Below are 72,089 nucleotides of genomic sequence, written 5' to 3' on the forward strand. Positions count from 1 at the left end.
GGCAAATACTCTTTGCTATAGAATTCTGAGATTTGTAGTTTTGAGATGTGAAAGACCTCATTAATCTGCAACTCCCAGGATTCCATAGCATAGAACCATGGCAGTTAAAGGGATGTCAAATTGAATTAATTCTACAGTGTAGATGCACCAGTAGCCTCCAGCTGCAAGAAAAAGATTGTAACAGTGTTGTGCCAATATGTTCATTTGATATTTCCAGATATTTGATACACTTATGGTAGAGCCCCTGTTATCTGAGATAAAGGGGCGGACCCCATCTCGGATAACTGAATGGCTCGGATAGGGCGAGATCTCGCCGAGGGACATCCCTCGACGAGACCTCACCCCTTGGGAAGCCCCTTGCCATCGCTGCTGTCTAGGCAGGAACGATGGCGAGGGGCTTGCCTGGGCCGAAGTCTCAACCAAGGATGTCCCTCCGTGAGACTTTGCCCCTTGGGAAGCCTCTCAGCATCACTGCTGTCTAGGCAGGAGTGATGGCGAGGGTCTTGCCTGGGCAGAAGTCTCACCCAGGGACGTCCCTGGGCGAGGCCTTGCCCCTTGGGAAGCACCTCACCATTGCTGCTAGGCAGCAGCGATCGCTGGGCGCTTCCTCTCCCTCTCCTTCTCTCAAACTCGAGAGAAGGAAAGGGAGGGGCACTCCCGGCAGCGCCTCGGATAACCCAGAGCCTCGGTTAACCAGAGCTCAGTTAACCGGGGCTCTACTGTATTTTAAAAAGTGCCCCATTTTCTGTCTTATTTATAAAGTTGGCAGAAGTATTGTAAACCTCATCCATGGGAACTTCTCTCAACTGTCCTCCTCATCCAGTTTGATAGTGTTTCCCCTATCAGAAGAATGAGAATGTATTTTTTAAAAAGATACTGAATGTGAATAATAATTTGAATGTGAATTCAATAATTTGAACTCTCTTCAAATGCTAAGCTGAGAAACCTGTTCTTATCTCCAATCAGTAATCAGCAATTGGGAAGTTTCATAGACAATTGCATTTTAATTGTCTTGTTCTTTGAATATATTGAGATACATTCTGTGTGTTTTAGAAATCTATTGCATTGCAGCTTGCTTTTGAATACACATGAAAATAACTGATGTGAGCTTTTAAAGCTTGTTAATGAAGTATTACAGAAAAGAAAAATTGCATGTTTTTGTGTGCTTGTTGCATGTGTGAAGCCCCTGTGTGCTCAGCATGCCTCAAATGCAGCCTTGTGGGCCAAAATAGTTGGATACGATTAAAACAGAAGGACCATTATTGCTGATGCAGAATCAGCATAGTCGTCATGAAAGGAGAGGTCTTATTCTTTAGCCTATTAATGTTCCATAATACAACTTCTCAGCAAACAAGTTAAAGAAAAGGAAATAGAAGGTAGGACAACATGGAAAGTTCACACAACAGAGGTATTGTCCTGTAATGGGATCAATGCTTTTAAAGTTGTTAAGAAATGATCTGCAGTTAGGAAAAGTAAGTAGTGAGGCGGCTAGGTTTGTGAATAACACTAAGTTATTTGAGAAATTTGAGGAGTTTCAAAATGATGCCTGTAAATGGCCTGTAAGGGCTTTATAATGACAAATGTATTTCAATATAAAAACTCATAATGTGGAGCTTAGGAATCAATGGCCTTCCAAAAGTTGTTAAAATCCTTCCACCTCTAAACACTGCCACGTTGTTTGGAGCTGTGGGTTGTTTCAGCAACATCTGGAACACATAAAGTGAGACACAATAAAACTGGTTAAAAATATAACAAGATAAAACAATAAGAACAGTAACATCTATAGTAGCTCATTCATCCTTATTCTGCAAAATTGGTTTCTTCGAATGTCATGTTTCACAACATCTCCCCACTCCCCTCTCCAATTGTTTGGATCCACAATTCAGAACTCTGTTGTTTTATGCAGGGTAACTTTCCATAGCTCCGCTAATACAACTTTCACTCTGAGAGCTGAAAAACAAACAAACAACATTCACATTTATTGCATCCCCTATTCTAAATCAGGTTCCCTTAGGATCACACAATCAGAACAAAGTAACATGTGTCAGCATCTCATAGAACAATATTTATCGCTAGACTCTGTGCCTTCAGAAAGCTGTGGGTGGTTTACAGCCTTGAGTACTTCTTTGATAATTTCCTTTCACAAAATAGTCTTCTGTCTATCATGTCGTTTGCCTATATATGTAATATTTTCTATCTGCCAGGTGGAACTGGAGCAGATCCATGAAATCAATAGAACTTGTGTAAGATTAATTTGCTTTTACCTGAAGCGTCATTAGGACGAGTAGGGTAAAAGTGAAATAAGTCCTGTGTTTCAGGCCTATCTGGAAGGGCTCTAACATGTCTAAAGATGTTTCCAACACTTGCTGGAAATGCAAACAGCAATTGAGGTCCTTTTACCATATGTGGTGGACATATACACATGCCAAGAAATACTAGATTCAATTACACAAAGTGATCCAGAAAGTTTTGGGGAAAAATATCCAGTTAAAACCTGAGACTTTTCTGTTTGGTCTGACTGATACAAATGACTATGATGAACTGTTGTGATACATGATCACGGAAGCCAGATTGCTCTATGTGCAGAAATGGAAGAGCTCAGCAATACCAACAGCAGAGGATTGGATGATAAAAATAATGGACTTCACAGATATAGACAAATTAACCTGTTTACTAAAAGAAGAGACATTGGGGGAAAAAATCGAATGACTGGAAATATTTTGTTCCCTTTTTTCATGAAGAAGAGAAGGACTTGCCAATGATGAGTTTAAAGGAATAATTTGGGGTTTGGGGTTATTTGAAAAAGGAGTCAACATTGGGAAGCCTAGAGGGTGAAACTTACGTTGTTTTCTTTTGTCCAGGTAAGGATAGATCGGAGATCATTTACTTATTCTTTTTCTTTCTGTTTTCTTTGTTATGGTTTTTTTGTGTTTCTACTCTGTATTTCTTTTATTGATACATGTCTTTGATTTTTGATGTAATTTTTAATTTTAAAAATAAATGTAAAAACACTAGAGATGAGAGACGTAAGCAAGCACTCAAGAGTCCTCTGTATGGATGGATGTTGAGTGTTCCCTTTCCTTGTTCATAAATCATTTTTAAAAAACCTCAAGTAATTTCTGTCAGAGTTACAGATAAACTTGTAATTTTAAACAAGTTCTGATTAAACTAATGAACCAAATAAAATTGTGACCCATTCCAGGTCATGATCATTTATCAAAGATCATTTAAACAATATTTAAACAAAAACAACAACGAACCAACAAACAAAGAATGTGTGGGTTTCTCGCAAATAAAAAAACATGAATTTGGTCACACTTTGGGTAAATCCACTACGATGAGTGAGACAAAGAGCTCAAATATTTTGATTTCCATAGGCTCACTCTAAGTATGACTAAATCTGGATGCAATTTATTTATTTATTTATTTATTTATTTCTATCCCATTTTTCTCCTGGATCAGGACTTAAAGCAGCGAACAACATATAAAAAGCAAAGACACAACATACAATAAACATAAACATCATAATCATAAATATAATCATATCTAATAAAAATTATAAAAACCACATTAAACGTAATCTAACCAAAAACACAATTAAATATTCAATGGATTAAAACTCCATCTAATATCACTTCATTTAGGCCATAGTCGGGTCCATTGCAAGATATTCATTTCAGTTCAAATATTGCACATGATTGATCTGGCATTTTCAGCACTATTATTCTCCTTCAGGGAAGGCCTGTTTCCAAAGGAAATTGTTACTTGATTCCTGAGTGATAGCAAGGAGGGAACCATTCTAACATCTTTAGGAAAGGAGTTCCAGATCTGTGTGGCAACCACCAAAAAGGCTCTCTCTCTCTCATTTTCACCAATTGTGCTTGGGACAGTGGTGGGAGTAGGGCCTCTTCTGATGAGCTCAGTGCTCATGCAGGTTCATAGGAAGGGATGTGGTCAGTTAGGTAGGCTTGGCCTGAATTGTTCAATGGGCAATGCTAAACTTGAGGGGTTGTTTCTAACATTGACATCTTTAATGTCAATTGAAAATTCATTTTCCTTTAGAGTTTTGTAATCATGATGATTGTTTCAATAAGAATTGTGCTAAAGTATTAACAGAGATGGTTACATTTAAGGTAAAATTAAAGTATGGGGTAACCTTTTAGAAAGATTATTCTTTAAATCAGGAAAAGGAAAATTACAAGATTTCCTGATACAATTTTCCAGCTTTACTGCCCTCTATGCACCAAAAATACTCTTCAGAGTTTATTACACACGAGGCAAGGTACATGGGCACTGTATCCTGTTAAAAAGAATTGAATACCTTAAAGCAGGGTAGGCAACTGAGGTACAGCAGAGGCATTATTCCCGTCCTTTTGGTGGGCTATACATATTCATGCCAGCAATCACACAAAATCACTTATTGCCACCATTTTGCTTCCTTTTCTCTTTTGCTTGTTTGGTAGTTTTTGGGGGGAGGTTGGAGGATCAGATGGGGGGGGGGGTGGAGTTCCATGGGAGATCCTGGAAGACAGTGCCAAACTTTGTCCACTCCTATCCTAAAGGGATGATTGCGTTAGAGATGCCCCGCTGGCTCAGGGAGCTACAAAATGACCTTGGCAACTACATGTAGTAGGCAAGCCATGTGATTCCCAAATGTTTTTTACTTATTATGAAAAAATAAACTCTGTTTATATTGAGATGCTTCAGATTGCAAGCCTATACTGGAAATAAATTCCAGTGGACTCAATAGACACGCGTAGGACTGCTCTGTTAAAGCATTTAAGAGGAATGCAAACCTGGGAGCAGAAAAATACTGACTCTGATTTAGCAGCATTAGGGAAAATATGTGATTGAAGTCCAAACAACAGAAACTCATTTTTAAAAATGCAGAAATGTTGCTGGGGATATTCAACTTATTTTTCTATTGTTCAGTCAAGTGTTTCTTGCCTTCCCACTGAGCACATCATGTTCAATCCTCAATGCAAATACATTCAGTTCCAATTCATTTCATCCCCATGTTTTGCTTATTTGTATCCTGCAGTGCCCTTCTTCTGAAGACAGATATCAGCTCTTTTTACTTTATTGCATTTTAGTTTTTCATTCCTTCATTTGCCCACTACAAAGGTGAATGAGACAATCTATCCTTCAATGAGGGAGATTTAAATATAAAATGTTATTTATTTTCAATGATAATGGTAAATGCTATTAAAATAATACTGAAGGAAGAGAAAACTTGTATGGATGGCACTGATTAGTTCTGACCTTTAGAAATAGCCATGCAGGTCATTATTGCTTTGATTATTTAAATAAGCTCTAAATGCATCCTTTCCATATTCATCTTCTTTCTTTGCAGAGAACATCAATAATTGACTTTGGGTTGCATTACATACAACCCAAATCATTGTTTCAAATAGTTGTGTTTTCCATGCCATCAAGAATCTGTTGTACTCTAGATTTTAAAGCAATTATCTGTGATGTTGAATGCTATTCCATCTTCTATAGACAGATTCAATATAGTTCAGACTAAAACACAAGGTAGATGAACTATTCAATAACATGGGAGCCACAAGCTGACCCCTGCAAAAACTTTTCTTACATATTTGGAGAGGAAACTATTTGAAATGAGAGATGGAAAAAATACTTGAAAACATTCAATTCAAAATCAAGTTTTTGAGCATTGAAAAACCCTAACAAAGAGGATCCTAAGATGGGACAGAATGTTTTCTTGTTTGTTTTTTAGGTAGAAATGATATTTGCAGCATAAAAAATGTAGTTTTCTGTGTGGAAAAAAAGCCATTTTTGCACCAAAACTACAGTCTCTAAGTGGTGTATTAATTATTTCATTTCATTGCATCTACAGTGTAGTTATGATCAGTTTTGTTTGTTTCATTTTACCTTGCAAGCTACCAAGGGCCCTTTGATACTACCCCATTACAACACAACAATACAGAATGATGGGGTTTCTGGTTCAGGAGGGTTCTTTAGAAATCTCAGCCTGAGGGCTCCTCTGGTGCTTCTGATTGGACTACAAACCCTAGGATTCCATAGAATATAGTCATAATGTTTAAAGTGGATTCATATTGCTGAAACTTTCTAGTGTGAAAGGGTCCCAGGAGAACATTTGATGTGCAGCCACATGTGCCCCTCATGGCCATATACTATAGTAAAATGTAAAGGTTTCTTCTTGATAGTTGTGTCCAACTCTGGAGGGTGGTTTTCATTTCCATTTCTAAGCCAAAGATCTGGCATTGTCCGTAGACACCTTCTAGGTCATGTGGCCAGCATAACTGTATTGATCTGCTGTATAAGTGACATATGTATGAGGCAAAGGGAGGAAAAGGAAAAGAGCCACAAAAAGACCTTGCCCACTGTTACCCTGTTGCCAAGGAGACATTATAAGGTAGTCCCCCTCAGAGCTGAAGAAAAATGAAAGTGGCCCATTGACACCTGCCATTGTCATATATATATACACACTAATATTGGAAAAGTGTATGAAGAATGACTCTCAACCTATTCACAAATTATATAAAAAGCCATAATTTTGGCCCAAAAATCTGTCTTCAATTTATACATGAGTATCTAAGGTATTTTTTTAAAGTGTATCAAAATGAGTACATTTTGAAAAAAGACACAGAAATGCTATCTAGGAAGAAAAAAAGTTGTTCAATTCCACATGATACACAGATGGGTGGAGAAGGTTGTGGATTCAAAGAAATGCAACAAAAATGAGATTTACAATTTTCATATGCCTACCTTTTGTTTTCTCCTTTCCTCAGTACCTTTTCTAGGTTTATCAATAACATACTCAAAACATAAGTAAGTGGGTTCCTGAAAACTGAAGGATGTGACACTTTTCATGCAAACTTCAAAATACATCCTTTCTTTTTTCGAAGGGAGAACCCACAAGGCTGAGAAGATATCTGCTTGAAGAAATGAAAATACACAGGGGATTATATGGGAAATGGACATTTCAGTATAAAACCTTAGCAACTGTACCCACTCTGATAATGAACAAAATTTCACAGAGCAATTTAATGTCTCAGTTTTCACATCTAAGATATGTCCTTTAGCAAGAATATGTTTTATTCACAGTGTATTAAATATACTTTTAAAAACACCTTTCAGTAAAAATTCCTGCAGACTTTTATTGTTTTACAATTTTTATTTCTTGCCTTTATAAAATTCACAGCTTTACCTTCCATCTTCTTTGCAAGGATCCCCACTGGGTAATAGTGTTGTGGCTGGCAGGATTTTCTTTTCTTTATTATTGAGAATAATGATAGTGATGTCTATAAACACAGAAGCACAAAAATACTTTCTTTTCCAGATATGTGAAGAAATGTAGCTCCTGCTACGTCCAAATAGTGAGCAAGTACTTTGCTGAAATTAGTGTATCTCTCTCTCTCCCTCCCTCCCCCCCTCTCTCTCCCCTCTCTGCATATCTCTGTGTTGTGTAAGATGGATGCAGAGTGTCTGCAAATAATTTTGCCAGACCTAAAAGGGTGCCCTTTGAGGTATCTTGTAGGAAATACTCAGAAAGAGTTGAGAAGCTATATGACAGTTTAATTTGGAATGACCTTTGAATGGCTAGCATCACCCATATAACATTATAAGAAGAATTCCCCTAATATAATCTTTTCCATTCTTATATGCTCATGTCGATACCAGGCAAGATTCTGGAAAAAAATCATTAAGGAAGTGGTCTGCAAATACTTAGAAATGAATGTGATCATCGGCAATAGTCAACATGGATATATCAAAAACAAGTAATGCCAAACTAATCTGATCTCTTTTTTTGTCAGTTACAAGGTGGGTAGATACAGGGAATGCCGTGGATGTAGCGTATCTGGATTTCAATAAGGCCTTCAACAAGGTAACCCATGACCTGGCAAACAAGCTAGTCAAATGTGGGCTAGGCAAAACTATGGTTAGGTGGATTTGTAATTGGTTAACTGAACAAACCCAACGGGTGCTCACCAATGCTTCCTTTCATCCTGGAAAGAAATGACAAGTGGAATGCCGCAGGGTTCCGTCCTGGGCCCAGTTCTGTTTAACTTCTTTATTAATGACTTAGATGAAGGGTTAGAAGTTTGCAGACAACACCAAATTGAAAGGGATAGCTAATAGAAGCTAGGAAGACAGGAGCAGCATTCAAAATGATCTTAACAAATTAGAGAGATGGGTCGAAACTAAAAAAAAATGAAGTTCAACAGGGACAAATGCAAAATACTCCACTTAGGCAGAATAAATGAAATGCAAAGATACAGAATGGGGGACGCCTGGCTCAACAGCAGTACCTGTGAAAAAGATCTTGGAGCCCTTGTGGACAAGTTAAACATGAGCCAACAATATGATGCAGCAGCTAAAAAAGCCAATGGGATTTTGGCCTGCATCAATAGGAGTATAATGTCTAGATCCAGGAAAGTCATGCTACCCCTCTATTCTGCCTTGATCAGACCACACCTGGAATACTGTATCCAGTTCTGGGGACCACAATTTAAGGGGGATATTGACAATTTATTTATTTATTTATTTATTTACAGTATTTATATTCCGCCCTTCTCACCCCGAAGGGGACTCAGGGCGGATCACATTATAACACACATAGGGCAAACATTCAATGCCCATAAACACATCAACAGAGACTGAGAGACACACGCAGAGGCAAGTTAACCTTCTTCTGAGGGGATGTTCGATTCTGGCCACAGGGGGGAGCAGCTGCTTCATCATCCACACTGACGGCACTTCCTCATTCCAGGTCGTAAATTAGTTAATCTTGCCTCCCCACTTTTATAAGTGGTACCTTATCTCCTACTTGATAGATGCAACTATCTTTCGGGTTGCTAGGTCAGCAACGAGCAGGGGCTATTTTTTATTTTTAATTGACGGGTGCTCACCCCGCCACGGGCTGGCCTCGAACTCATGACCTCATGGTCAGAGTGATTTAAGGCAGCTGCTCAACAGCTGCGCCACAGCCCGACAAGCTGGAATGTGTTCAGAGGAGAGTGACTAAAATGATCAAGGGTCTGGAGAACAAGCCCTATGAGGAGTGGCTTAAAGAGCTGGGCATGTTTAGCCTGCAAAAGAAAAAACTGTGAGGAGACATGACGGCTATGTATAAATATGTGAGGGCAAATCATAGGGAGGAGGGAGCAAGCTTGTTTTCTGCTGCCCTAGAGACTAGGATGCTGAACAATGGCACTAGCTCTTAACTCGAAATGCTGCTCTTATGTCATAGCGTAAGCCAGGCCAAGTGATAGCTCTCGGGGGGAAATAACTGCAATTAATTTTAATGTGCCTGTATATCTGTAGCTTGCATTACTGTTTGCAGTCACTAGGGACCTCTTCACATGGTCCCTGGAGCTGTACTGTTTCACCAGCAATCACCAGCAAAGCGGAAGGCATGCTGGGTGGCTCATGAATCCCCATGTGCCTTCCCTCCTTCCCTCATCATATGGTCAGAAGAGGACAGGGCGCATTGGCACCTTGTCCCCATCATATGAGAGAAAGGGCAACAATGTGTGTTGTCTCACCGCTCTTTCCACCATCATATGGGGAAAAGGGGAGGAAAGTGCAGATAGCTCCATCGGAGCTACCCAAAAAATACTTTCCTCCTTGTGGTCGAGGGGGAAGCATCTTGTAATGTTTCCCTTCCACTTCGGGGGGAATGTGGGTGGGGCCAAGCCAGCGTCATCTGATGGTACTCTACAGGCCCCGTGAACAAATAGAAGAACAGAGTGAAAAAAACTCCATTTGTCCAAGGTTGTAGATTTCCCTAAACATTACATATGTTTCATATTCAAATACTGGTAGTTCAAAGCGAATAGATAATAGTCTGAGTAATAAAGGCATAAAACTGTTCTGTGGAAATCATCTTTATGCTAATGGAGTGAGTAAGAGTGCCAAGGGGTCTTAATGGGGGTGGCCTCATTTCAGATGGGGCAGCTCACAGCTGATTTGGCTTGAGGGCTATGTTGTCTACAACAAGATCTTATTTGCACCCATTCAACCCCAGGTATCTTTAATAGTTCATAATAAAACAGGGCAGAAGATTCCAGAGCTTCCCTCCCTTGACCCATTAATTATTATTTGAATTCTCTTCATCCTAACTCAATGTGAATAATTAACACGCTCAATCACAGACATTCACAAGAAGGACTTCTGGATGTCTTGATGGCCAGACGTTATTCAATTACTGTTAAGCCGAGCTTCCTCACTTTGCTACTTTATCATCACCCTTCAAGGAAGATAATGAGCATTTTTTAAAAGTCTCCCGAAGTATTTAACTTGTCAGCCCAGCATCATTACAACAGTTTTTAGGAGATCAATGGGAGCAAATTAATCTTACTGGTACTGTATAATAAGGTTCAAAGCAATTCTTGCCTTCAGAGGTTTCTCCAAATTATTCTTTTGATGTAATCACTATTTAGGCCAGTGGCTTGAAGGGACTGATAAGGGAAAAATGCTGAGCTGCTCTCCCAGTGGTTTGGGCTAAATATTCCTAAATAGAAACAGCTCACCAGGTCAACAAGTATTTTATACAGCTTGTATATGCTGATACCTTGTGTTGAGAAAAGTGCATTAAATTATACTACTATTAATGAAAACAAAGCTGAAAGGAAGCAGCAAAGAGTCAGGGGAACTGAAAGTAGCTATGACTCAGATATATTTGTTCTCTTTTATGTGTAGCACAGTTTTAAAAAGAAAGAGTTGCACCATTGCTATTCCATGCAGTGCCCTGGGGCTGGTGCTTTCTCTATTTTGTCATTTATTTTAAAATTTAGCTCTTTTAAGTTTGATCAAACCAAGCTAAACTAAATGCTTTCTTTTCATTTTGCTGGCAATCATGATTTCCTGTGCTCTATTTAATGAGACAAGAGTTTTCCCCCTCCTGCTATCAGGTCCGACTCACAATTTGTCATGCAATCCTTATCATTTTGTTTGCTTAATGCATTTACACCCTCTTTTAGGACTACACAAGCTCTGAAGTCATTTTCATCATAACACAATTATCAAACATCATTTCCATTGTAACACAATTATTGAATGCATTAGCATATAAGGATCCAAAAACTTATTAGTGTTTTTGTTTTTGTTTGTTTTGTTTCGTTTTAAAAAGGGTTTGCCAAAAAAGTAGCTGTGCAGGTAGGTCGGTTTCAGCCAAAACAAATTATTCACAATTGTGTCAAGATCCTTGGCCAAGATCCTATTTGGCTATTGGCAGAGTCTAAAATTCCACCAGTGTCCTTATTCTGGAGGTCTGGGGAGTAACGACTTCGCCTTCTTCCATGGATGTTTAGTGACAACTAGACAGTACTGGGCAAAGCTCAAGTGGCCAAGTAGACATTGCGAGGCAGAGCTATTCTGAGGACCTGTTCAGATTCCCTTGACCATTTTGTGGAAAACCTTGCACCAGGAGGTTCCAAATAACTCTTACTACGATACCAGAAAGAGTACTTGCACTGGCATAACCATCTGGATACCAGTCCTAGAACTACAAAGAACAGATCCATTAAGTGTTTTCCCTAAGATTTCCAGGTATATTGATAACACATATAATTGCTGGTGATCATAGGGAGTGATGGAAAATGTAACGGGAGAAAGCATTGATAGTAACCCTCAATGATATAAGAGGAATTTAAGCCATCAGCATTTTTTTTTAGCTATCTAGTTGGCAGTTCTTAAATGGAGCAGGACACCCACATATTTTTTGGTTGGAAATCTATACATTTCTGGGCAACAAAATGTCCTGGTTAACTAATTAAGTCATGAGTGTGATAAGAAGCCTGTATCGCTATTCAAGCCTCTGGCGACAGACTGGAACTTCCTGGTGAATTTGTATCTCAGCAGTCTCGTTCTCTTTCCTTTGAAATTACATTTGAAATTTCTTTGCTCCACAAGACCATTTTAGTCAGAAAATGACATATGTAACATCAAAAGATGACAATCCGCTCCCCCCCCCCCACTTTCAACACTCTTCATTGTAGCTGGGGGGACAATTTTGACAGCCTCCAATGAAGAGAGGCCATGCTAAAATGTGTAATGATGAAAAGAGCAGGGGGTAGAACTGAAGTTGATAAAGGTCCTTGTCATTCCCTTTTCTTCCTCTTTTAGTATTTTTTTTTTAGCTAAGGAGTTATGCTTGAGGGAATGCATCTGAACGTTGAATGGAGTCCTAGTTACAATGAGGGTATTGGGCCTTGTTTGTGGCAGCACTTGTTTATAGCTCTGCCACACAAATGGTCCACTCCATTTTTTTTTTATTTTTTTCCTATTTATTTTACATTGTAGCTCATAGCTGTTTAATTAAAATTATTGATTGTATTTTATTTTTTTGCAGGACAGGACAGGACTTGGTTGGCCCCATCTAGGCTTGTGAAAGGGGGCTGGTGGACAACACCATGGTGAAACCACATAGTTTGGAGGTTTTGTGTTGTTTATCGGGAATTTCATTTATATTTCTGGATCTTTGGCCTTTCATGGAACGAGCATAGGAGGCCTTGCTTTTTCTCTTCTTAGGGCCTGTTCCTTTTATTTAATAGATTCTTACTTTATCACTCCTTTTAGGTCTGCCCCCCTTCTCCGTTATGTTTTATTCACAGCCCATACTGGCCTTCAGGATCTGGGTTTTTTTGTCTACCAGTCACATCCCGGTGAGATGACCCAAAACGATACCATGATCAATGATATTGAAAACCCCTGAAAAATCCAGCAGAACCAACAGGGGCAGACTCCCTCTGTCTAGCTCTCTTCGTAGGTCATTCACCAAGGTGACCAAAGCTATCTCTGTTCCATAACCAGGCCTGAAACCAGATTGAAATGGATCTAGATAATCAGTTTCATCCAGAAATCCCTGGAATTGGGAGGCCAGATAGCACTACTGCTGATCTGGCTAGGTTACAGTGCTTCAGCCAAAGGAGATGTCCTCTTATGCATTCGATCAGTAGTGGTTATAGATTATAAACATTAACAGCAAATGACAACTGTGATTTTCCTTTATATGAAACAATCTCCCCTCCCCACTCTCTTCCTTGCAACCCGTCTTTCAAATAAATTGGTTGCTGTCTAGCTAGCTTGTCTATCCTCCACAGAGCTAGTCTGGCAAAAGGTGTGTCGAATATGTGCCTCCATCAATCATTTCTACAGCATACATTTGAATTTCTCAAGCAATCTGACAAGGGAAGCATGAGGTAGGGAGAGAAGTAGATAAAATAAGTCTCATGGTGACAAAGAAGTCAAAGTAACGGCTGCTAAACCTGAATGCTACCTATCCCAGCACTGGATTGTAGTTTGGAAGCTAACAGGAATCTTGGAAATATTATGAAATTCTTCCTCCTGCTGTGAGATGTCAGCTAGAAGGCTATAGTTCAAATTTTTACTGCTCATATTATCCTTTAATCTAAAGGATGGGGTTATGGGCATAAAAATTTGCAGATATCTGTGACATGTAGTTTTTTGTGAAAATAATTAACATAGTATATTTCTAGAACATTAGTATGCATATTTTACTGTGTTTTTATCCTGTTGTTCTCCTGATATAGGGACTAAAGGTGGCTTAAGAAGTAGCAGTAGCAATTTAATTACACTCATTAAAAATTAAATTTAGAATCTGGGACTACTTAAAATTATTTCCGGTATTTAGTCAAATTTATAGAATATATTTAATACCTGGTGCATTTTCGAGAGGGAATTAGACCACATCATCTCCAAATAAATTTAGCAAAATCTTTTGACATTAGAAAGTGATACTTTTCTAAAGTGAGCCATTTTTATTTAGTGATAGATTCAATAGTAATAGACAAAAAATGAATATATCCTTAACAAACTATAGCTTTGTGAGGGATTTATAATGAATGCGTAGTCTTTAGAAATGTCTCTCATAATCATCTGTGCAGAAACTTAAACAGTTTAGTCCAATTTAATTTGTCAAATGCCCTTTCAATGTTAAAAGATGTTATTATGAAATATTTACTTTTACATTTAAAATTTTCATTGTTGTGTGCCTTCAAGTAGTTTCTGACATCTGCCAACTCTAAGGTTGAATCTATAATCGAGTTTTCTTGGTAAAATTTGTTCAGACATTATTTGCATGGCTTAATGGGCCTTATATCAAATTAGTTATGAGCTCTCACTAGAAACCCATGATGACTAAACATAAGCTGTTGTATTCTAGAGGTATCATGAGATGATGTCACTCATTTCATGGATCAGTTCAATCAAGGAAGCCACAGCCCTGTTTGCAAGACCTAAAGTGGGCAACTATTAACCAGGGTTCTTGGAAGTTGCCCATTCACAGGGTTGTCAGAAGTCAAAGTCAACTTGACAGGAAATGACAACAAAGTTGTGCATGATAATGTGCCTGTGTCTGCTCTTCCTGCCAATGCCTCTGTTCACATGCTCCTTAGTCATGCCATGTTCAATACCATATTCACATAAGTCAAGTACTCACACATGCCATCCATATTCTATTCAATAAATAAAGACCATGTTAACACAGTATGAAAATTAACAATTGCTTCAGAAGCGCTTCTCTTATGAACCTTTATTATCTCTATAATATAAGTCCATGAAGTTTACATTTCTATAAAAGAGAATTGCTATGGGAATCTGAATAATTCTTGTTACTGAAACTTTGCGCTCTCTCTCTCACACACACCCCACCCTTAAACATGGATTAAACTACAAAGAAACTGGGCTACAATATTTTTATAATATATATTTTATAGTTTTTGTTGAGGTTTGTTGCTGTGTTTTTTGCTTCTCTTTCTCTGTTAGAACAGGAGTGACTTCAGCTTACAATCAGCTGTACCCAAGACAATGCTTTAGAATTAAACTATCCTGAGATCAGAAATGATCAACTGATTTACCAAATAATAAATTGCAACCTAAAGACTAACATCATATAGCATAAATGTTTAAAAAAACATATTCAAAGGCTAAAGAAAGCATGATAAAAATATTACTGAGTTCTTTGTCTTTCAACTGACAAATGCATTTCTGGTTATTCTAAGCTTTTTACTTTCAGAGGAATCTTTTAGGACAAGACAGAGAAATCATTCTGTTGCTACTGTTATTAGAGGCAAGATTCTTGCTTGTCTACTGCAAGTGACATAAATATCTATCAGTTGTGTGCTTTCAAGTCATTTCCAGTTTATGGTTAGCTCTAAATTGAACCTATCACATGGTTTTTCTAGGACTGAGATTGTGTGACGTGCCCAAGACTATCCAGTGGGCTTTCATGACTGAGCAATTATTTGAACCCTGGTCTCCAGAGTCATAGTCCAATGTTCAAACCAGTATGTCATTCTGGCTTTCTATACTGAAGCTAGGTAAGCCTCCATTTTGTTTTTTTCCCCATTAAACAACAGAAGTCATGTTTACTATCAAGGCAGACATTTTTCCAAAATTTTGTAACTATTTTAAACTATAGATGTTGGGAATTGAACACAGGATAGAATAATAGAATCATAGAATCATAGAGTTGGAAGAGACATCACGGGCCATCCAGTCCAACCCCCTGCAAGAAGCAGGAAAATCTCATTCAAAGCACTTACTTACTTAGGCGATCCCTCGTAGCTCGAGGACGATTGTCTTCCATCCTTGGTGTCTTGGGGGTGGGTTCTTAGGTGGATGAAGAGACCTATTCCTGACCCGCATATTCTCCCGCAGTGAGGACATCGGTTTCCAGGTGGAAGGCGGTCCCGGTCAGGGTTAGCTTGACGCTCCTTCCTCTTGGCACGTTTCTCCCTTAAGCCCTCCGTTCGTGCCTCTTTGAACTCCACAGCACTGCTGGTCACAGCTGACCTCCAATTAGAGCGCTCAAGGGCCAGGGCTTCCCAGTTCTCAGTGTCTATGCCACAGTTTTTAAGGTTGGCTTTGAGCCCATCTTTAAATCTCTTTTCCTGCCCACCAACATTCCGTTTCCCATTCTTGAGTTAGGAGTAGAGTAACTGCTTTGGGAGACGGTGATCGGGCATTCGGACAACGTGGCCAGTCCAGCAAAGTTGATGGCATAGGAGCATCGCTTCAATGCTGGTGGTCTTTGCTTCCTCAAGCACGCTGACATTTGTCTGCCTGTCTTCCCAAGAGATTTGCAGGATCTTCCTGAGGCAACGCTGATGGAAACGCTCCAGGAGTTTGGTGTGATGTCTGTAGACAGTCCACGTTTCGCAGGCGTAGAGCAGGGTTGAGAGGACAGTGGCTTTGTAAACAAGCACCTTGGTATCTCTACGGATGTCCCGGTCATCAAACACTCTCTGCTTCATACGGAAAAATGCTGCACTCACAGAGCTCAGGCGGTGTTGTATTTCAGTGTTGATATTGACTTTCAAAGCACACCCAACAGATGGCCATCCATCAGGTGTGCTTTGAATGAGATTTTCCTGCTTCTTGCAGGGGGTAAAACATGTTAACCTACCATCAAACTATGGATAATTGATTGGTCATAACCGTCCTTTGTCTACTTAATTCTAGTAGCTTGTTGCTTTATGTCATCCTTTCTATGATGAGTCTTTTTACAAATGACTCACAATTTATAGTTCTAGGTACATTTTTATTAGTGCATAAGGTACTTCCTATTCAGCACTTTTTGTATTTCTGACAGCTAATCATCCATCTTATTTTGGAGAGGTCAGATGTCTTTGGTCTGTTCTAACCTTTATCAGTTGACATGATTTCTAAATGTCCTGTCCATCATTGATCAGTTAGTATAAAATATCTGTATCAAGCAGATCAATGGCACACATCTTCATGTACCACTTTCTAAATAAGAATGGGTGAATTAGTTTGCATTTTTCTCTTCTTTTCAAATACTAATGAATTCTCTGTCAAAAAAAAAGATAAATTGCATGCTTCCTGACAACATTGCTGCTATTCCATTGCCCTTACTTATTCACAACTGGGTTTTTTTTTACTGGTCTGGGGGTGGGGGTCAATTTTTTCCTCATTGTTTTGTATTCCCATTTACTCTTACATTTTTTAGTTCTAGCAAAAAATTAATTTAGATAGAAAAGACTAATGAGCTAAAGTATATATATTGACTAATAGCACTAGGCACTGTCTATATGGATCCACGTGAATGAAGTAGACTGCATTTAGTATCTCCAACAATAGAAAATAAAGAAAGGAGACTAGTAATGGAATCCTTCTTTAGTGCAGAATGGGGTTATAATTCTTCTTTCAAAAATACTAATGATTAATTTCAACAGTTTTTTTCCCACTGGAGGAAAGTCTTCAAAAGCCATGAAGATTTTGAAGGCCATTCACAATTCAAGACTTAATATGTGCAAAACGTGCAACTGATTTATAATATTTTTTGGAGAGAAAACAGCATTTTCTTTGTGGCAAATACTATTTCAATGGATGAATACTAATTCCAGTACAAAAATGTTGTTTTCTATAGAAATCAACCATGTGCAAGTTTTACATAAAATAAATCTCCAATTATAGAATTTTCTGTGTAGAAAAGTCTTCTGCTGAAAAATTAACATTTTTACATTGAATATTGTTTTACATGCAGAAAGTATCCTTTTCTGTACCAAAAATGATTCTTGTCTGAATATAATCGCACACAAGCTTTGCACGGAACAAGTCACGAATTGGAAGAAGTCTTCTTCAGTCCAGGAGTCTTTTCATCATGGTTTCCCTACACCCAAAAAGCGTGTTTTTCAACCACATTTTAGTATTTTTGCATCTCTAATCCAGAATATAAAGCAAAGTCCAACCTCCTTTGCAAATAGCAAATAAATAGCCCATAAGATGCCTGACTTTATTTCTATAGTACACACTGTTCAGTCACAAGGAAAGACTGCCCCACCTACACCCCTCAATCTCCATGGCTAAAGCAGTGGCTGCTATGCAGACCAAGCCCAAAGGTTTTCCTCCAGTTTTCCCCTGGGCCCCATGAGCCAAAAAGACAGCCTGAAGAAACACCACTTACGCAATTTAAGGGTTTCAGATTCTACCTTTTTTGCCTGCTTACAACCATCTATTAATTCCAGCATATCCAGTTAAACATTCCCCAGCCACTTTTTGTTCATTATGGCAAACAGGTAAACCAAGCCCAATATTCCAAGGGGAACAGCTATGTTTGTCCTAATGACTCAAGGCAGAAGAAATTGCAGATGAAGAAAGTCTGATATTTGGGTGGAAGGGGCCCAAAGGCTTTCCAATCCTCTATGATGTGTTTCGCATCGTGTTATCATACCAGATGTCTCACAATTTCTTTTGTTGGGGTGGGCAGCAAGGATGTGATGCCAGAAAGATCCTCAAGTGGAAAAGGTATGATGTTGGGGAGAATCTACTTAATCGTTATCACTGAAAAGAACAACCCATATCCACACATCTTTGACTCATTAAGGTTAGGTTAAAAACTGACTAATGGGTTAAAATGATCAGCTCCCCTCCAACTATGTTTTAAAATAAACCCAGGTCATCCATAATGTCTTCTTCAATCCTGATCCTAATCCTGAAAGATAAAATACAACATTGATGTATTAAATATGACTATATAGTTATAATTTTTTACACTCAGAATTTCCAGTAAGAAAACACAACAAGTGGATCTCCAACTATAATGTCTCTCTCTCTGTGTAAATCTCAGGCTCTAAAGCCTTCTTAGATTATCCATGTGAGTGACAGTAGGTACTTAAATCTAACTAGAGGCAATTTTGCCATCCCAGCAGGAATGTCAAGTGATCTGCATGCCGTATTTCCATCCTAATATTCCTTAACCACTCATTTAGTTTAAAAAAAGAAACAGAATTAAAACAAAAGTATCTAATTGCTAACTGAAATGTATCTAATTACATTTTATAGAGGTGAATGACCTCTGTTGATTCAGGAGCAATCTGATGGAATCAGAGCAAAGGCCCATGTAAATCTATACTCTATTTCTATGGGGACTAATCTGAAGACAGTAAGCAATCCAAAATCAGAACAAGCATATAATAGCATCTTTTTACTCAGGCTTACCAGTAATAATGGAAAGAATATTCATAATGATTTGTTCTTGGGTAAAAGATGGAAAACTCTATCAGCAATAACAATACGCCATTGATAATTTTTGCCTGGATATTATTTATCAGATATTTGATATCCAAATATGTTGTAGAGGGCTTATTCTGTGGTGAAAACAATATACCAGTTCTGATCACAACAGTTTTCTATGTTCAAAATGAGTTTTCTGTGCATAAAACACTGCTTCCTGCATAGAAAGCTTACCCTTTGTGCAGAAAACACAGTGGCGGGGTGAGGAGCTGCACACAAATCCATGTATATTTTTCTGAGGAATTCCACTGCAACATTTTATGATGTCTGATTATGGGAGAATATTGTGGAGGAGTATTCATTTTCTCCTGTAGTGGGGAACAAAATGACTGCAATTATTTGTCCTTATATGTAAAGACAAAATAGCCAAAGATTTACATCTTTGTAAATTAGAGAGATATACTGTCATTCATATAGGAGGGGACATTCAGTTAAATGGTCACAGAAGTGCAGCTAAAGCAGGTTATAGAGTAAAACATTGTGAAACATTGTCAAATTTCGGTTTCAGGGGTTTCTCTGAAAGTAGGAACATAAAAATGAGATCCTTTTTGATAATGATTGAAAATGAAATTCTGCAAGCATACTTCAACCATCTATGATGATAGGAGTCCCTAACAATAAGAACCTCCTAGAGACATAAAGAATCTACTCCTAACATCCCATATGTCCAATCAATGGTTGCTAGAGCTGAAGAAAGGGCTGTGTCCACTAGCTGTTTTGCCACTATTGTACAACTGAAACAAAATCATTTCACGAAGAGGACTTGGATGATTCCTTCTAAAATAGAGTCAAAAGAAAGTTATTTTCATGTAGCCCATAGCTATACAAGCAAAAATAAGCAATAGGATTCTGCCCTAAACCTGGGATCCAGGTGGAGAAATGTGTCAGGACATGATTCAAAGCTTGGAAGAACAAGCATTTGACTCCTGCCCCTGCCAACATACCTGAAGCAAGGTCGGCGTTAACAAACAAACCTGGAGGAGGAGAGCAGTCCTGTGAGGAAGCGATAATCAGGAGAAATCGTTCACAGGAGTTGGAGAAGGCTGGGGAGGGGTTTGGAAGGGGAAGAGGGAAGAATACTTTAAAAGGGTCTGAAGGTAATAAGAAAATTAGTAGTGTTATTTTCTTTCTTGTGTGTGTAGGAGCAATAAAGCTGGCCACGTCCACCTTGGAGTGTGAGTACTGCTTAATTGCTAGAAAGTACCAGCAGAAGCTGACATAATAACACTACTCACACTTTACTACTTGTCCTGAATAGCAGTGAGAGAACCAGCAAACCATGTCTTTGGAACGGGCTCTCAGGGAGAGTGAGGAGGATGAAACAGAGGCCTCTCCAGCTGGGGCAGGAACGCTGTTATCCCCATATGTTGAGACAGTGGTTGGCAGAGCAATTGCTGGCACGCAGTGGACATCTACTCAGTTCCCTGCTACTGGTGCAGAAGGGGTGACTGTGAGAAGGAAGGGTGGAGCACCACCTCAGTGGCATGGAGATGAGACCCCACAGCGCCTTCGAGTTTTGGAATCCAAGGTTGATTCAATGGAAACCATGCTACAAGAGCTTTCCTTTTATTGGAAAGGGGTGCAACCTGTGGGCAGTATAGAGAAGTCAGCTGCAAGTGCCGGTTTTGAAATCCCAGCAGGAGTGGAAGGAGGGGCTCCTAAAAGCATGGGACCTACTGGTGAACCAAGAGAAGACAAACAGAAGGGAATAAATTGGCCTCCACCGATGCTGCCACCAGGGCGAGGAGTTCCCATCATCCCTCCTGGACAAGGATTTGCCAGAGGAGAGCTGCAGGTAAAGTTTAAAGGGGACCCACAGGAGCTATCTTATTTCCTGACCAATGTGAGATATTATATGGTGGACTGAGGACATACTTTTCCCTCAGAAGCAGCCCGAGTGCATGCAGTGGGAGCAAAGTTGAGAGGAGAAGCAGCAGATTGGATGGTGCAACTTTATGAGACTCAAGCCCCAGAGCTTAACCAGTTGGAAGATTTCTTGGGAGCTTTAAAGCTGAGGTTCCAGGACCCTCTAGTGAAGATAAGGGCAAAGACTCAGCTTAGGCAATTGAGCCAAGTGAATAACTCGGTTGTAGAGTATGCACTGAAGTTCAAGTCATTGGCAGGTAAAATCCCGGAATGGTCAGCTGCCACTAAAGTGGAGCTATTTAAAGGAGGATTGAGACCAGATCTTCTAGAATGGGCATTATACCGTGATGATCCAGAGGACTTAGAGTCCTGGATTTTGTTAGCTGGAAAAGTGGAAGGAATAAAACAGCAAGTGAAAAAGCGGGCCAAGGATTTTACAGTTGGTAGAAACACGGCTGCACCTGCGGCAAGTGCAGGAGGGCTCCGGTATCCTCCCAGGCAGCGCATGAGCAGCCAGGAATGGAGAGGAAAAAATTATGGATGTTTCGTGTGTGGAAAGGAAGGACACCTAGCAAGAAATTGCCTGAAGAATCCAGTGAGGGGAAGTAGATCAGAGCGCCCCGACAAAGGGAAGGAGAAGCCCCGGCAGGCATCAACCCGATGGGCTGGAAGAGATAGGGTGAATGTGGGCAGAGAGGAGGACGACTGGATGGCAGATCCCAATCCTGGAGTGGAGTCGGGTGAGGACGAGGGAGAACTGGGACACCTGGAGGAAAACTCCCACGATCTGCAGTGAGGGCGCCCCAGCCGCAGATCCGGAACTCTCGGGGCGCAGAGCCGCTGGTGAGTAATGACTGCGAAATGATGTTATTACAGATTGTTCTGGCCAATATAGAGAAGGAGAAAGCTGTGTCTCTGAAGGCCCTGGTGGACTGTGGGTGTACCAGATGTCTGATCTCCCCAGTAGTGGCAGAGAAGCTGGAGTTAAAATTAGAAAAGTTGGATTCCCCCATTGTGTTTACACAATTAGATGGGACCAAAGCAGGAGGTGCCCCAGTGGAGTACAAAACTGATTTTGTGGCCATGAGGGTCGGAACTCATCAAGAAACCTTACAATTACTGAACAGGCAGTTTTGGTGGCCTGGAATGAGAAGAGATGTAAAGGACTATGTAACAGAATATGTGGTGTGTGCCAAATCCAAACAGTCCGTGGGGAAGCCTATGGGACTTTTACAGACAGTGGCTGACCCATGTAAACCTTGGAGACAAATTGCCATGGATTTTGTAGTCGAACTACCCCCCAGCAAAGGATATACTGTGATATGGACTGTGATAGATTTATTCTCTAAGCAAGCTCACTTCGTACCATTAAAGCGACTCCCAACTGCACAGCAGTTAGCTAACCTGCTGCTATTGCACGTTTATAGATTACATGGGGCCCCAGAACAGATAATTTCAGATAGAGGGCCACAATTCACCGCTAACTATTGGAAGGCCTTTTTACGTCTATTAGGTACCAAACAAGCTCTCAGCTCAGCCTATCATCCCATGACGGATGGAGCCACAGAGAGAGTTCAAAAGACTTTGCAACAGTTTCTAAGGTGTTATACCAATTATCAGCAAGATGACTGGGTGTCATTGCTGCCTTTTTGTGAGTTTGCTTACAATAATTCAGTACATTCATCTACGGGAGTCTCTCCTTTCAAGGCAGTATCAGGACAAGACGCCATGCCAGTTCCAGAACTGGGGCAAGGGGAGCTAGAATCTACTACACCAATGGACTGGAGTTTTAAAATTTCAGAGAATTGGCCAGTAATACAACAAACTCTACATGAAGCACAAGAATCATATAAAAAGTATGCAAATAAAAAAGGGCACCTCAAGTGAAGTTTAACATCGGGGATCTAGTGTATCTGTCAACAAAATTCCTTAAATCTTCTCAGCCCTCTAAAAAGCTGGGCCCCAAGTTTGTGGGGCCTGACCCTATTGTGCAAAAGATAAATCCGGTGACTGTGAAACTGGACCTTCCACATAACTTTAAAAGGATACATCCTGTCTTCCATTGTAGCCTAATCAAACCAGTGCTGGGTCAACACAAATGGCACCCTCTCTCTCGGGTGCCAGAACCAATCATGGTGGAGGGACAAGAACATTTTGAGGTCAAGGACATTTTGGACTCCAGAAAACATTATGGGAAACTCCAATATTTAATTTTGTGGAAAGGCTTTCCTGACCCTGAATGGGTGAATCATTCTGATGTAAGGGCGTCACGGGTGGTCAAGAAATTCCATCTGAAGTACCCTGATAAGCCACGATAATATTGTATACCTAGTTACCATGCAACGTTGATACTGTTTTTCCTTTCTTTCTTGTGGTTTTGCAGTTTCTTTCTTTTTTCTAGGGGGGCATCATGTCAGGACATGATTCAAAGCTTGGAAGAACAAGCATTTGACTCCTGCCCCTGCCAACATACCTGAAGCAAGGTCGGCGTTAACAAACAAACCTGGAGGAGGAGAGCAGTCCTGTGAGGAAGCGATAATCAGGAGAAATCGTTCACAGGAGTTGGAGAAGGCTGGGGAGGGGTTTGGAAGGGGAGGAGGGAAGAGTACTTTAAAAGGGTCTGAAGATAATAAGAAAATCAGTAGTGTTATTTTCTTTCTCGTGTGTGTAGGAGCAATAAAGCTGGCTACGTCCACCTTGGAGTGTGAGTACTGCTTAATTGCTAGAAACTGCCAGCAGAAGCTGACAAAATGGGCAAAAACCCACAATTCAAAAATGTAGTTGACCCTTTTTTTCAAATAGAAGTGTGTTGATCTACCAAGATTCCCTTTCTTATGAGAAATAAGAATATTTTTTTAGTAATCTCATCAACTCACCAACCACTGGTGAGCATTATGAATTAAGAAGCCAAGACACCAAGGGCTAATGAAACAAATTAAGTTTTTAAGTTTTAAAAAGAATCAAACATAATGAAGAAATGAATATAAATTAATATTATGAGAATAATATAGCTAAAATAAGAGAATTCTTAAGCTAAAACCAAGCAAAGTTACTAAGTAAACAATGTAAAAAATGACATATGGTGTACAACTACATCATGAAACTGAATGTAATATATGCAATTTTGCAAAAGCAACATATATTATCATGAAGTAAATGTAAAGTAATGTAAGAATTAAACTCCATAATGCATACATATATTATCAGACCATTATTGTCCAATTATTTGCAAACCGTGTCCCTTTGACCAGTGTATTGGTTAATAGTTAAAGCTGTAACTATAATAAATATTGTGAAGAGCTGAATAAATTTAATTGAAGGACTGTAATTATGATAAGCTTATAAACTGCAAAATCAAACCTATCCCAAGTATTAGTAAACTTATTACCATTAAAATCCTTTAGTAAAGTATATTCAAGAATTCCAGGAGACTACTTCAACACAACTCAAGCCCTAAGAGATAGTGTGGGATATTAAACAGAGAAATAAGTCCATGTAGGTGGCCAACAGAGAAAAAAACTCCAGCAACCTTAAATTACATAAAACAAAAGTAAATTAACCTAAAATGAAACCCTGTGAATCCTTAAAAATTTAAAATATGCTGGACTTTTAGTTTTCATGGTGGCACCAATGAGGGATTATGCTGTACCATAATGAAATCACAATATGCTAATCTTTTTATAGGACACCATTCAAATACAACAAGGTATGTCTATTGTTCTTTCCAAAATAAAGGAGTAATATCACACTTCTTTAAAAGTGAGTCAATAATACCATTGTTTTATGTGGCTACTGCAATATTGCCTATGAGACTGTCTATCTACTACAACAAACATTTCTGGAAACCTCAGTCTGTGCAAGAAAAAGAGAGAGTTAGTGGAAAAGATTGTATGGTTTTCTCTTTTGAGATTTTCTGTTCTTCTTATCTAAATCATTGGTTTTGTGTCAAAATAAATCTTACCATTCAAGTATCATACACACATTTAGAATGAAGGACAATGGCAATGTCAACAATAAGGCTGGTGATGTGTTATGTACAGCCAGACTTTTACTGAAGGATACAATTTGACACTAGGCTAATACCGAAGTACATAAATGAGGTTCATAATTTTTCAGCCAGATCTAGCCATTCATCTTTTCCTGCTTTTTTGCTGCAGTTAAAAGCCAGTTCCTTTTTTATGCACTCACTGTGAACAGATTTTTCTTTTTAATGAGTGCATTCAATATTCAAAGTTATTCATTGGAGAACTAATCTTAAATCCATTGAAGCTGGTGGACTTGTTTTGGGGAATAGATTGTAGTCTGTCATTTTCTTTTGAATTATTCAGTTTGCCTAAGATCTAGGCTGGCCTGTCTTTTGAAAAATGGGGACATTGGTCTTCAGCAGCGGACCTGCATGGGGATTGAGAATCCAATAAAACATTACTTTAAAGAATGTAGCTAGAAGTCATATTTTTCAATTCTTCTCTTGTTTCTTTTCAATCTGTGCTAAGAGACTAGCAGGGAGATAGGATAAGAGACTTGATCCCTTTGTTTTTTGCTGTGGCCCCAATCCAAACTGATAGTTGTAAATCTCCAATTTATATTGCAAGTTCTACTGCCAAAAAAATCATTGACTCAAAAAGATTTTTGGCAATACAAATCATCCCAGTTTGAATTGGGATGAAGTGGAGAGCAAAAAAGATAAATCTCCTTCCCAAACTCCTCATAATCCTAATCTAGCGCCCGCAGGAATTACTTTTGTATATGGGTAAAACAGATGTAACTGCTGACTTTCAAAGTCATCGGTAATTTTACTAGGAGCAAGTAAGTTTTTAAAGCACCAGCAGCAATGCTTAGTAGATTTGGAGAGTGGTGGTACTATACCCATTTCCACAGAGTGACAGGAAGTGAGCAGAAGAGACACAGGATTTTGTATTACGGAGGCATAGTAGCAGGACTATCATGTTTGGTGATAGTCCCTAACACATGATGCTTTTATAGCCATTACCAGTCTACCACTTCTCTCTATGATGAAGCTGTCAGGGGCTATTGACAGGTTTTTCCTGTCACACTACAATCCCAGAACGTATCTTATATGGTGGAGGTTCCATAGCTTCTGTGGCAGCATCTACTCCTCTTCTCTGTAGTCAGTTTGTCTTTTCACAGAAAAGTATGTTACTATGTCACCGGTTATCATGAATACTGTGTCAGTGGAATGCTGTGGGATAGTGGCTCATTGAAGAAGAGGAAGAGGAAGAGGAAGCAGCAGCAGCAGCAGCAGCATGGGCATGTGAAAAATGTGGTCAGCAAAGAATATATCCAAAGAGACAGAAAGATTTTGAAGAGCAAACTAAATGGTGGAAATACAATCAAGGCTATCAACACCTGGGCCATACCCGTCATTAGATACACTGCTGCAATTGTGAACTGGACACAAGCAGAGCTAGATGATCTGGACAGAAAAACAAGAAAACTGATGACAATCCACTACTCATTACACCCACGTAGTGATGTCGACAGACTTTACCTGCCCAGAAAATCAGGAGGCAGAGGGCTTCTGTAAGTGAAACAAATGGTAAGGAAAGAGAAACATGCTCTGGCAGATTATGTGAAAGGCAGTCAAGAACCAACACTGAGAGAAATCAATAGTATTAAACTGCTTCAAATGCAAAAGACAAAGAGTGAATACCGCAAAAACACAATCCAGAGCAGAAGAGAAAACTAGCGAAAGAAGGCTCTCCATGGACAGTTCCTGGGAAAAACTGAGAGCCAAATTGACAAAGAAAAAATATGGCTGTGGCTCACAAATTGTACTTTGAAAAAGGAGATGGAGGGCCTGATTCTGGCAGCCCAAGAACAAGCCATTAGAACCAATGCCATCAAAGCCAAAATTGAAAAGTTGATGACAGATCCCAAATGTAGACTCTGCAAGGAAGAGATAAAACAATAGATCACATCCTCAGCTGCTGCAAGAAGATTGAACAGACAGACTACAAGCAGAGACATAACACCATTGCTCAGATGATTCATTGGAACTTGTGCCACAAATACCATCTGCCTGTGACAAAGAACTGGTGGGATCACAAGCCTGAAAAAGGTTACAGAGAATGAACATGTCAAGCTACTCTGGGACGTCTGAATTCAGACAGACAGAGTTTTGGAGCACAATACTTCTCACCTCAGTATCATGTTAAAAACAAAGTATGGATTATCAATGTTGCAATCCCAGGTGACAGCAGGATTGAGGAGAAACAACTGGAAAAGCTGACACGATATGAGGATTTAAAGATCGAATTGCAAAGACTTTGGTACAAGTCAGTCAAGGTGGTCCCAGTGGTGATCGGCACACTGAGTGCAGTGCCTAAAGGCCTTGGCCTGCACTTAAACATAATCGGCACTGACAAAATTACCACCTGCCAGCTGCAGAAGGCCACCTTACTGGGATCTGCACGCATTATTCGCCAGTACATCACACAGTCCTAGACACTTGGGAAGTGTCTGACGTATGATCCAATACAACAGCCAGCAGAGTGTCTGCTGTGGGCTCATCTGGTTGTGTTTCAAATAAATAAATAAATAAATAATTCATTTTAACCCACCCTCTCTCCCCAAGGGTACTCAGGGTGGCTTCCAAAGTAAAAATGGCAAACATTCAATGCCAATAATGTCCACAAGTGCCCATGTCAGTAGTGGGACAGTGTCTTACTACAAGGAACATTGTGTTTCTACAAAGAACATGGGGTTGCCATTCAAGGCAGCAAGTGGAACATTCCATCACTTTAATAGTGTGTTGCATGTCTCAAAGCATGTATCAAAGTAATTGCAGTGTTTTTGCTCTTATGTATTTCAAGTTGACTTGGATCCATGATGATTGTCTTAATAAGAGACTTCAAAAATACTATATTAAACATTCCTGCTCAAGTTTCCCAAATTTCCTAGCATTATTGTCCGTTAATTATGCTTTGTATAATTAATTGCCTTCAGCATGGTTGAAAATGAAATGGACATAACCATTACTTTTGTCTTTGTTGTCCAAGACCACCAGTTCTCCATCTTCAGTGATTCCAGTAGTTTGAACTTTAGCTCCCTGAAGTCCCAAGCACCAATGCCAATGGTCTGGACATTTGAAAGTTGATATCTCAAACATTTGGCGGACCAAATACTCAGAATCAATGGTCTAGCCATGATGTAGAAGAAACTCAGTGTGAGGCTACTGTATGCTTTAAACATCTCAGATATACCACAACAAAGTAATTTTTGAAAGAAAGGTATAAATATACAAAAGCAACTGAATATAATTCATCATCATGGTTTCAATGCAAAACTATGCTTTACAAAAACATAAAAATTCATTCTAGAACTATCACCTCATTAATTCCTTCATTCAAATTACTGTTCAGGCAGGCTGAGTTGTGAGATTCCCATGGAAGTATCTCTACAAGTTTCTAAATTACTTTTTCCTTCTTAATCTGAAATGTTGAAGTGTTGAAATTAGTACCCTGGTTTCTAAGCAGACACAGGTGGATGGAGATGAGTTTAAGTCTTTTGTTGCTTCCCATTTAGTTCTGGCATAAGTCTATTTCTGAAAGCCCCAGGCTTGTCATAACAGTTATAATGTAAAATAACATATGCAAATATAACATGCTTTCTGTGGTTTTCTAGAGGGAAATCCATGCTGATAAACATATCTAAAAAGTACACTTTTGCGATGGTTAAACAAACAAAAAAAAGTAAATATACTGAAATTCTTTGGTCCTAATGAAAAACTCCTTAGTTTCTTTTAATTACTTTTTAAAACGTTTGGCTTCAAAATGATCCAATCCATTAGCCAACTCAGAGTGAGTCCAATGTTCACCTAGAAAGGAATATCTGTTGGTTCTGTTTGCTCATAGGGATGTCATTCTCAAAGCAATATGATTGGTTATGTACGTAGCATTATGACAACATCACTGCCAGATCATTTACATGACCCTGAAAAAGGTTCTAAGCCAGGAAGAAAAATGATATTAAAGCAGTTGGAGGAGGCATAGATCTAAAGAAACTTTAAAGAAACGACAACAAAAACATTGTACAACCTGAGACATAGACATTTAGGGAACATCACTGGAAGTAAGTATCATTAATTTTTATACTGGCAAGTTAAATTGTTTCATAGATTTTTATTTAATAGATTTATAGCCCTCACAAAAAAGAACAAAATAGAAAGATAATCAAATTCTTGAAGCAGTATTCATCATAACAAATAGCATACAATATTTGAAATAACAGTAGCAGACAAAGCTTTAATTTCAAGCATATGACATACACATTAATCTCAGAGTGCACTAAAGAAGTTTAAAATACTTGGTGATTGGCAGTCAGGATTTTGTATGTTTGCAAAGGGTCGCATTTCAAAGACACTTGGCCAGCTTGGGAAAATCCTTGTCCTTTGTGCTCACCAGTATTATAGATTTTACTTGTGAGACAACAAGTAGAGCCTTAAATGCTGATTTCAAAATTCAGGCAATATCTCATGACCTTGGCCTAACAACACAAGCAAATGACTTTGAAACAGTCAAAAACTAACTTACTGATGCCTTGAAAGATCTCTCCAGTTACTACAAAGATAACCACCTGAAGCCTAATGCTGCCAAGAGACAATTATATGCTTTCCACCTACAGAACTGTGAAGCCAATAGGAAATTGAAAGTTACCTGGGAAGGCCAAGAGCTTGAACATTGTTTCCATCCTAAATATCTTGGTGTCACCTTAGATCGAACATTAACATATAGGCAACACTGCATGAACACCATCCACAAAGTAGCTTCACGCAATAACATTCCTGCGGAAACCGACTGGCAGTGCATGGGGTGCAGACCCAAAATGAATAAGAACATAAGCCCTGGCCTTGTCTTACTCAACTGTTAAGTATGCCTGCCCTGTTTGGCACAAGTCTGCCCATGCAAAGCAGGCAAACATAGCATTGAACAAAACATGCAGAATAATCAAACCTACATCTGTTGATACTAGGCTTGCTCAAATAATTCGTTTTCCCCGTTAACCGTTATTAATTCGTTATTTTCGTTTGTTTTGAAGCAATATACGGCATTGGTTGTCCACACGTCTGGATATCGCGGTTTCGAACCGCGACTGGCCGTTTTAAGTTATGTCGTCGTTTTTTTTCGTTTTTAAAAAAAGCTTTTGCAAATCACCCAAACTTGTTTAAGTGCACTGGGGCAACCTAGCGTGTTGTTTGCACCTTGTGGCCAATCAGAGAGGATGTTTAACCAGGGGGAGGGGCTGGTAGGACGTCCTGAATGAAAAGAGCGAGCACTGGGAGCCTCGTGGCTCATTCGCACCGGGATTCTGAAGAGGGTGGAAGGGAGATTCTGGGCAGGCAGGCAGGCAGGCAGGCAAGATTGCTGCGTCACAGCCTCCTTGGCTGTGTCTGAGCTAGAGCTAAGCTAGGCTACAGAAGACCTGGAGAAAAGCTTGGGTGGGTGAGTTTGGGAGGGAAACTGTTGGGTGTTGCTTTTTTAATTTTTTGGAAAGGGCCTGTGGGTGTTTTTTTCCTCCCGAGATTGGCGTTTTCCATTTTCCCACCAGGCCAGCAATTTTTCTGCTGCGCCATTTTTTCTGTTGCGGTGGGCTTTCTTCTTTCTTTTTTAAACGCTAAAGGGATTTTGGAAACAAGGGACCCTGATTTGGCCCTTGCCTCATGCAGGGCAGGGACGCTTTCTGTGAATAAACAGCCAAGTTTGGCCAAAGGATTGCACCTCCCATTGTCCTTTGTAGAACTAAACCTCCTTTTTGGGAAAAAGGGACCCACTTTTGCCCTTTGCCTGCTCAAACAGGGCTGTTTGTCCGTGCCAGGGTCGCTTTCTGTGAATCAAAAGCCAACTTTGGCCAAAGGATTGCACCTCCCATTGTCCTTTGTAGCACTAAACCTCCTTTTTGGGAAACAAGGGACCCACTTTTGCCCTTTGCCAGCTCAAACAGGGCTGTTTGTCCGTGCCAGGGTCGCTTTCTGTGAATCAAAAGCCAACTTTGGCCAAAGGATTGCACCTCCCATTGTCCTTTGTAGAACTAAACCTCCTTTTTGGGAAAAAAGGGACCCACTTTTGCCCTTTGCCTGCTCAAACAGGGCTGTTTGTCCGTGCCAGGGTCGCTTTCTGTGAATCAAAAGCCAAGTTTGGCCAAAGGATTGCACCTCCCATTGTCCTTTGTAGAACTAAACCTCCTTTTTGGGAAACAAGGGACCCACTTTTGCCACTTGCCTGCTCAAACAGGGCTGTTTGTCCGTGCCAGGGTCGCTTTCTGTGAGTCAAAAGCCAACTTTGGCCAAGGGATTGCACCTCCCATTGTCCTTTGTAGAACTAAACCTCCTTTTTGGGGAAAAAGGGACCCACTTTTGCCCTTTGCCTGCTCAAACAGGGCTGTTTGTCCGTGCCAGGGACGCTGTCTGTGAATCAAAAGCCAACTTTGGCCAAAGGATTGCACCTCCCATTGTCCTTTGTAGAAATAAACCTCCTTTTTGGGAAACAAGGGACCCACTTTTGCCACTTGCCTGCTCAAACGGGGCTGTTTGTCCATGCCAGGGTCGCTTTCTGTGAATCAAAAGCCAACTTTGGCCAAGGGATTGCACCTCCCGTTGTCCTTTGTAGAACTAAACCTCCTTTTTGGGAAACAAGGGACCCACTTTTGCCCTTTGCCTGCTCAAACAGGGCTCTTTGTCCGTGCCAGGGACGCTTTCTGTGAATCAAAAGCCAACTTTGGCCAAAGGATTGCACCTCCCATTCTCCTTTGTAGAACTAAACCTCCTTTTTGGGAAACAAGGGACCCACTTTTGCCCTTTGCCTGCTCAAACAGGGCTGTTTGTCCGTGCCAGGGACGCTGTCTGTGAATCAAAAGCCAACTTTGGCCAAAGGATTGCACCTCCCATACTCCTTTGTAGAACTGGAAAGTACAGGTATCCCCTTGTAAAAAAATAAAAATAACTAAAAAATAAATAGACGGTTTTGCGGCAGTTAATATACCCTAAACAGAACACGTTGCCAATCAAGAAACAAGAAATATTTTCCACCACTTACACAACACCTTTCCATCCCCCCATCTGTCTCCTGAAAACACTCCTGCTGTCATGAAACGTTCAGCTGTACGCGGGTCTGGGGGAGCAAGTCCTGATAGTGGTAAAGGCACAGCCAGGACACTGTGGGGGGCCAAAAAAGTTAGGGTGGGTCCCATCCGTCTGGAACGCCGAACTATGGGAGTGGGTGGACTTGATGAAGAAGCCGGCTGTTCGCATGCAGAAAGTTCACAGCCCTCCACACCGAGCCAGTTGTCTTATAGAGCTGAGACCACAGGACGATCAATGGAACATAAGGGTGTAACCGTCCTGGAACTACAGGTGGTGGATAGTGAGGATATAGATAACCCCACCCCTCCACCCGCTACTGACAGTTTGGAGGAGGTAGAGGAGGTTGTACCATCCAAACAAAAACTTTCTCAAGCTGACGAAAGGGTGCCCACGACTCCTATCTCAGTGGGCGTCGCCACAGTGGCTGTGGGGAGGCCTAGGTCTTATATTTGGGACCATTTCCATGTCCACTCTCAGTGTGCTACTTTGGCAGTTTGTAGGCACTGTGGGGCAAATATCAGCAGAGGCAGAGACCTGAGACATCTTGCGACCTCGGGGTTGAGTTCTCACTTGAAGCAACACCATCCCTCCATATCGGTAGGAGGGGGAACTGCAAGCCCTTCCAGTGGCAGCATTAGCACACAAAGTTCTCCTGGTGAAGATGGTGGAAGGCAGACACAGTCCACCTTGGAGGATTGGGCCATTCCATTACCCAGGAAGAAAACGGGGGAAACACTACTCACACCCCAGCAGATAACCCAAAGTGTGGGAGAGATGATGGCCCTTGATCACCATCCCTTCCGCCTGGTTGAACAAGAAGGCTTCGTACGCCTTATGAAACGACTATGCCCCCGATACAAAATCCCCTCCCGTCACACCTTTTCCAGAAAAGTAATTCCCGGCTTGTACGAGGGCTGTAAGGAACGCATTTCACAGATGTTGCGTAGCGCCATGGGAGGACACATCCATTTTACCTCTGATATTTGGTCAAGCTTGGGAGGAGGCCATTCCTACTTCTCTCTCACGGCACATTGGTGGGAGAAGGAAGGCAGTATGGATACATCCCATCGTTGGGCACTCCTCGCGTTGGAGGTAGTTGATCGTGATCACAAGGCAGAGACCATCTGCAGCTATCTGGAAAACATTATGGGGGAGTGGATGCAGTATAGGCCGGAAGAAATGAGGAGGGGCTTTATGGTGACTGACGCTGGGAAAAATATGATCAAAGCGGTTGAAAGTGCCGGGTTTCAGAATGTGTCCTGCATGGCCCACATGCTTCACAATACCGTCAAGGAAGGTTTAAAGAGCCCGGAAGAGCAGCCAGCCAGCAACGCAAACATCTCCCTGCTGATCGAGCGCTGTAGAAAGATCGCGGGCTACTTCCACAGGAGCATCAGGGCAGCCCGGCAGCTGAGAGAGAGGCAGAGCCTTGAAGGCCTCCCGCAGCACAAGCTGCTCCAGGACGTCTCAACTCGGTGGAATTCAACCTTTAAAATGCTTGAACGCATGGTCGAGCAGCAGAAGGCGGTACACGGCATCTCCCTCACATTGGTTGCGCCAGTTAGCAAACTTGTTCCAAATAAGCAAGAGTGGGACACCATCTCCCAGCTAGTAGACATACTAAAGCCATTCAAACATGCCACTGAGACCCTTTTGGACTCAAAAGCCCTTCTTAGCCAGGCAGTGCCCATGGTCTTGAGGCTAAGGAGGCACATAGAAGGGCTTGGGGCCGGTCGAACACTGGACTCCCTGGCTGGACCGCTGACACCGCCGGCCCAGGAGGTGGTGAGGAGGTTGTCCTTTGCTGTACGGAAACGCCTTGAGCCACTTCTTTCCAGCAAGGTCCATATGCTGGCGGCCTTGTGTGATCCCCGGCTAAAGTACAACGTCTGCCCAAAAGACTTTACCATGTGGAAGGCCCAGGGTGGAGGAAACGGGCACAGCGGCCCCTCTTCCGGAAATGCCTGTCACCCCCAGCATAACCTACAATGCTTTCCTCTCTCTTTTCCCTTCCTTTCTCGTCTTTATCATCACTCACCGTTGCCCACTGTTGTTTTTGGGTTCATCAATCACAAGGGGCCGTTTCCCAAATCATTGAATCATGGAATCATAGAAAAGTAGAGTTGGAATAGAACTCATGGGCCATCGAGTTCTCCCCCCACAAAAACGCAGGAAGTTTCATTCAAAGCATCCCCGACAGATGGCCATCGAGCCTATGCTTAAAAGCTTCAAAAGAAGGAGCCCCCAACACAGTCCGGGGGAGACAGTTCCACTCCCGAACAGCCATCACAGTCAGGAAGTTCTTCCTGATGTTCAGGTGGAAGCTCCATTCATGTTGTTGGAACCCACTGCTCCGTCCCGTTGTCTTCAGGGCAGCAGAAAATAAGCTTGCTCCCTCCTCCCTATGACTTCCCCTCACATATTTGTACATTGCTAACATGTCTCCTCTCAGCCTTCTCTTCTGCATGCTAAACAATGATGACCAGCTAATAAAGCCTCTCCTCATACTGCTTGATCTCCAGACCCTTATTCATTTTAGTCGCACTCCTCTAGACACTTTCAAGCTTGCCCGCATCTCCATTTATCTGCGGTGCCCAAAGTTGGACACATTATTCCAGGTGCGGTCTGACCACGGCAGAGTAGAGGGGAAACAGGACTGCCTTGGATCTAGACGCTATTCCCCTGTTGATGCATGCCTAAAGCCCATTGGATATTTGCTCTCCCGCAAACCATACTAGGCTCATTGTTATGTTGTTGTCCACAAGGACTCACAGACGGTTTTCTCACACACTGCTGTCAAGCTAGGCGTCCCAAAAAATGTCGCTTGGATTTCCATTATGTTTACCGAAGTGAAGTTGCTTTCATTTGTCCCTGTTGAACTTAATAAAGTTACTTTTGGCCCATCTCTGTAGTCTGAAGTCACAAAACTTTTTCTCTCCTGTAATACTGACGCTCTAGAGGTAGAAGGATTTTCTGTGGGAAATTAGTCCATAAAATCCTAGGTAGGATATGCTTCCTCTTAGGGTTCAGTACGGATTTCATTCAATTCACTATTTTTCTTTTTTTTGGTCAAAAATTATTTCCCTCATGAGCCAGGAATGATTGGTCTTCTCCAGATCCTAAGAGTTCCTGTACAGAAAGAGCACTGTTATATTTGATGAGGATACTTCGGATAATCATTTAAGGTGAAGGAATACGCCAGACTCATACTTTTCTGAGATATCTGTCCATCTGAACCTTTGAGGATGTGTTTTGCCACAGGGATTAATACAACACCTCGACTTTGGCCAGCACTTCTCTAAAGTTTCATCTTTCACTGTCCCATCGGCTTGAGCGGGTGTGGTCGACGCAGTGGCCGCGGGACGCCCGCCTTTGGTTCCCCTTTCCCTCTGGCCGCGCACGCGGACGGCGGCGTTTGCCCATCAGGGCGTGTTCCTTTGCGGCTGCTAGTGACCTCTGGGCGCAGGTTACGTCGAGTGCGAACCGCTTCTTACTGGCTTGTTGGTATAACTCAGAGGGTCGAATCATCAAAGACAGTGGAACACCTTCGATTTTGCACAAATTACTCCAAATGTAAACCTTGTGTCCCATCACCCTGAAAGGCTGTGATTGACGCTGTTACTGCGGAACGGCCGCCTTTGGTTGTTCTTGCCCTCTGGCCGCGCACGCGGATGGTGGCGTTTGCCCGTCAGGGCGTGTGCTTTTGCGGCTGCTAGTGACCTCTGGGCGCAGGTTCCGTCGAGTGCGAACCGCATTTTGCTGGCTTGTTGGTATAACTCAGAGGGTCGAATCATCAAAGACAGTGGAACACCTTCGATTTTGCACAAATTACTCCAAATGTAAACCTTGTGTCCCATCACCCTGAAAGGCTGTGATTGACGCTGTTGCTGCGGAACGGCCGCCTTTGGTTGTTCTTGCCCTCTGGCCGCGCACGCGGACGGTGGCGTTTGCCCGTCAAGGCGTGTGCCTTTGCGGCTGCTAGTGACCTCTGGGCGCAGGTTCTGTGGCGTGGGAACTTCAATTTGCTGGCTTGTTGGCAGGGACGATAGAAGAGGGTGGAATCACCGCAGAAAGCAGGACACCTCGGCCTTGTCCACCTCTTTTCGAAATTTTCTTCTTCCACTTTCCCCTCGCCTTTAAAGGCAGTGTACTCGACGCTGTGGCCGCGGGACGGCCGCCTTTTGGTCCCCCCGCACTCTTGCCGCGCACGCGGACGGTGGTGTTTGCCCATCAGGGCGTGTGCCTTTGCGGCTGCTAGTGACCTCTGGGCGCAGGTTCTCTGGCTACGGAAGTGCTTTTTGCTGGCTTGTTGGCAGCGACGATAGAAGAGGGTGGAATCACACCGCAGAAAGTCTTACACTCAGAAATAAGACTTGTAGTCTTCTACGATCTATGGAGAACTCTCAGACGGATTCACAAAAGAATTTCCTGTTGGACATCAACGGCGTCATTTCCTTCAAGTCCATGCCATCCTGATGCTATGCCTGTAATTTCACTACCTCCTTGAATCGGACGGGCAATAAAACATGGAGGATGGACCAGTTGGATCTTCTTACACTCCCAGGCACTGTCTTGTTTTTCAAAAAGCAATTCTTTTCAAAAGTGCCATTTTTCCCACGCTCTGCCTTCCTTACGGTCAAGCTCTCACATCCGCAGGTTTCTGGACTACGGCATTGCGATGACAATGCCAGTATGCGGTCCTCCAATGTTTGCATGAAGTCTCTTTTCTTATTTTGTCTAGTGTGGACATAGCTCTGCAAAACCTCTACTAACTTGCAGGCCACAGTCCACACCTACAGTGAGATGTCGCAAGAATAAATTAAACGTCTGTCAAACCCTCCACATCCAATCCATGTTGTTGACAGTTATACATCTCTGTGGTTCCCTTTGGCTTCCTTCTCTTACAACCCAGCTTTGGTCATTTCTTCTTTCACCTTTGAGAGAAGGCTCCTCTGCCCCTACTCTCTTTAGGCCAGCAGACTGTTATCTCATACCATAGGTTGTAAACGTGCCTTCCATATATTTCAAATCCTGCCTACAGGTCCTCTAGCCAAGCATGTCGCATTTAATGTTCCAGACAAACGGCTAGATGATTCCAGAGGCTGAACTTCTGCGGCCCTGCCGCAACCCGTTCCCAAGCATGAAAACGGCGGTTGATCCATTTTCTGTTCCCAGCATGTCAACTAACACTTTCCGTGGGACAGACTATGTGACTTGGAATTACCAAATAACCCAGCACATTCCATTTATTATCCTCCTAGCAGTTTAAGGCTTTGAAGAGAGTATTCAACATGGCCGACGATGGTGTGACCCCTTTCAGCAGCTTGCCGAGTGACCTATCTGAGAATACTCTTCCTCGAGGCCAAACTCCCGGTCCTGGAATATGAAGAAATACCTTTGAAACGAGGAGGACTCTCAGAGAGTATATAAAACGATCAATGTTAAATGAATACAAAATTTAATATTTCCCGCCAACATCTCCCTGCGTGGACTCGGTGCGGATTACTTGGGGCAGCGGCCCAAGCAACATGAGTACAAAATGAAAAAACATCATTTAGAATCAATTTCTTTTCAATGAAAGTAATAAAATAATTTTATGTCTTGACATCATAAAATATTACGGTAATTGCAAAAATGTCTGCTGTGCTAAAGTATCAGGTGCACTTTTCCAACACTTTTGCTGAAGCAGTCCAGGACAATTTTTTGCGTTTGGTATTCGAAAATGAGGACTGTTTTTTGACGGATGATACAAAAGGCGGTTTACAAGCCAAATTTTTTAACACAGCCATCGTTAAAGGTGGGACACCCTGGCCGAAGCCTCTTGTCATTTAGGATAACGAAAACATTTTATTTATCTCCCACCCCTTTACAATGCTTTTAAAATATGGGATAAGTGAAATCCCACAATGGCAGGGATAAACCTTTTTTTAATGGATCCCAGCCATTGCCTGACACAAGTATTATCTCTATGCGTGTGTCTGAGAGGATAAGACACAGAAGGTATGTGATGCTAATCTTCCACAGACCCATAAGTAAAGAAAAAAACCTCAGAAACTCTGTATTGCTGTTGAAAGCAATGAGTTATGTCTTCATGGTTTCTTTTGTCTCCACAGTTGTGCTATGTTTTAGTTCTTTGGATTCATTTCTACTCCATAAAGACAATATCTTTCATTATTTTACATCCACAATTTTACTGAAAATGTATACCAACAGAAGTCATTTCCCTATTTCCAGATCAGCTGCTAGAGAACTTTAATAACACCAGACACACACACAAGTCTTCCCTCTAGTTCAACGCCATAGAAACATTAACCTTACATCAGAGCCGTAAAACCTTCCAGTTCCAAAAAGCCTTCGAGGACTATGGGGTGGATCGCTGCCAGATGAAGAATTGGTTTCCAGGCCAAGAGTATTTCGCACTTTATTGATTTTTAACTCTCAAACTACCTCATCTATGTGGAAGTATTCAGCCCTCGGCCACAGAGCCGTGTTTTTACACCTCTGTTTTTTAAGCAGGTAATGCTGTATGCTGACTGTGACAGCTTTTTTATTTTATGTGTTATTGATGCAACATTTCCTTTAATAAATATAAAATTTTGGGGTTTAATTGTTCACATTGTATTGTTGACGGGCACGCCCCATGGAAGCCGCTCAGAGTCCCTCCGGGAAGATGGGGCGGGTAATAACAATTATGATCTTAGTGTTGTTATTATTACAATCATTATTGATGTGATGTTGGCCACGACTACCCTGTGGACTGCCAGCTAGCTTGTGTCCACCCGGTAAGGGTGCGGCCAGGGCCGCTGACGGTTTGCTGTCAGGGAGTGTGCCTTTGTGGCGGCTACAGACTTTGTTGCTCTGGTCTGGTTGACACATTAGTCAGTGGGGCTTGGGCCCACATTTCACTAGCAGACGTGAAGAATACACGCCCTTCCCCTTGGGTGGTGAGGAGGTGGCGTGGGGCCGGCCAACGGTGGCCGGCCCCCCTGGGCAGTGGGGCTTGGGCCCACAGTTCACTAGCAGACGTGAAGAATACACGCCCTTCCCCTTGGGTGGTGAGGAGGTGGCGTGGGGCCAGCCAACGGTGGCCGGCCCCCCTGGGCAGTGGGGCTTGGGCCCACAGTTCACTAGCAGACGTGAAGAATACACGCCCTTCCCCATGTGGGTTCTGTGGTGTGGGCATGGGGCCGGCCAACGGTGGCCGGCCCCCCGGGTCTGAGGGGCTTGGGCCCACATTTCGAAAGCAGACGGGAAGAATGCATGCCCTTCCCCGTGGGTTGTGGGGTGTGGGCGTGGGGCCGGCCAACGGTGGCCGGCCCCCCGGGTCTGAGGGGCTTGGGCCCACATTTCCTGGTTTTTAACTTCTCTCTCTGTCTCTGGGATGCGTGCCGGCCAACGGTGGCCGGCCTAGTATTTTAAAGTGTGGGCCACAATTTATTCCCTCTCTGGGATGCGTGCCGGCCAACGGTGGCCGGCCCCCCTGGGCAGTATTTCAAAGTGTGGGCCACAATTTATTCCCTCTCTGGGAAGCGTGCCGGCCAACGGTGGCCGGCCTAGTATTTTAAAGTGTGGGCCACAATTTATTCCCTCTCTGGGATGCGTGCCGGCCAACGGTGGCCGGCCCCCCTGGGCAGTATTTCAAAGTGTGGGCCACAATTTATTCCCTCTCTGGGAAGCGTGCGAGCCAACGGTGGCCGGCCTAGTATTTTAAAGTGTGGGCCACTCTTATTCCCTCTCTGGGATGCGTGCCGGCCAACGGTGGCCGGCCTAGTATTTTAAAGTGTGGGCCACAATTTATTCCCTCTCTGGGATGTGTGCCGGGCAACGGTGGCCGGCCCCCCTGGGCAGTATTTTAAAGTGTGGGCCACAATTTATTCCCTCTCTTGGAAGCGTGCCGGCCAACGGTGGCCGGCCTAGTATTTTAAAGTGTGGGCCACTCTTATTCCCTCTCTGGGATGCGTGCCGGCCAACGGTGGCCGGCCCCCCTGGGCAGTATTTTAAAGTGTGGGCCACAATTTATTCACTCTCTGGGATGCGTGCCGGCCAACAGTGGCCGGCCTAGTATTTTAAAGTGTGGGCCACAATTTATTCCCTCTCTGGGATGCGTGCCGGCCAACGGTGGCCGGCCTAGTATTTTAAAGTGTGGGCCACAATTTATTCCCTCTCTGGGAAGCGTGCCGGCCAACGGTGGCCGGCCTAGTATTTTAAAGTGTGACCCTTGCCGCCTGTGGCTGTATCTTTCTTTTCTTTTGTTTTAGCTGCCTGTGTTTCCCACGATGCGCCGCGTCCCTCTTCTCTCGCGGCTGTCTTTCGGCACCCCTTTATGCGATTTTGCACAGAAGCCTCCTTTTTTGCGGGCCACTCTTTTTCCCTCTCTGGGAAGCGTGCCGGCCAACTGTGGCCGGCCCATTTTAACATATGGGCCTTGCCGCCTGTTGCTTTTCCTTTCTTTTCTTTTCTTTTGTTTTAGCTGCCTGTCGGCCTATGTGGTCATGTTTCCCATGATGCGCCGCATCTCTCTTCTCTCGCAGCTGTCCCTCTGTACATATTGAGGCTATTTAGCTAAGATCCTTCCTTTGTTGCGGGCCACAATTTTTTCCCTCTCTGGGATGCATGCCGGCCAACTGTGGCCGGCCCATTTTAACATATGGGCCTTGCCACCTGTGGCTTTTTCTTTCTTTTCTTTTCTTTGGTTTTAGCTGCCTGTCGGCCTACGTGGTCTTGTTTCCCACGATGCGCCGCATCTCTCTTGTCTTGCGGCTGTCGTTCTTTACCCATTTTGCCATCAGGCAATAAATCAAACCAACGTCGCAGAAATCTTACATTTCTTGGGAGGGGGAGGGGCTTGACCACTGGGGTATAATGGCCTCCAATATTGATGCCTGGGGAAAGTCATTGCGCATAGTGGCAGGCAGCAAAATGTGTCTCTTGGCCAATGTCCCCCAATGCCCTAAAATTTTGACAGATTTACGGGCACTGAAACAATGATACACATTAGTAGAAGCAAGAACTTTCACAGTGATGGAACCCCTATTGAATGAACAGGAAATAACAATTCAAAAGCAGGAACAGATTTTTTGCAATTGGTAAAGTTTTTCTATATGAAATATAAAATTGTGCAATAAATCTTAGGAAAGGGCAAACGCTCTGTAATTTAGCGAACAAGCAGGGTGGATTGTGTTCTCCCACTGTACCAAATTTGATCAGTATAGCTGAAAAAATGAGAGCAGGAGAGCCCCCGAACCCCCCCCCTCTGGGGCTGTTTTTGGGCGACCACGCATGCGCGTCCGCCATTAACGAATTAATTTTGAAGATAACGAATTTTCGTTAATTTCGAAATTTTTTGGGGGCAAAATTCGGAAATACCCTCAAAAACGAAACGCTGACCCCCTCTAGTTTTGAAACGAGTTTAGAATCAAATTTTTTCGTGGATCGATCAAGCCTAGTTGATACACTCTACAAGCTAGCTGGCATTGCCCCTCTCCCTGATGTGTGATGGGAAGTTGCTGCTAACTGTGAGAGAAATAAGGTTGAACACTGTGAAAACCATCCACTGCATGGCTATCAGCCTCCTCCCAGTAGACTCAAATCAAGGAAAAGCTTCATGAGAACCACCACCCCTCTTAACGTTCCTCCAGCAACAGCAAGAATATCCCTCTGAGCAGCTAAACCAGAAAATCCCAATTGGATGGTCCTCCACGAGGGTCTGCCTCCAGGAGCAAATCAAGAATGGACAACTTGGAAGTCCCTGAATAGACTCAGAAACCAAGTAGGCAGATCAAAAGACAACCTGGCAAAATGGTACTACCTAAGAGAATCCTCCACCTTGTGCAACTGTGGAGCAGAACAGACAACTCTGCATCTGTATGCTTGGTCACAATGTGCTGCCTCATGTACAGAGGAAGAATTGTTTGAGGCTACAGACAATGTGGTCACTGTTGCCCGTTTTTGGTCAAAATATATTTTTCTGCTTTTATCAGTTTTATATTAATTTCTGCAATGCTTTTTATACAAAATAAATATATAAAACTGGTCTGGGTTTGATTTTCTGAAGTTTTTTGAAATAATAATTATACAATATTAAGGTACACAGTGGATATCTACTAGACGTGCAAAATTTCAGATTAGATCGGAACGCGGATCTGAACATACAAATTTGGACATACGAAGGTGAGTTCTGAGGCATGCAGGAAAGATGGTGGTGGTTGGGAATTTAGAATTTGAATCACTTACCAATTTTTTTCAGAAATGTTCTGTAACATTTGGATGTCTCCCAAGGTCAGTTTGATTTTCACAACCATTAAGCAACTTTTCTAAAGCCAAGGGAACTTTTAAAATGTCATTCTTTTGGCCACATTTTCATCAGTGCTAATAGAAGCAACTAGGTGGGCATGGCCAATCACAACCATCTTAACTGTAGTTTTGGAAGGCCAGGCCCCCAGTGGTAAAGATTGCAAAAGGCCTTGTTGTAAACTACATTTCCCAGAATGCAAAGCTGCTCAGTAGCTAAATGATAGCTTGAAGGACCCAAATAGCTGGCTGTCGTAATCTCCGTTTATAGTTAGTCTAAATATAAAATAAATTAACTGATTGAGTCTGCAAAGAGGTTTAAAGCAAGCAATAAACAACTTTTGCAAAGCCAAAAACTGCTTAAAAAACTGCTTAAAAAAACCCAATAGTTTTACTTTGGCACAATTGCCATGAGAAAGGCACTGTGGAGGGCAGCCAGCCAGCCAACCAGCCATTTAGAGTCAGTAATGATAAAATAAAATGACTGAATCTGCAAAGAGAAAGTGTCATATTGACAGACATTCAAGGGAATTGCTTTTGTCGCTTTTTTTGGGGGGGAAACTGATTTGCTCTAAGCCAATCTCTGTTCTGGGCTGTAAGAAAAAGCAATTAACTATATGGATGTGTCTTTAGGATCCCCTCCAGCTCAATAGAGGAAGCAAATGGATGTCAGGAGAGTCTGGATGGTGCCTTTCTGCCCAAGGGTCAGTCTAGATGTCCCTTGATGATGTCTGTACTATGATTTCTGTTCTCTACCAATTTAACACAGTTTGTGTCACACAAACAAAGTTTCTGGAGTAGAACAACTACTTTCAAAGTAAAGACCACACAATGAAAGGAAATAACACTTTGAAACTAGGAACAGATTTTCTTTATTATTAAAAATGTTTTTATAAAAACTTTGAAATTCGCCAAAATCCATGGACAAGTCAAACGTTCTGAAATTTGGTGTGCTAACTGTGGTCCATATCTTCTACCACTGTAGCAAGTTTCATCAGGATAGTTTCCCCATTGACAGTTTTCCTTGATGCGCATGTGCAGTCACTATTAACGAGATACTTGTGAAGATTCGTAAGTTTTGTTAGCGTTTTGAAATTTTTACCCCCAAAATTCGGAAGGAACTTTAGAAACAAAATGCCAGCACCCCCTACTTTTTAACACAGTTTAGAACCATTTTTAATAGATCACACATGCCTATTAATTACTCCTCTTAATTTGGTGTCATCTGCAAATATGATAATCATGTCCTCTATTCTACCATCTAAATCATTGATAAAAACTTTGGGTAATTCCGGGGCCTGAACAAAACTCTGTTATACTCCATTAGTCACCTCTCTCCACAATGAAGAACACCATTGGTGAGCACCCTTTGTGTTCATCCAGTCAATCAATTATAAATCCACTAACAGTAGCACAGCTTAGTCTAAATTTTATTTGCAACTCCCCCCCCCCCACACACACACACACAATTTCTACTTCACCATCAGCTTTCCTTTTGCTTAAGCAAACTAATATAGAAAGACGAAAGTCTTTTATAGTTTGTGCAATGGTGAATCAGAATCTATTGTAAATCTAGAGCAAATCACACAGTATCAGCTGAGGTTGCCCAAGGATTTAGGAAAGGTACACCCTGTGTTTCACTGCAGCCTGTTGAAAACATACAAAGGGACATTGGACTGCGGAGAACAATAGTTGTATTTAATCTTTCTCTTTTAGGATGAGGGGGAGGAGGATGCCATGTCAGAACCCTGCTCCTAGAGCGCTGAGTTTCAGGGTCACTGACATTATGAACTGATAAGACACCTGCATCCTGGGATCCTGAGAAGAAATGGCTGCTGGACTTGGTGGGGAAACTTCGCGGGGTTTTTGTTGGGCGGGAAATGTATCTTTGAATGAGGGGGAAGGGTATATAAAGGAGTGTTGATCGATGCCTCCCATTCTTGGCTTTTTCATGTCGATGTGTCCTACAGTAAAGTTTCTTGTGATAACACAGCGAGTCCTGTGTCGTCATTTAGGAGCGGCTGTAGTGAGCCAACACAGTAGGTGATTACTGCTGTGTGAGACCTCTTCTTCAGTCAGCAGATTTAGGCAGAAAATTGTTGATTATTAATTTATTTTTATTTCTCTTTTCTTTCCACAGAGGGCAAGAAGTGTTCTGGGGATTTGCCGTCAAAGTAAATTGGCCAGCCTTGGGTATTATGTTCCATCATTTTGAAAAGGGCCTCAGGAAACAAAATGCCCTGGGCCAGTCCTGTCACTCAGAGATCTACCAGTCAGTTCCAGCCAAACTTTTGCCTGTCCCCCTCACAGAAAAATAACATGGTGACAGGCCATTGTAAGTGAAATTCAATTAAGTTCTTTTTTACTAGTTATTCATGCAGATTTGTGACCTTGATGTTCACAGTAAAATGGCAATGGTTTCAAACTTCTCAAAACCTTGCGGATATAATAAATCCTGCCTTGGGTGCTGCCCTAGCTAAGTAAATGAACCTATTTGAAGGATAGGATTCAACAATGTGGATTGCTTCTTTCAAATACAGTTTGCAATCTTAAATGAATTTATTGTCTCACCGACAGTGAAATCACATGGCTGCTTTGACACAAGCCTATAAATATATATATATATATATATATATATATATATATATATGGGTTAGGAAGAGGAAATGTTGGTCTTATTTGTAACATTTTAATGAACACTTTCACAGAAGAGATTGTCTGTACTATCAGGGTTGCTAAATGAGAGGAGCATCACAACTATCTTTTAGAAATACAGCCGTAGGTTCACTCCTTCTCTTCTATAGAACTGAATCCATGAGGGAATTTCCCAACTTTTTAAAAAATAAAACAAAGCATATCAAGCATAAAAAGCCCCAAACCATCCTCTACAGCAGGAGTGTCCAAACTTTTTAAGCCGAAGGTCAGTTCACAGTCCCTCAGCCTGTTGGGGGGCCAGATTATAGTTTGAAAAAAAGAATGCATTCCTATGCACATTGCAAATGTCTTATTTGTAGTGCAAAAAAAAACCCCACACCATAAAAGAACAATACAATATATAAAACAAAGAATAATTTAACCAACAGTCTTTTAATGGGAAGTATGGGCCTTGTTTTGGCTGATGAGAGAGTCAAGTTAATCAGAATTGTTGTTGCTGTTTGCCTTCAAGTCATTTCAGACAGTGGCATAGGCTTCCTCAGTCTGGTGGAGTCTCCTTCTCAGGAGATTTTTCAGCAGAGGCAGCATGGCCATCTGTCAGGAGGACTTTGATTGTGGCAGGGGGGGGATCTTATAATTGCTGCCTAGCACTCCCCTTTTCTTTCCAAGAGAGGAGCCATAGCAAAGGGTAGTCAAAGATTCCATTGTGGATTTCATCCCTGGAAGCTGAACAAAGAAATATTTTAGGGTGGGTAACTTGGCCAAAATATAAGGATATTTTGATAAAAAAGAAAGAGGGATATATGCTGAAATCACAAGAAGAAATAAAAGAGAAATTTCCTGGTACCTCATGGTTTCAATTTGCCCAGCTAAAAGAACAGTTTAATAAGGATAAAATAATTGGATTCTGTGAGGTAGATAACCGATGGGATAAAATTTTGATAAGAAGAAAACAATATCTAGAATTTATGCTATATTATTGGAGTGGGCAACAGAAACAGATTAAAAATTGTATGATAAAATGGGCCAAAAATATTGGAAGTCCAATTAAATTAATAGAATGGGAAGAGATTTGGAATAAAAAGTTAAGATATACGTATGCCTTGGATTTGAAAGAAAATTGGCTAAAAGTTTTTCACCGGTGGTACATGACTCCAAAAAATTAGGCCTAATGTATAAAAACTATGATAAGAAATGTTGGAAATGTAGATCCCAGGAAGGATTGTTCTACCATCTATGGTGGTTATGTAAAAAATCAAAAAAATATTGGAAAATGATCCACCAAGAAACACAATATTACAATTGAAGTTCCCACTAAAACCAGAGTACTATTTATTAGGAATTTTAGATAGTGAGACTAAATTTGACAAAGATGATGATATTTTATTTACATATTGTGCTACAGCCGCTGGGATGACTTTTGCCAAAGCATGGAAACTGGAGGAAATCCAGAAAAAAGACCTTTGGATTCATAAGCTAGAAGAAATACAAAATATGGACAAGCTTACATTCCTTTTGAAAGAAACGAGAGGAAAACCAGCTAGAAGGACAAACTGGAGTAAACTGGAAGAATATGTTAAAAATGATTTGAATTATGTTTAATAACTTTGTTTAATTGGAAAATGATAATTTTGAATACAGTTTTAAAATAGTTATTTGAAGAATGGAAGATACGCTTCCCCTTAGATTGATGTTCCCTGAAATTTGTTACTCCCTTTGATGTTAATCCTTATCCTTTGTTCCTTATCCCCCCCCTTTTTTTCCTTTCTTTCTTTCTTTTTTCTTTCAAATCAAAATCCTTACCTCCCTTTCCCTTTGCTTTGTGTGTGTGTATATATATATATTTCTTTTTGTTTTTGTCCTTGTGTTTTTGCACTTATCCCCATTTTTAAATGTGCTCTGTATTTGAAAATTATAAATAAAAATTAAAAAATAAAGGATACTCCACCTGTATAATAAAACACAATCTACATATTTCTATTACTTACTTATGAACTTATATTTGATCCATTAGGAAAATTTTCAGCACAGTAAACAAAGTGATTGCAACAATCAACAACAGTATGATAATTTAAGCTGCAACATCTGATGCTGCCATAATGAATAAAAAAAAAAATCTAAGCAACCCCATAAAATAGGATGCTGGCCTTCTGATCTTGCTTAATCAACAGATAGGCATGTCTATGGTCAGTTGGGTTTACCCTGGACAGTTTCTGGAACTGAATGAAAATGTGGATAGGAAAGAGATTTTGTACATAAACAGAAATAGCATAGATCTTGGTGGGGTTCGGTATTTCACATTTAGTCAGTGGGCTGTTCTTTTTTGAGAGGACACCAAGAAATTAGATGTTATATTCACACTATACAATTATAGCACTAAGATTAACTTTTAAGTGTCACAGCTACATCCTATGGAATCCTGGGATATTTTATTCCTGTAGAGGTGTTTACAATTTTCAACCAAAGAACTCCTAGATTAAACTCACCAGGATTCTACAAGATACAGCGGTGGGAGTTGAAGTGGAATTAAAGCATTATAAGTAAATAGTGTAAAAGAGCTATGATCTTCAGCATTGTTAAGGCAAGAGGGACAATATTTAGGGGATCCTTTATGAACTCAGCTGCACAGTGTTAAGCAATCTCTGTGTTGGTCATGTGTTCTGGCTCATATCCTTATTCCGTGTTGCAAAGATCATGGGGTGGGGGGAGGTATTGCAATATTTCCATTGGCTAGTCAATTTCAAAGCAGAATTCAAAGAGCTGGTTTGACCTATGAAACTTTATACAGTGCAGGGCTATATCCTCCCATAAGCCAAGACAACATCATCCCCTGTTTTATTGATGACTGTAGTCAGTTGCTTCCAACTAGACTTGAAAGAGTAGAAATCACAGATGGGTATATTGTATGTTCTGCAAGCAAGAAAAACCAGAACCAGAGCACATAAGTGCACAGATTCTTTATCATCATTTTGCTCTGAGATGTTTTCTACTCTGACAAATTCACATCCATTAGAAGGACAGTTTTTTCACAGGGTAATTTTCATCACTGACCTTTGTTGACTGCCAGTAATGTAGTTAAATATCTAATATAAACACTGGTTCATAGAAGCACATTAAAGTTGAAATGCCTTCATGTGACAGCTATCATTACATAGCCAGCTGTTCATTATCACTATGGAACTTGACCTGTGTTTGATCACTTTTATCATTTGCAATTCACAGTAGGGTGGATTTTCATCAGAGATAAAGATATTATTCCTTGTCAATTTAATTCTCACAGGGAAGAATGAATGATTTTACCATTTTCCCCCATTGTGAGAAACTATTTGAAAACCTTAGCTTTCAATGAATACTTGGTTCAAGATTTATTCTGTGAAAAATAGCACAGAAAACAAGTTTCTGCATAAACAACAGTATTTTATCCTTCTGAGTAGAAAATACTGATTTCTGCCAAGGAAATTGGTTTTTGAGCAGAAATAATGTTTTCCATTCTATACTCTCACCCCACATATATTTTTGAACATTCCCATCATTTGTATTCCAGGGCCTAACCAGCTGATTTCAGTCTTCACTTCCTGAATGCAGTTTGCAGTTTATATATCTACACATCTATATTGAGCAAGGGCTGGAGACGGGGGTGAACGTCTAAAAAACACACATAGAAAAATGCATGTTTGTGACATATTCTTTACAATTTTTTTCAGTGGGGTAATGTATTACATTTGTGCAGTGTAAAATGATGTGCATCTGTTAGGAGAAACACATAAAATTGAAAATAGTTTCTCCATACAAAAAAGAGGAAATGAATGCAGACACAAGAAGCAGGCCCGTAGCCAGGATTTTCTTTCAGGAGGGGCTGGGTTTTGGTTCGGGGGGGGGGGGAGGGCTGAGTCTGAGCAGGAGAGGGTCTACCCTAGCAAACGTTTTGTATCGTTATCCCAGTACTCCCATGCATATGGGATATATTGAGCACGGTGATCAGATCATGGTATGAATAAACATAACAGTTTAAATAATAAATGTAAGGCCTTCTCGCGGACCACCCTGAGAATTTCAGGGGGGGGCTGAAGCCCCTCAAGCCCCCCCCCCGGCTACATGCCTGACAAGAAGGAAGCCTACTGGTGTGGATTTCATAAACGTTATGTCTCTAAGAACTTGCCTCTAACATAGCCAAAATCTTGTACTCAACTTGAATGGAAGGCTATCTGCCTTTCTGATGTTCAGCTATTTCTGGTGAATATTCCAGGGCGTTGGCTTAAACCCACTTTGATTTGCAGTTTTGAGGCAGTATCTACTGCTAGATCAAGTCCAAATTAACCTAATCTACTGGACAGACTGCATATTAGTGTCATCACACTAAGCTTGTGATCATCAGTGCAGAAAAAGAAGATGGATTGTTCCCATTTGTTGCTGCCACTACTTTTATCTATCCATGGAGCTCCTTGCAAGCTCCTGGCCATTGTGGCCAGCTCTGCTGACATCAGTGGGGTATCCACAGACTAGGAGGAGAGATTGTCTGGTCATGCCAGCACCTCTGCCAATGTCAGAATGCAGCATCCACACAATAAAAGATATCCCATTCTGACTCCAGAAGTGGCACTTGCAATCTCTCCACATCCTTCCTAGTTGCATGAGGACTCTGCTGATATCACAATGAAGTGTGACCAGGAAGAAGGTGAGATTGTTCTCTTTCCTTCATGCTGGTTGTGTGGATTCCCCATTTTTATATCAACAGAGACAGGAGTTTTTATGGATCTTTGTGGCCAAATAGGAGCACCAATACTGATAGTGACACAGAGGAATGAAGATGTGTATTCTCTTAGCAGAGTGACTGCGCTCCCCAGCTATGCAAACAATGGCCCTGGATTTAGCACAAATATGTTGTATGCAGGGCTACGAACGGGTATATTTACACCAGGCTAAACTGCCCAGTGTAGATGAGCCCTTGTTATAGATAAAAGTCTCAACTGCTGTATGAACTGCTTGCTATATAGTCATGTCTTTAACCTAAAAGAACTGATAACTAGAATGGGCATTCACCATTTAGAATATTTTGAATTTCCAGTTTTTTCTAATGAAATGTGATCTATCTATGCTCATACAATGTTTTTAGTTGGTCATTCAGAATGTGAAGCTGCCCCCTGCAGCATAATATTTCTTCCTGCTTTTGCGTTTCTTGCAATTTTCTTTTGCTTTACAGCCTATTGAACCTAGAACCATTTTCTAAACACCTCAGAGTGGCAGAGAGATCGGTGTCACATATTAACCTGTTCCAATTTCTGATGGAAGCTCAGTCAGCATACTAACAGTTCCTCGACCCAGGAAGGCAGAAAGAACTCAAAAATGAAGACAGGCTTACTTAACACAGCATATTGATGTTGAGTGATGAAGACAGAATAAAAATCTGACTCCAATACATCTGCTGAACACAGAAAAGATAAATACTGTATCACGAACAGAGATATTTCCCCAATCCCATTCTTACCATGGGTAAGCAAACACAACAGCAATTTCACAGTTGCATGGCTCCAGAAAGCTCTAGGTTTCCTTTCTTATTTTAATCTGGATTCATTCAAAATAAAAAGATAGGTCAAGTTACTGGGGTTAAATGAAGACAATGACTTTCTTAAACAGATAGATTTGCAATAACACTGCTATCCCTTATTCTAATTCCCAAATAGTACAAGTGCCTAATTGTAAAATGAGAACTAAAGTAAAGGGTAAAGGGGACGTTAAGACCAGTCATGTGTGACTCTGGGGATTGGTGCTCATCTCCATTTCTAAGCCAAAGAGCCAGCGTTGTGCGCAGACACCTCCAAGGTCATGTGGCCGGCATGACTGCATGGAGCACCGTTACCTTCCCACCGGAGCGGTACCTATTGATCTGCTCACATTGGCATGTTTTCGAACTGCTAGGTTGGCAGGAGCTGGCGCTAACAGCGGCCGCTCACTCCACTCCCGGGATTTGAACTTGGGACCTTTTGGTCTGCAAGTTCAGCATTTTCCAAATCCTGTTTCCCTTTGGAGTCACTTGCCTCCTTTGCTGGTTCCCACTGTATACATTCAAGCTCTGTTTAATTTAATAAACATTAGAACAAATGAATGCTTACCGAGAGTTCTCACAGAAATTGCTTTCCAAATGTGCTTCCATTTAGCCACCTGTGTGCCCATGGCTCCATCTGATTACAGCCTTCATCAGCTGTTTCAGGATTTTAAAATGCAGACATGCACTAGAGCAGTCCACACCAGCATATAGGGTGAAGTCAAATGTTCTCCTTGAATGCAAGGATATACAGTCATGCGAGTATGCACATTTTTTCAGTCAAAATCTGATTTTAAGTGCACCTTTTAAACGTGTTTTTCAGTCATTAATGTGAACCAATGTACATTTTTAGCAAAAGTCATTTAGACACACCCCCTTTATCCCAGTACCTTCCACATTTTAGCATCCATGTAGAAGGGCCACCAGTGTTATGATATTGTCTTGATGAAAGGATATAAATTGGCATAAAAGTCACTGATGATTTCAGCAAAATTCTTTGGGAGTAGTGTTTTCCTGGTGTAAAAATGTGCATATGCACATTAAAAAATCTGCACAAACAATAATTTTGCTGACATTATACATAAATCATGTCAGATTGAATTCATGTTTATGTGTACAGGAATAATATATGACAAATAAGTTTGTTTACTAATCATATCATTTCTTAATAAAGGCAAGAATAACATAAAGTTATAACTATCTTTTTGTGTGTGAAAAGTATCACATTATGCACTTATTTGAATTGGTGCATAAATAAGTTGCCAAATATTATGAGACAGATTTACTACATTTATTTCTCTATTTATTACTTATTTATAAGATTTATGGTTTTCTGCAGTCCCTGAAGATACCTAAGGCAATATACTGATTAAAAACTCAATGCAATTTATTACACAATAAAGTTCTTATTCTGCAATAAAACCTAACATTATAATCTACTGATTCATCATCATTAGTTATGACTAACAAGACTGATCGGCAATATGACTGGGGAAAAATAAAGAAACATTTTGATCATTTATATTATCAATAGGTTACATTAAGAACATCAATAGGGTCTTTTCTGGCAAAATAGGATAGTCATACTTAGAAAACAAAGATCCTCAAAACTGTCTTGGCTTATTATAAAAGGCAAAAGTGTTACAAAAAGCATTTGTGTTGTTTTAGATTACAACAGAATGTAAAGGGTTTTTTTCCAATTTTCATTAGATTAATTTGGTTGAATACAGTTCATAATAGTTAATAATCATGGAATGTCAATGTTTAAAAGTAGAAATGAATTTAAAATTTTCCCTTCCAAATTTTTCTGAAGAAATTCAAGTTGGCTTAAACTACTATTAATGTGGCAAAGATATTATTTGGGAAACATGAAAGTCCATGTACTACTTGGAACATACAGAACATAAATGCTCACAGAGAATTTTTGTTAGAATTTAGATTTGGAGAGTGCAGAGATGTAAGAAAAGAGAAGAGGAGGGAAAAGGGAATAAAAGAAGGCACAGGAAAGACAAAGGTTACAGAAATGTTCAGACTGGAATTTGATCCCTTCTGTTTTCTAGTATTTTGCATTTGTCCATAGTTCTATACTATAAACTAGTTTTATTTTAATTTTCTGTCAATTTTTAGTTATACCAACGCAATGAATGATAGACCTCCAAAAACCCATTATCAACTGCCGTGCTGAGACTTCCTCCATGGACCCTATCTAGTAGTAATGATATCTTCCTAATTTTTTCCTTCTATCATACAATTTTTCTCTCTCTAGTGAGTCATGTCTTCCCATGGTATGTCAATATGAGAGTCTCAGTTTGGTCATCTTAGCTTCTAGGGAGAGTTCAAGCTTGATTTGCTTGAAGACCCATTTATTTGTCTTTTTAGTAGTCCATGGTATCTGTAGAACTCTTCACCAACATCACATTTTGCACGTGTTGATTTTCTTCCTATCCATATCTTTCACTATCAAGTTGTCACATCCATATAGAGAAACTGGAAATACTACACAACATCTTTTTTTAAATAAATTTTTATTAAAGTCATTTGCCAAGGAATGTGAATCACATCGACAATTACACACAGTGAGGGGGGATAACATGGGGGATATATATATATATATATATATATATATATATATATATATATATGTAGGAGGTTAGGGGAAATCTATTAATCAAAACCCTACATCAGGAAACAAAAGGAAAAAGAAAAAGAGGACAGAGACAGAAAACAAAAAGCAAAAAACAAAAAATCAGAACATCACTTAAATACTAACAGTTATCACATATAATTAAAATTGACTTCCATCAGATGTGTGTTGTTATGTAACATATTCATTTGGTATCAACTATACTCTTGTATTTCCTCTTCTATTTGTTAGTTGTATTATTTTTCTCTCCTTTAGTGTTTATTCCGGGACAGTTGTACTACATCACATCTTAAAGTTATACTGTGCTTTTTTACTCCTTACATATGCTTCCTGCTTGCACATTGTGACAGGTGGCAATATGGACAAAAAGAGGGTATCTTCATTCTCAGTACCACACTGGCAACCTAGAACATAATATTATGCCTGGCACAGTTGTTAGTGTGACTTCAGAAACCTCATAATGGGCTGGGTGGCTTAAGGTCATGGCAGATCATGAAAGAAAAACATAAGATGGAGAAGAAAATAGAAAAAGAGAGATGTACAATTCCAAAGATGAAAAAATGGGCAAGTGCATGAAAACCCAAATACCTTCCTCTGTCAGTTCACTACAGCCGCTCCTGAATGAATACACGAGACTAGCTGTGTTGTCACCAGAAAGTTTACTGCAGGAAACATTGACATGGAAAAAGCCAAGAATGGGAGGCATCTGCCAGCATTCCTTTATATACCCTTCCCCCTCATTTGAAGAAGCATTTCCCGCCCAACAAAACCCCGCGAAGTTTCCCCGCCAAGTCCAACAGCCGTTTTTTCTCAGGATCCCGAGATGCAGGTGTCTTATCAGTCTACATGTCAGTGACCCTGAAACTCAGAGCCACATCCAGGCTCTAGTAGCAGGGTTCTGACATGGCGTCCTCCTCCCCTTCGTCCTGAAAGGAAAAGATTAAACACAACTATTGTTCTCCGCTGTCCAAAGTTCCTTTGTACTTTTTCAAAAGGCTGCAATGAAATACCAGGTGTACCTTCCCTAGATCCTTGGGCAACCTCAGCTGAGAGGTTACTTCATTTATCCTTTTTGTAATCCTGAATGGCCCTATATAGCGTGGTGCCAATTTCTTCGATGGGAATCCCAACTTCAGGTTTTTGGTACTCAGCCAAACTAGATCTCCTTCATCCAATCTGTCCCCCTCTCGGCGCCTACGATCAGCAAAGAGCTTGTACTTTCTTTGCTTTTCTCGCAGTGCCTCCACCACGTCCTGCCACCCTTGCTTAATTTTAGCTGCCCATTCCCCGTCTGTCTGGCCCTCTTCTTCCCTCCACTCGGGTAGCCTGGGGAATGGTGCCACATCCTGTCCGTACACTATTTCGAACGGGGCACGACCTGTAGCCAAATGTACAGCCCCATTAAACGCCATTTCAGCAAAAGGTAGTAGTTCCGCCCAGTCATCCTGTCTATAATTTGTGTACATTCTCAAGAATTGACACAGTGTTTGTTGAGTGCGTTCGACCCCCCCCCCCATTGGTTGTGGGATGAAAGGCCGAACTCAGGTTCCTTTCTGTTCCTAACAGCCGTAAGAATTTCCCCCAGAATTTAGCAGTGAATTGGACTCCCCGGTCACTAATTATTTTGTCAGGGCATCCGTGTAGGCGATAGACGTGCTTTACATACAAATCAGCAAGCTTTTCAGCAGAAGGGAGTTTTGGCAGGGCTACAAAGTGCACCTGTTTTGAGAAGAGGTCCAATATTGTCCAAATGTACCTGTGGCCTCTGCTGGGGGGTAGCTTGCCGACAAAATCCATTGCCACGCATTCCCACGGCCTCGTGGGCTCCACCACCTTCTGCAAGAGCCCCTGGGGCTTTCCAGGTGGTGTTTTGCTCTCTGCACACAACTCACACTGAGTGACGTACAGCCTGGCGTTTTTCCTCATTCCGGGCCACCAGCATTGTTTGGCTAACAGTTTAATTGTCATGGTAGGGCCCAGATGACCTGCACCCTTGTTATCATGGCATTTTCTCAACATCCCTTGCCTCAGACTTTCAGGAATATACAATTCCTTATTCACAAACACCAAATCCCCACACAGTTCTCCCCGTTCCTTGTTTGTTTGTAACCAGACATCCTCCCCGTATGCTCGCTTCAACTCTCCTTCCCATATTTCTCCTCACCCTGTGGAAATAGCAGTACGTTTGATTTCTCTAGCTGCCTGTGCTCGAGTTAGCACTGCCAGGCCCCATTGCTTATCTAGGAAAATGCTTCCTTCAGATTCCTGAATTCCTCCCCCATGGTGGGGCATCCGAGAGAGAGCGTCCGCAAGTATGTTGTGTTTCCCTTGGAAGAACTTTAGCTTGAAATCAAAGCGGCTAAAGTATTGGGCCCATCTTATTTGCTTCGCTGACAGTTTGCGAGGGGATCTCAGGTATTGCAAATTTTTGTGATCAGACCACACCTCAAACGGTATCCCACTCCCTTCCAGGAAGTGTCTCCAGCACTCTAATGCCTTCAAAATCGCTAAGGCCTCCCTCTCCCAAATTGGCCAGTTTTTTTCTGTATCACTAATTTTTTTTGACAAATAGCCACCTGGCTTTAGATTCCCCCCTTCGTCCTTCTGTAGCAAAACTGCCCCATATGCACAGTCTGAGGCATCACAATGTATCACAAATGCTTTAGACATGTCAGGGTGTTGTAGGATGGGTTCCTCTGTGAATCGCTTCTTAAGAGCTTCGAAAGCCCCCTGGCATTCTAATGTCCAGGTCAGTTTGGCACCAGGGGCCTTCACTTTGGCTGTCTCTCCCCTCCCTTTCGTCTTTAACAAGTCAGTTAATGGTAAAGTGAGACACGCAAAGTCCTTAATAAATGTTCTGTAGAAGTTTGCAAACCCCAGAAAGGATTGCAGCTGCTTCCGCGTTTTGGGGGCTTCCCACCCCCTTATATCTTCCAGTTTCGCAGGGTCCATTGCCACTCCTTGGGGGGAAATCCTATACTCCAGAAAGTCTATCTGGTCTCTGTTGAAATCACACTTGGCTAGCTTCACGTACAGTTTTGCTTCCCTCAACTTTTGTAGGACCTCCCTAACTAGTTTCACGTGTTGCTCTTTGGCCCGAGATATTATTAATATATCATCTAGAAAAACAAAGACTCCCCTGTACAATAATGGATGCAACACTTCGTTGATTAATTGCATGAATGCGGCCCCGCCGCCACACAAACCGAAAGGGAGGACGCAATAATTGAATAAACCGAAAGCACAGGAGAAGGCCGTCTTCCACCTGTCCTCTGGCTTGATTTGCAATTTGTGATATGCTTCAATCAAATCTAATTTGGTGAATATCTTCCCCTCTGACAACTGGGCAATCAAATCCTTCACTAAAGGTAGGGGGTATTTATTTACAGTGCTGATTGAGTTCAGGCCTCTGTAGTCAATGCAGAGCCTCAACGATTGTTCCTTTTTCCGCCTAAACAACACGGGTGCCCCTAAAGGGGAATTTGAATGCTCGATGAAACCCCTCGCTAGGTTCTTATCGATATATTTCCTCAGTTCCTCCTTTTCTCTAGCTGACATTGGATACACTTTCGCCTTAGGAAGCTCTGATCCTGGGACTAGCTCTATTTTCACTTCCACACTCCGCTTTGGTGGAAAATTGTCTGCTTCCTTCTCGTTAAACACGTCCACAAAATCACGGTACTCTGGGGGCAATTTATCTGCCAGTTCCGCTAGTCTGATAGAGTCCTCCTCCCCCCTGCTCCCTGGCTCCCTCTCGACTTCCTGGCTCCCCTCTCCCAACCTTATTCCAAAATGCATGCTCTTATCTTCCCAGTTGATTTGCGGGTTGGCCTGCCCCAACCACGGCATGCCCAGTATAACATTGTAGCTGGCTATCTGTGATATCACAAATGACACCCTTCCTTCCCAACTCCCTATCTTACACTTCACGCCCTCGATACTGTGTCTGGCTAATGATCCTGATGCCGTAGATCTGTCCAACTGCGAAAAGGCTATTGGGGATTCTAAGCTCGTTCTTTCACATCCTAGCCCCACTGCTAACTCAGGTGTAATGATGTTCCTGGAACATCCACAATCGATAAACGCTTTACATGTTGCCTGTTTGCTGCCACTCTCAAGCTGAATTGGGACCACCAACATAGTTTTGTCCTGACTTACCAACCCCCCCGAAAGGTCCCTCATCGATGGTTCTTCCTCTGCACGTTTGCCGGCCACGGCCTTTGGTTTGGGTGGATCTCCGCCTTCCCCCTTCCTCTGCCAGCATTCGGCAGCCCTGTGCCCTAGCCGGCCGCACACAAAGCAACCGCTCCTGCTGGCTTTCACATTCCCTCTCGGCTCTGCTCTCCTCCCGGCTGGAGTCGATTCTCCCTTCCGGCTTCCCTCTTTCATCTGTGGCTGTTGTTGCTGCCCTCCTCTGTGCCTCCTCGCTTGGGCCAGCGATGTCTCGACGCGCCCTGCCAGCTGGATCCATCCGTGCAATGTGTCAGGCTCATCGCGGTGCACTGCCCAAGAGAGAATCTCCCACCTGAGTCCCTCTTTAAAGATCTCAATCTTGGTCACTGCGGACCATTCTGGCACCTTTTCGGCGAGGCACTGGAATTCCTCCGCGTATTCAGATACCGATCTCTGTCCCTGGGAGACGGTCTTTAGCTTCTCCCTCGCCCGGATCTGCTCCAATGGGTCTTGGAAACGGGCCTCCAGAGATTCCATGAAGCGCCTAACTGACCCCAAACATGGGTCGTGCCGCGCGTGCAGCTGGACGTACCAGCTAGCTGCTCCCCTCTTCAGCACTGCACCGATGGCCCGGACCCGGCTAGACTCGGTCCTAAAGGTATGGGCATTGTCTTCCATATAGCCCCTTTCCGTGGTTAGGAAAAAATCCAGTTCAGAGGACTCTCCTCCATACTCTATCCTCAGCTCCTCTCGCCTCGGTTGGGGTCCCTGTGGCGGCAATCCCCAATGTTCCGCCGTCGCAAGCCCCCTTGAGGCCTCGGAGGCCCCGCCGCTGCTTCCCGTTGCCCTGTGCCATGCCCAGCATTCACTAGGGGCACCAGATGTTCAGGTTGGAACGTGGCTGGGATTCCTGGGGGCCTTTCCCCTTCGTCGTCACTCTCCTCCACCCGCGTCAAGTTTGCTAAGATCTTGGGTCAGGCGCCGAGCTCTTTTTGCATTCCCCATCCCCTCGGTGCTGGGAGGTCTGCGAAGCTCTGGCTGCTTCCCATGCTCAAGTCCCCCATTGAGCCAGTCCGAAGTTCCCTTCCTTTCTCTGGCTCCGCCAAAGGTGCTAGGTGTTCCATAGCCCTCGACATTATTACCAGGGTGGTCTCCATCGCCAACATCCTCTCCTCCAGGAACACCATCCTTTGTGGGGATGGGAAGTGTAGATCTCCCTCTCCTCCGGTGCTGTCTTTCTGCACTCATCCATGCCTTTGGGTTACCCCGTTCGGCTGGGCATAAGCAGTGGATGACGCTAGGGCTGCCAGCTGGTGGAAATCAGCATCCGGCTTGTCGGGGGTGCCCCGACCCAACTGATCCGCTCCTGCGCCCAGGAGTTCGTCTTCCTCTGTTTGCATATTACACCTCACCGCTGCGGCGGGATGGTGCCAAAATTCTTGGCTTTGATGTCAGTTCACTACAGCCGCTCCTGAATGAATACACGAGACTAGCTGTGTTGTCACCAGAAAGTTTACTGCAGGAAACATTGACATGGAAAAAGCCAAGAATGGGAGGCGTCTGCCAGCATTCCTTTATATACCCTTCCCCCTCATTTGAAGAAGCATTTCCCGCCCAACAAAACCCCGCGAAGTTTCCCCGCCAAGTCCAACAGCCGTTTCTTCTCAGGATCCCGAGATGCAGGTGTCTTATCAGTCTACATGTCAGTGACCCTGAAACTCAGAGCCACATCCAGGCTCTAGTAGCAGGGTTCTGGCATTCCTCTAGAATTGAAGAATGGGAGATATATTCAGTCTGACTGAATAGATTGTATAGATGCACATAACTAATGAAGACAACAAATTATAAGGGACTCAAGAAAATCCTTTGGGGCTTGGGAAACAAGTATTTTCTAATTTCAAATTCATAGAATCATAGAATCATAGAATAGTAGAGTTGGAAGAGACCTCAAGGGCCATCTAGTCCAACCCCCCGCTAAGAAGCAGGAAATCGCATTCAAAGCACCCCCGACAGATGGCCATCCAGCCTCTGCTTAAAAGCCTCCAAAGAAGGAGCCTCCACCACGGCCCGGGGGAGAGAGTTACACTGCCGAACAGCCCTCACAGTGAGGAAGTTCTTCCTGATGTTCAGGTGGAATCTCCTTTCCTGTAGTTTGAAGCCATTGTTCCGTGTCCTAGTCTGCAGGGCAGCAGAAAATAAGCTTGCTCCCTCCTCCCTATGACTTCCCCTCACATATTTGTACATGGCTATCATGTCTCCTCTCAGCCTTCTCTTCTGCAGGCTAAACATGCCCAGCTCTTTAAGCCTCTCCTCATAGGGCTTGTTCTCCAGACCCTTAATCATTTTAGTTGCCCTCCTCTGGACGCTTTCCAGCTTGTCAGCATCTCCCTTCATCTGCGGTGCCCAAAACTGGACACAGTATTCCAGGTGTGGTCTGACCAAGGCAGAATAGAGGGGGAGCATGACTTCCCTGGATCTAGACGTTATTCCCCTATTGATGCAGGCCAAAATCCCATTGGCTTTTTTAGCTGCCGCATCACATTGTAGGCTCATGTTTAACTTGTTGTCCACGAGGACTCCAAGATCTTTTTCGCACACACTGCTGTCAAGCCAGGCGTCCCCCATTCTGTATCTTTGATTTCCATTTTTTCTGCCGAAATGAAGTATCTTGCATTTGTCCCTGTTGAACTTCATTTTGTTAGTTTCGGCCCATCTCTCTAGTCTGTCAAGATCGTTTTGAATTCTGCTCCTGTCTTCTGGAGTGTTAGCTATCCCTCCGAGTTTGGTGTCATCTGCAAACTTGATGATCGTGCCTTCTAACCCTTCGTCTAAGTCGTTAATAAAGATGTTGAACAGAACCGGGCCCAGGACGGAGCCCTGCGGCACTCCACTTGTCACTTCTTTCCATGATGAAGACGACGCATTGGTGAGCACCCTTTGGGTTCGTTCACGTAGCCAATTACAGATCCACCTAACCGTAGTTTTGTCTAGCCCACATTTTACTAGTTTGTTTGCCAGAAGGTCGTGGGGGACTTTGTCGAAGGCCTTACTGAAATCTAGATATGCTACATCCACGGCATTCCCTGTATCGACCCAACTCGTAACTCTATCGAAAAAAGAGATCAGATTAGTCTGGCATGACTTGTTATTGGTAAATCCGTGTTGACTATTAGCAATGACCGCATTTGTTTCTAAGTGTTTGCAGACCACTTCCTTAATGATCTTTTCCAGAATCTTGCCTGGTATTGATGTGAGGCTGACCGGACGGTAATTGTTTGGGTCGTTCTTTTTTCCCTTCTTGAAGATAGGGACCACATTCGCCCTCCTCCAATCTGCTGGGACTTCTCCTGTTCTCCAAGAACTCTCGAAGATGATTGCCAGTGGTTCTGAAATAACTTCCGCTAGTTCCTTCAATACTCTTGGATGTAGCTGATCTGGCCCTGGGGACTTGAATTCGTTTAGAGTGGCCAGGTGTTCCTGGACAACTTGTTTCCCTATTTGGGGTTGGATTTCCCCCAATCCTTCGTCCATTCCATGTTGCTGAGGTTGAAGATGGCTTTCTTTTTGTGAGAAGACCGAGGCAAAGAAGGCATTAAGCAGTTCTGCCTTTTCCCTATCCCCTGTCACCATCACCCCATCTACTCCTTGCAGTGGCCCTATCGCCTCCTTTTTCTTCCTTTTTCTACCAACATAAGCAAAAAAACCTTTTTTGTTGTTTTTTATGTCCCTGGCAAGCCTGAGCTCATTTTGCGCTTTAGCCTTGCGAACCTTTTCCCTACAGGAGTTGGCTATACGTTTGAATTCTTCTTTGGTGATTTCTCCCCTTTTCCACTTCTTGTGCATGCCACTTTTGAGCTTTAGCTCAGTTAGAAGTTCTTTGGACATCCATTCTGCAGTTTGTGCATTTGAAGCCATGTACAAGTTCACTAAGTAGTTTTCTGACAGTATGTCTGTAAATTATCTAAGTGAAGCCTAGTGTCTTCTCATCCTGAACTAATCCTGAGAATTACCATAAAACAAAAACCCTGCTCCTGAGAACCAGAAAGAAAAGAAACAATATGTTAAATCTGCCTCTTGTTCCTACCATTGCCACAGGCAGGTTTGATGGAGAAAAACTTATCAGTTGTTTTTAATAGGTGCTGGAAGTCTCTCCTATTTTGTAGGTGATGAAAGTTCATTCCCACCCTGTTCTTTTTCTTCTGGCAGGCAAAAGCACCTTTTTATTTAGGCATGTTTTTGGCTCTGAATTTATGTGTCTGAAAGGTGTTTAATAGGGACATCCAATCCATTAAAAATGGTTCAAAAGTCATTACAAAACTGGGGGCGCTGGTGTTTCATTTCTAAAGTATATTTAGTGAAAATTTTAGTACTATAATGTCATGGGACCGATTCCAAGAGCTGAGTCTGCAAGCTCTTGAATCAGAGCCATAACAATTCGCACTCCTCTATAGCTCCTGCGGACACCTGGCAGCAAAGCATGGGAAATTCTGGAGAGAGAATCAAAACAATTTTAATTAGTAGTTTGTGTTGTAGTGATGATAATGATACATGGGGTGGGGCTTGGGTGATGATATTTACGTGTGGTGTGACGTTGTAGCGAAGGTAATAAAGATGATTGTATGTAAACATTATGTCATTCTCGACTTTCCCAAGTCGTGTGTTCTTCAATAAAGATTCCATTTGAAGCAGCTGGCTTTGGTTTGTGTTCATGCGGGTCGTTTGAAGTAAGCGTGACATTAAGTTGAGAATCCCATTCTCACCCTCCTGCGGAGCCGCGGTGAAGTGAAAATGAGTGGAGGGGGCGACCGGAGCCCGAGGGGGGCAGAGGGCCCCTTGCCAGATGTTCGGCCACTGGGAGAGGAAACGCTACAGGCCATCGCTTCCTCTACCGGCTACCCCAGACCGAATGGAGTGACCCAGAGGATCCCCAGAGGAGGGAGAGGAGTCTCAGCGGCTGCGGAGACCAGTTGGGGGTCTGGAGGGAGTATGCCGGAGACCGTGGCACTACGGTTGTCCATCTTAGAGACCAACTTGTCACGGCTGTCGGAAACCGTAGGAAGATTGGTGCCGTTGTTGGAAGAGAATCTCCAGAGGGAGCCCACCCAATACGGTACCGAAAGAGGACCGTGCAAGGACGAAGCTTGGAGCCAAAGGGGCCAGCGCGCGTCAACGCAGAGCCCAACAGCAGCAGGCGGCGACGGAGACGAGGAGTATTGGCAGGAGCTGGAGTTCCGAGAAAGGATGGCGCGCGAGGTGGATCGCCAGCGAGCCTTGGGAACTCTGAGACCGCCAACCCCAACAGGAATCCCAACCCCCCGAATTGGTGTCGGGGTCGAGATACCGCTAGGACTAGGGATCGGGTCCAGTGGGTTGGTGGAGGAGGGCGGAGAGGAACCGGAGATCCACGGAGATGGAGATGATGCGCCATCCGACGACGGAAGACGGAATGAAGGGGCTACAGCAGGACCTACGTTTAGGTGGGTGGAAGAGCCGACGGCAACGTCGGAATTCCGAGGACCGCGGGGGGCAACCGCCGGACTGGGGCGCGGCGTGGTCAAAGGGTCAGTTCAGGGGAACCTGATGCAACCCCTCCCCAGGCCACCCGTTCAAAGGCAACATACCGCAGAATGGATACCGAGGAGAGAGGAGCTTAAACTGGAATACGGAGGGGAATCATCCGAGCTGAACTTTTTCCTCATTGGCATCAGGGGATACATGGAGGATAACGCGCATACATTCCCCTCCGAAGGAAGCAAGGTTCGGGCCATCGGGAATACCCTCAAAAGGGGGGCGGCCAGCTGGTATGTGCAATTACACGCCAGGCACGACCCGTGCTTGAGATCAGTGCCCCGATTTCTAGCCGCACTGGAGAACCGTTTCAGAGACCCGCTGGAGCAATTAAGAGCTCGCGACCAATTAAAAGTCGTAAAGCAAAGGGACAAGACGGTACCCGAGTATGCAGAGGAATTCCTCCATCTTGCGGAAAAGGTACCAGAGTGGTCCGAAGTAACCAAAGTGGAAATATTTAAAGAAGGACTGCGCCCTGAGATATTTTGCTGGGCGGCGCACAGAGATGATCCAGAGACGTTACAGGGTTGGATTCAGCTGGCAGGGCGCGTCGAATCTACCCTGTCCCAAGTAAAGCGCTACCGGAGCAGCGGCGCCCAGCAGCGACCGACAGCGAGGGGTCGTGGAGAAACGAGGAAGCAAGAGCGACCCGGGGGGCGGCCCGGTATCCCCTCCAAAGGCGACGACAACAGAACCAAGCAAGGATGCTTTGTGTGTGGGAAGACGGGCCATCGGGCGGCGGAATGTTGGGCCCGGAAGGGAGAACCGCCAAAAGCCACGAACCCCACGCCCGCAGCCGGGAGACGAGCAGAGGAGGAGGTGCAAGTCCCAGAGCCTCCGGAGCAGCTGGTGAGTCAAGACAAACGCATGATGGTAGTGCCAATCTGCTTATCGGGACTAGAGAATCGAGCCACCTGTAGAGCATTCGTGGATTGCGGTTGCTCTAGGAACATTATAACTCCAGAATTAGCAGAGGCGCTAAAATGCCAGCAGACTGCACTCAGAGTTCCGATTGCGTTCTCACAATTGGATGGATCGGTTGCTGCTGGGGAAGTATCCACGAAAGAAATACAGGGGGTCCCATGTAAAATAGGCAAATGGGAGGGAAGAATATCCTTTGTGATATCCCCTATCGCCACGTATAATGTAATACTGGGGATCCCGTGGTTAGAGCAGGCTAACCCCGAAGTAGATTGGAGGGGAAAGAGCATGTCTTTTAAAGAACAACAAACGGAATGGGAGATAGGCAAGATAGCAGAGGAAGAGAGCGAGGGAGATGAGTCGGAAGAAATAAGCCAAGAACTATTGCCCCCAGAATACAGGGACTTTGTGGATGTGTTTAATCAGAAAGAAGCAAGCAAATTACCTCCCAAAAGGAATCTAGAAGTGGGAATCGAAATAACCCCAGGGGCAAACTTACCTAAACCCAAAGTTTACCCCATGTCTGTTCAGGAAAAAGAGGAATTGAGGAAATATATTGATAAAAATCTGGCACGGGGATTCATTAAGCCCTCCAACTCCCCTTTGGGGGCCCCCGTGTTATTTAGGAGGAAGAAAGACAATTCGTTCAGACTATGCATTGACTATAGAAATTTGAATGCAATTACAAAAGATAATAAATACCCTATGCCCTTAGTAAAGGACCTAATTACCGTGTTGAAGAAAGGGAGCATATTTATGAAGCTTGATTTGATCGAAGCTTATCATAAATTAAGAATCAAGCCCGAGGACACTTGGAAAACTGCATTTTCCTGCGCTTTCGGACTTTTTGAATATTTAGTTTTGCCTTTCGGATTAAAAAATGGCGGCTCCTGCTTCATGCAGCTCATAAACGAAATCCTACGCCCACTATTATACCGTGGGGTATTTGTATTTTTAGACGATATCCTTATTGTGAGTGAGGATAGAAAACAACACACCGAACTGGTCCGGGAAGTCTTACAAAAGCTAAGGGAAGCTAAGCTATATGCAAAATTTTCCAAATGTGAATTCAACAAATCACAAATTGATTTTTTGGGGTATCGGATATCTTCAGATGGATTAGCCATGGACCCGTCCAAAGCATCGGACGTAAGGGAATGGGGAGTCCCTCAAACAAGGAGACAATTACAATCGTTCCTGGGATTCGCAAATTTCTATAGGTCGTTCATAAGAGACTTTGCTCAACTCGCGGCACCCCTTACCGAACTTTTGAAGACGAAAGGGAAAGGGGAAACAGCAAAAGTAAAAGCCCCTGGCGCTAAACTGATTTGGACGCCAGAATGCCAAAAAGCTTTCGAAACTCTAAAAGGGCGCTTTACGGAAGAACCCATATTAAAGCACCCAGACATGCAGAGTCCTTTCATAATACATTGTGATGCTTCAGACTGTGCCTATGGGGCAGTATTATTACAAAAGGACCAAAATGGGAATTTGAAACCATGTGGGTATTTATCACGGAAATTTAGTGAAACTGAAAAATGTTGGCCCATATGGGAAAAGGAAGCGTTAGCAATACTGAAGGCATTAGAATGCTGGAGGCACTTCCTCGAAGGGAGCGAAATTCCATTCGAAGTCTGGTCTGATCATAAAAATCTCCAGTACTTAAAATCCCCACGAAAATTATCTCCCAAACAAATTAGATGGGCACAGTACTTCAGTAGATTTAATTTTCAATTGAAATTTTTCCAAGGGAAACAAAACATTCTGGCCGATGCCCTCTCTCGCATGCCCCAACATGAGAACAAAACCACAGCCAAGGAGGGAACTTTATTTTCTGAAAGACAATGGGGGTTAGCAGTCAAGACGAGGGCACAAACAGAAAAAGAGAACTTGGCTGCGGCCAAAATTAACGAAGGCAGTATTTGGGAAAAAGAACTTGCACAATCCTATGAAGGGGACCAATGGATTTTATCTAACACACAAAAAGGGGAACAAAAGCCAATTTATACATCAACCACATTTACAAGCTACACGGATGTCCTAGCCGGGTGGTCAGCGACAGGGGTGTTCAATTCACAGCAAAATTCTGGGGGAAGTTTTTAGAAATGTTAGGAGCAGAAAGGAGCATGAGTTCTGCTTTCCACCCTATGACTAACGGTGCAGTGGAACATACCCAACAAACACTTGGGCAGTTCCTTCGCATATATTCAAACAAGAGACAAAACGATTGGTCTAGGTGGCTAGCATTTGCTGAACTAGCGTTTAATTCTACAATCCACTCCGCAACTAATAAATCTCCATTTGAAGTAATTTATGGGCACGAAATTCAGCCCTTACCCCAATTGCCAAAGTGGCCGGAGAATGGAGAAACAGGAGCGGGGAAATGGAAAGCTCAGATGCAAGAATGTTGGGACCAAGTGACTGCGTCTTTAAAGGAAGCGCACAAAAAATACAAAACCTTTGCAGATCGGAAAAGAATGGAGGGCGATAAATTGGAAAAGGGGGACTTAGTATGGCTAAGTACAAAAAACATAAAACTAGGTCTGCCCTCGAAAAAGCTGAGCCCTAAGTTCATCGGACCCTTCAGAATACAGGAAATCATAAACGAAGTAACGTTCCAATTACAATTGCCAAAAAGTCTAGGGAAAATACACCCTGTGTTTCATCGTAGCTTATTAAAAAAATATATGTTCTACTCCAGAAACTACATTTTTGTGGCAGAAATTTCGTTAAATAGGTAGAGACTTGTTTTCATTAAATAGGTGGATACCCTTTCCCCCAAAAATAAGACATCCCCTGAAAATAAGACCTAGTAGAAGTTTTGCTTAATTGCTAAATATAAGACCTCTTCCGAAAGTAAGACCTAACAAAGTTTTTGTTTGGAAGCATGCCCGCCAAATAGAACACCAGAGCATGCAGAATTGGTAAATGCATATACCATAGATTGTTGTAATAATAATAATAATAATAATAAAACTTTATTTATACCCTGCCACCATCTCCCCGTGGGGACTCGGGGCGGCTTACATGGGGGGTACATGTACATGGAAATAATGGTAGTAACATGAAATTCTTGATAGGATTCAGAGTTTTTCTGGTTATGCTGGTTTGTGATGACAACTACTATACAATATATAATAAATGTTCATTTTTTTTGTTCAACAATAAATGTGAATACTTCTTCATGGAAAAATAAGACATCCCCTGAAAATAAGACCTAGCACATCTTTGGGAGGAAAAATTAATATAAGACATTGTCTTGTTTTCGGGGAAACACGGTAGTGTAGAATATTAACAAATGTATTGGAACTCTGGCTGCCTACAGACTGATCTCCTCTCCTAAGTGGGGCTTTCTGATGTTGATGAAACTACATTTCCCAGAGTTCTGTGCTGTTCCCAGAAAACACTGCTCTCTCTATCCCTCTCTCCTAATGGCAAGAAACCATTTATTTACAAAGGGAAGGCAAAGTGGACACTGAGGCAGCCTTTTTGGCTTTGCTTTTTCAGCTTTGCTTCCTTGCACAGAATATGAAACTTACTTTGGGAGCCTTCTGAGATTTACAAAACTAAAATGAAAAAGAATGGGGTAAGTTTCAATTCTTAAATTTTTGGTGTGGGCCATGCCCACATATTGGATATCATCTCATAAATACAAATCTAACAAATTTGATCTGAACTATGAGGATTAACAAAAATGCACACCTCTAATGTTTAGCTGTCAAAGTTGCATAGCTTAGAAATCAGTCATGTGGGGTGCCTTCTGGCAATTGTGAGTGTGGAAAACAACTATGGGTTTTTTGATAGGAATAATATGTTGAAAAATTCCTGAAAGTGGAGTAACTGACATGGTGCCATATACCTGCAGTGAAGAAATTACCTAGCTATAGAATCCCAGTGTTACTGCTGCTCCTACAGAATTGTTTTAATAACACTGTAAAAGTAGAAATTACAATAGCATGAAGCAGAACAATATACATAGTTCATCAGGGAAACTATAAAACATGCAATAGGTAGTATTGGATTCACAGGATTGTCCACTATTTCAAAGAGCAGTGGTGCTAAGCAAGCTCGCAATTATTGCTGAGAATCTCTCTGGTCTGGATCCAAAGCTCTCTAAGCAGAAAGAAAATACTTGCTCTTTTCCTGCTCTTCTTCGAGTTGGTTGGCAAAATTGGTGTAATTTGTATAATATATAGATTAGTAGAATTCTCCAGAAATGTTCATGTTTCTGCTTAAGGAAATAGAAAAGCAAGCATTCTTGGATTAGTATCACGTTTTCCTAAACAACACAATATTACTATCCCTTACTGCTTGCTATGCCGGCTGGAGAAGTGAAGACCAAAGCATTGCTGGGGAAGGGGGGGGGGGGGAGGATGAACTTCCCCAACTCTGAAAGTGTAATAGTAGTAGTAGTAGTAGTAGTAGTAGTAGTAATACTCTCTTTTACTGGCAGAAGACACACAGAAGAATATCTCTGGATATTGTCCATCATCATAAAAATATTTTTTGTGGGGGAAATCAGTTCAATTCTATAGGAAAGTAATATATGTTTCCATGACCCCAGCTGCTGCTTTTTGTGTGGGGGAGTTGGATCCTTAAAGCTTTTTTAAAAAAACCTTCCTCTTCCTACCCACCCCAGGCATTTTCATCAAGCTTTTGATAAACATAACTGGCATTGTGTGGTGGCTAGTTTGAAAATCTGATACATTTAGCAATTGTAAGTTGGAAAGATACAGGACAGGTGATGCTTGACTTGACAACATTCCCTGTGAAAAAGATCTTGGAGTATTTGGAGACAAAAGTTGAACATGAGCCAACAGTGTGATGCAGCAGCTAAAAAGGCCAATGTGATTTTTGGCTGCATCAAAAGGAGTATAGTGTCTAAATCGAGGGAAGTCATGGTGCCTCCCTATTTAGCTTTGGTTAGACCTCACCTGGAATACTGTGTCCAATTCTGGACACCACAATTCAAAAGAGATATTGAGAAGTGCAGAAGAGGGCAACTAAAATGATCAAAGGTCTAGAGACCATGCCCTATGAGGAGTGTTCTAAAGAACTGGGGTTGTTTAGCCTGCATAAGAGAAGGTTGAGAGAAGACATGATAGCCATGTATAAATATGTGATATGGTGTCATAAGGCAGAGGGAGCAGACTTGTTTTCTGCTGCCCTTGAAACTAGGACTAGGAGCAATGGGTTTAAATTACAGGAAAGGAAATTCCACCTGGACATTAGGAAGAACTTCCTGACCATATGAGCTGTTCAACAGTGGAACTCTCTGCCTCAGAGTGGGATGAATGCTCCTTCTTTGGAAACTTTTAAACAGAGGCTGAATGGCCATCTGTCAGGGATACTTTGTGCTTTTCCTGCATGGCAGGGGGATGGACTAGATGGCCCTTATGGTCTCTTCCAACTATATGATTCTATGACAAATGGTTGATATAAAATCGTGTTTAGGAATAGATCTTAAAATATTTGGTCTTTCATAAGAAATAGTATTCTGATAGTACTTGATAGCTGGTATTCATTGAGATTTAGTTTTCCAAGTTTAATGCTTGCCAAAATAGTCAGAAAATACAAACAAATCTAATAATTTTTACTGTTTGAATACCTATGCAAGATTTCAATTTAAACATTAATTTCAGTTTGAAACTCTCATTCAAAATCTGAGTTATGAAATGGACACTCCAATGTATTTTGCAGACTGAAACTGAAATTAATATTGCAAGTGGATATTTCTTGTCATGACATTATAGCTGGTATTATTTTATCAAGTCATAGCAAAACTATTGAGAATAATTTCCAATATATATATCTGGACGTTGATCACCATAAAAGACAAAACAAGAGACAAAAAACTAATTGGTGGATAAGCCGCTATTATGAAGTAATGGTTTCTTCTTTTTCTCATCTAAAAGTCTGTTAGGTAGCCATTTCTGTTAGGTATTGAGAACAAAACGTATGAGGAATGGTTAAAGGAACTGGCCCTGCTTAGCTCGGTAGAGATGACATAAGACATTCTTTCTGTACTTCACAAAGAAGAGGGGAAGGTCTGTTCTCTGCTACCCTGGAGGGTAAAAGCAGGTCTAATGGTGTTAAGATACAGGAGTCTAGATTTAGACTGACTATTAGAAGTAATTTCTTGGCAATAACAGCAATCCAACAATGGAACAAAATGCTTAGAGAGCCTAGAGAAGTATTGCGGGGGGGGGGGGGGGAGTCACATTTTCTGGATGTCTTCAAAAGGATGCTTGCTATCTACCTGCTTTGGTGTGGTTTAGCTGGAGATCTTGCATTAAGCAGGAGGTTGAATTGATATCTCATTATACTATGACAAAAGACAGGTACTCAAACAATTATTTTGTGCCTTCATATGTGAATAAGGGCTTCCAAAAATAATTATGAAAACGACAACATTGGGAAACATTTGTCTACATGATCTTCAACCTGTAGATCAAAATGGCATATTCCTTGGTAGGCTACATCATATCATTTCTCTACAGGTGGAAATCAACCCTGAGGCAATCACATCTACCTCTAAAGATTGCTCACAGTGTGTCAGGTAGGTCAAAAAAAGAAAGAATCAGAGTAGGTTATATGTGAGCTCTATCAATTTTTAACTTGCTTGTTGGTTCAGGTACCCTGAAGCAACTCTCCATCTCAGGCTTCATCTTTTCCAAATGTGACCTTTGCTATCAATGCTACTTCTCTGAGTGAAGAGCACTAAGTATTTCCCACTTTTCTCTGTAAATACCTTCTTTTAGATAAGACAAACTTTAATCTCTCAGCTTGGTCTATGTTCCCTATATAGGAGCTCACCTATAAAATATTGAACATGACCCCACAGATTCAGTTAAAAGGGGGTATTAAAAGGTTCCCCCCCCTGTGCTTCGAAAACAACTGTCCAGCTTTGCCAAACAAAAATTAAACATGCTTTTCATTTAAAACCCCCTTTTAAGGAAAATGAGAATTCATCTGAGATTTTTATGATGATTACTTTGCTTCTTGAACACTTTTCTTTATGAACATCCCACCTGGCTAGAATCAAAGGGGAAAAAACTCACATTTTAAAAATGTTGTAAAGCAGTGGTTTTCAAAGACCGCAGAGAAGGAGGAGGAGGCAGAGGCGGTGGAACTGCATGCCTAGTAGGCACTGGCTGTGAGGTAGGACATGGCTGCAGCCTACAGACCACCCGGAGAGTGTAGGAGGAGGCGGCAGAATCGTACAGGAGGTGGCAGCAAAACCATGTGCTTCCGTAGGCCCTGGCTGCGGTGTACAGACCACCGGGAGAGAGGAGGAGGAGGCAGATCCGTGCACCCACACAAACCCTGGCTGAGGCCTTTAAGACGGAGTGGTAGAGTGGGGGGCATAGATGGAATCCCTAAAGGAGACCCCAGAGGAGCAGGGAGTAACCCCAACTCCACCTTCACCCAGTGAAACCATGGAAGGGCATCCCATCGAGGGCATCCCAGACCCCTGCCTTTAAGCTGATCTGACAAGCTGCAGGGAGTTCTGCAGAACCTGGATGCCAAATTGGGTTAGAAAGGATGAAATGTGCCCCAGCAGCAGCCTCAACCAGGGACTCTATCCTACCGCATGCTCTCTCTCTCATCTCCTTACCCAGCTCCAACTATGTAACAAACCCCTAATAAAGATTAACCAAGTTGCAACCTCAACCTCTCCTAACTGATACATTGTGTCTCTTTTCTGCCTGAAACTATACTAACATATAGTTGCGGGAGACTGCAGGCCAACCTGGGAAGCCTTCCAAGCATCCCAGGGAGCTCAAATCCACATTTTTCCCAACCGCGGATACTGAATCACCATGGGTCCCGTTATCCGCAAGTTGACGGATTGGCCCCATTTCGGTGTCATCTTTTTCCTGGCTAAATTCTAACATAATCTACTTTCTCGCTTTTTGCATTTTGGGCCCCTACACCCAGGGAATAACCTTTTAAAATTTTGAGATTATATTTAAAGGGAAAGCAGCTGATTGTCAAAGTCCGCACTTTGCTGTTTCTCTCTCACACGGCTGGCCGCTCGTCGCCCGTGTGAAGCCTCTCTTCTGGAAGTTTGAGGTGGTTGCCCAGCGGAGCCTTCCAGGGGCAATCCAACAACTGGGCTTCAGCCCTGGGAAGGAGTTACAGTTCTCCAAGGACCAAGGACCAGCTTTGATCCCCGTGCTGCAGAACCCCATCTTTGACTCAGTGAAGACTGCCAAACCCTTTTTTGGGACTTTGGACTTTCTGCAATACATTTCAAGCTTCAATTTTCTTCAAGCTATTTT

General features: G+C 42.3%; 2 long non-coding RNA genes across 2 annotated transcripts; one reads left to right on the forward strand and one right to left on the reverse strand.

Moving 5' to 3' along the window:
- Positions 1 to 922: 922 nt before the first annotated feature.
- LOC103279423 (uncharacterized) lies at positions 923 to 20,227 on the reverse strand. The gene is made up of 5 exons (XR_506780.3): positions 19,992 to 20,227; positions 19,222 to 19,355; positions 7,196 to 7,289; positions 6,754 to 6,920; positions 923 to 1,706 (listed from the first exon to the last, which is right to left on the reverse strand). It is a non-coding gene; the product is annotated as an uncharacterized LOC103279423 (long non-coding RNA).
- An 8,574-nt stretch (positions 20,228 to 28,801) lies between these two features.
- On the forward strand, positions 28,802 to 46,852 carry LOC134297666 (uncharacterized). The gene is made up of 3 exons (XR_010004491.1): positions 28,802 to 29,004; positions 44,442 to 44,636; positions 46,362 to 46,852. It is a non-coding gene; the product is annotated as an uncharacterized LOC134297666 (long non-coding RNA).
- Positions 46,853 to 72,089: the final 25,237 nt, after the last annotated feature.

This window comes from Anolis carolinensis, chromosome 3 (assembly GCF_035594765.1).
Source record: "Anolis carolinensis isolate JA03-04 chromosome 3, rAnoCar3.1.pri, whole genome shotgun sequence".
In the NCBI taxonomy this organism is placed as follows: domain Eukaryota; kingdom Metazoa; phylum Chordata; class Lepidosauria; order Squamata; family Dactyloidae; genus Anolis; species Anolis carolinensis.